The 72,089-nt window shown below is 46.4% G+C and overlaps 1 protein-coding gene across 1 annotated transcript; it reads right to left on the reverse strand.

Annotated features, from left to right (window-relative positions):
• Positions 1 to 729: 729 nt before the first annotated feature.
• LOC136595494 (peroxisomal acyl-coenzyme A oxidase 2-like) lies at positions 730 to 44,198 on the reverse strand. Its single transcript, XM_066588708.1, has 7 exons — positions 44,173 to 44,198; positions 30,854 to 30,934; positions 30,694 to 30,753; positions 5,028 to 5,189; positions 2,981 to 3,088; positions 2,760 to 2,879; positions 730 to 836 (listed from the first exon to the last, which is right to left on the reverse strand). The coding sequence occupies exons 3-5, from the start codon at positions 30,732 to 30,734 to the stop codon at positions 3,049 to 3,051; spliced, it is 243 nt and encodes an 80-aa protein (XP_066444805.1). The 5' UTR covers positions 30,735 to 30,753; positions 30,854 to 30,934; positions 44,173 to 44,198; the 3' UTR covers positions 730 to 836; positions 2,760 to 2,879; positions 2,981 to 3,048.
• Between the last annotated feature and the right edge of the window lie 27,891 nt (positions 44,199 to 72,089).

A 72,089-nucleotide genomic window follows, 5' to 3' on the forward strand; every position in this document is an offset into this window, starting at 1 on the left:
ATATAATGTTGTAACACTCAAAAAAGGCATCCAGGCCCCTCTTAAACTCCTTTATTGAATTTGCCATTGCCACGTCCTCAGGCAAAGAACCCCCTTCTATGTTGGTGCAGAAAACTTCTTTCCTCTAGACGTAGAGGGCGCCCCCTTGTTACAGTCACAGTCCTGGGTATAAGTAGATGATGAGAGAGATCTCTGTATTGTCCCCTGATACAGTTATACATAATTTTTAAGTCACCCCTCAGCCATCTTTTATCTAAAGTGAATACTTCAAATTTTGATGACCTTGCTGGGTATTGTAGTTTGCCCATTCTGTTTATTACTTTAGTTGCCCTTGTCCAGATCCATTTGCAACCACATTCTATCCTCTCTTGTGTTAATTCCTTTATATAGTTTTGTATCATCTGCAAATATTGCTATTTTACTGTGCAATCCTCTACTAGGTCATTAATACATTTATTGAAAAGAATAGGGTCCAATACTGCCCCCTGTGGTACCCGACTAGCAACAATGACCCAAATGTACCATCAATAACCAGCCTCTGCTCTCTATCACTGACCAGTTACCTACCCTTACTTACACACATTCTCGCCCAGACCAAACATTCTCACTTTATATACCAACCTTTTATGCGGCACAGTATCAAACTCTTTAGAGAAGTCCAGATACACAAGATCCAATGACTCCCGGGTCCAGTCTAGAACTTACCTCCTCATAGAAGCTCATCAGGTTGGTTGGACAGAAGCCGTCTCTCATAAAACTGTGCTGATATGGAGTTATACAGCTATACTTCTTGAGGTAGTCCACGACAGCATGTCTTTGTGACAATTACTATTTCCCTACACAAGAAAGTTACACTTTTAAAGGGAACCTGCCACCTTCAGCACTATAAACTAACTTATGGTGATGTTAGGGCGGTGCTGTATTTATTATACTCTACTGGTCTTGTTTCCTGGTTCCCGTGGTGCCCGCCGCTGAAGGCTACACTCCGGCTTTTTAGAGTTCTGTGCGCTTGCTCTGTTATAAAATCTATGGGCACCCACACGACTCTGAAAAGAGTCAAATTTTTAGCCGCCACTTAGACTTTAGTGACGGGAACCAGGAAATGGTTAAATATAAAAACCTTACAGGACCTGGCTTCCTGTCACCTCACCTAGCAGCACCATAAGTTACTTTATGGTGCTTTAGGAAGGTGACAGGTTCCCTTTAAGAGGACCTACCACCACTACTATTATTTTTGCTTCAGTAAATAATTACACTTTCCATGGAAAAACAATTCTGGAGCATATTTTCTTATAGCTCTACATTGTAGCGATTCTCTGCTAGGCCTCCTGGACATGTCTGAATAAATTGTCGACTGGTTGTTACTATTCCTTTTGTCAATGGGGTGTGTCCACATATACAACTTTCATCACTGATTGGACAAGTGTCACTTTGTAGGGATACGCCCCTTTGACAAAGTGAATGGTAACAGCCATTGTCTTCATTTCTTCTTACTTTTCCCACAGAATCAAAGGAACAGAACAAAGTTCTAGGAAGAAAAACTCCAGATTTGTTATTTTACAGGGAATGCAAGATATGGAGGAGGTCTGAAGATGTAGAACAGCAGATTTTTATCTGCATTACATGCTAATGGACAGCCTGTCCCCAAACATCAGCACTTCAGGTAATAAGGAATTGAGCTTGTTGGATTTCAATATGCCCGGCCGTTGGCTCCCAGGAGATAAGCCATTGCCAGGGATGTTGTTTAGGAATGGTTTTTCCCATTCTGCTTGCTGAAAAAAACCTTGTAAAATTGTCTGATTTTGGCATGCGTACGTATGTGGGAGCCACAAGAGACACCTGTAGGCCAAATGAGTATTCGGCCAACAGCTCTCTTATCTATGCTATTTTACCAAAAGTATTTGGATCGTGTCTTATGTCAGCCATAGTTTGTTTTGCTGAACATGCTTCAATCTAAGGAACTTACAGAGTTTACACGTGGTGTCATTCTTGATTGTCACATTAATGGACTATTGGTTTGTGACAATTCCACTACCACCCAGACACCAGCTCAAATGGGAATTACGTGGTCACAAGGTGGAGGAAAGAGGGATGTACCATGCCTAAACAAAGAACCCCAGACAACCCAAAATATTAACCAAAAAGGACAAACGACACCTGAGAGGGTCCGGTCACAGAAATCCCTTATCTACTGAGAATATGCAAGCAAGTAGAAACCAAGTTAGTGTCAGCATTGTCCGACAGGGACTGGCTGCTATTGGATACACCAGTGATGCAGCTGTACATAAGGCATCCATGAGAAAGCCATCACAGTTCTTGTCAGATGTCAAAATACCTTTGGTAGGATAGAATATACAGCCAGCTTTATTTTGGTTAGATTGATGGCCTTCCACCACATTTCCTGTATGATCATGAAAATACCCCCATTGTACAAGCCACGACTGTCCTGCACAGAGCACTGTGCCAAGTCCCACTGGAAACCTTTATTATGTATTACAATACCAACTCTGACCCAGGCCTTAGTGCCCCATATCAGTGCCCAATTTCACTTATGGTCTTATGTCTGAATGGACATGAACATCTGCAGCTATGTTCTAAAATTTAATGGAAATCATCCATAGAAAGGAAGATTATAGCAGCAAAAGGGAATCAAGTCCACATTAGTGCTCATGATTTCGGAATGAGATATTGAATAAGGATATCTATGAATCGGGTTTAGTTGTCCGTATACATAAGGTCTAGTGAACTGAGATTGTTACCTGGCAGTGGAGAGTGGTCCTTCAGACTTCGCATCTGGACTATAAATGGATGTATGTCGTACTTGTGTCCATTGTTGTATAGCTGGGCTAGGACCACAGCATGTGTGCTGGTTTTTCCTACTGTTCAGATCAAAAATGCAGAAATTACCATCTGGGCATGTGTGGAACATTTTATATTACAGACATCAAGAACTGGAGTGCAAAAAAAAGAAATGACTTACACCCTCCTGGCCACCACTTTGTTGCTGGTATCTGTGGAGTATCTATTATAAATTCCTGGATGATAGGATCAAAGGTGGCTGTGGTCCCTAAACCCCGCAGATATGTTCCTGCAGATACAGAGCATAACAAAAATGCATCTAATTTGCCCTAAGCAGCTTTGCGGTTTACAAAAACACTTCTATTACTATTGACAAATTGTTGGCTTTTCTCTATTTTTTTGGCATTACTTGGATTAATAAGATAAGGGTATAAAGTTCGGCCTTTCAAGAGCCTGATTATTAGGGAACCTACATCTGGGACTCAGTGACATGGCTGAGACTAGACCCCTCAGCCTATGGGGCGCACAAGCCTTCCTCACTACACTGACACTTCCTGACCTGCAACTTCTACACACCACTGTATATGGACAACGCAGTCTTAGGCTAACTTCATAATGGAGAGAATCCCGCTCCTATATCACGCTCGCCATCCATATGATTTTCCAGAGGATGTGAGGTGTTTGCATGTCAAAACAGCCTCGCATCACTATGGGGGTGAAGGGCACTCCCCCCCCCCCCCCCCCCGCCCCGCGGCTGTTTGCAGAGTTTCTCCAATTGTTTTCAATGGGAAACCTTGCATTGCAAATGGTGCGATGCTGCCGCTGGTCCCATTGAAAATAATGGGCGGTGCGATGCAAGAGCACGCACAAGATAGTACATGTCGCAATTTGTTTCCAGCATCACATAACAATGCAATGTGGGGGAAAAAAATCACTCATGGGTATGATGGCATTAAAAAAAAGCGGTTCACATTTGTGTGAGATTTAAGCGTCTATCAACGCACAAATCTTGCACAATTTTCTTGCCCGTGTGAAGCCAGCCTAAGTAGGGTTGGCACCCAGCTAGTACACGACTGGTCTAGCCACTAAATATATCTGAAGGTCGGTGCTGGTAATAATTTTTTTCCAGCAATGATAGTTGCCTTTAAATAATGATTAGGTTGCTATGGCCAAGTGTCCTCCACTGCCACGCCTGCAATATGGGAGATGTCTGTGGCTGGTGCCTCATTATGGGGCCATCATCAGTTTTCACACAATTCAAGAGGCTTTGGATTCTTAGAGCATAGTGCTATAATATAAGAATGGTAACAGCCAGCTGTGAGTTTATTCATTGGCTACTGTTGTTGGGTTAAAAAAACGTGGCAACCAGAGGCGTAACTTGAATCTTCTGGGCCCCAATGCAAAATCTGTAACAGGGCCCCCAACTATAATGCTTTATTCATAGTACTGGGCTCCCTATGTGGAGAAGAGAGGCCTTATGGGCCCCTTAAGGCTCCTGGGCCCGGGTGCAACCGCATCCCCTATAGTTACGCCCCTGGTGACAACCACAAGTCTAAGGGTACTTTTAGATGGGACAACTGCTGGGAGCTTAAGCGCCTGACAGTTGTCAGTATGACTATCGCTTTTGTGCATTCACACTGGAGTGATAGTCGTTCAATGAATGGAGGTTGAGCGCACCATAGATTTCTTACCTCCATTCACTGTGATCAGGCAGTCACTCAAAGATGAACGACTGCCTGTTTACAAGTGAGAACTTGCTCACTGTCTATATAAGAGGGATCTTCTGATCCACTGGGCATGAACCTTGTGTAAAAAAAAGTTCAAACAAATGTGTTGTGGAAAGGTTTGCAGTTTTTCAATGCAAAGTGTGAAAAATGCAGCAAGTTTGAACATAATCAAGGGGAAAATTCCCATGAAGAAGTTGCCAAAATTTTATACTAGAATCAGAAGGTCAGACATGGTAGATACTTTCTGTCTTCTGCATCTGATATGAAACTCAAAATCTTCACATCTCGCCTTGCTTGACCCAACAATCTGTAGACCCAGCAAGGTCACTTCATTGCTGGCAGTGGGCCAAACTCCACTGACTGTAGCCTACGAAGCTCGGTACTTGATTAGATTGGAGTACTCTCTGCTTAATAATTACAATGGAAATCTACATATTCCCTTTTAATTACTGCATCAGCCATCCCTTTAACATCATATATACATAGATATGGATAAATAACCTGGAAATATATTTAACCTCCCGTCCATTTTCATCCCATCCCATTTCCTCGATTTTCCTCCGCATGTGTAAAGTGTTCCTGACGGCTCCTTCATAACTCTCCAAGAGGGTCTTGAAGTACATGTATTCTGGGCGAAGACGGGGTCCTTGATAACGAGGCTCACTGAGGAAATTAGAGCAGGTAGGTACATCTGTTATCATTTATATAATGTGCAAACAGGGGAGAACAAATACAAGAAACAAACATACAAAAAACACTGTTACATGAAGTAAGCGATCGATGGAAACAGTTGGGGTAAGGGTCCCACTCCAACGAGCTTACATACTACAGATAATGGGGTGATACAGAAGGTGAAGGGCTCGGTATGGTGAGGTGGAGAGTGAGGGATGCTATACACATAGATGATGGTCAAACTTAAGCCGTGTGGTGGTTGAATCGGTATTACTGCAGGGATTGCAGTCAATAGGACACGAAGCATGTTATTAGGTGGAGTAAAGAAGGGTTTCATTTAGGGAATGTGGTATGCCTACCTGAAGAGGTGCGTTTTTAGAGCACGCCAGAAGTTTTATGTGTCAGGAATTCCCCGGATAGTTTGGGGCAGAGCGTTCCAGAGGACTGGTGCTGCTTTGAAGAAGTCCTGGAGGTGGGAATGAGAGGTTCGAATTAAAGGGGCACTTAATCTGATTTCATTAGTGGAGCAGAGGACGCAGGCTGGGTGGTGGATTGAGATGAGGGGAGCAATAAAGGGCGGCGCGGTGCTATGTAGAGTTTTCTGGATGAAGGTAGTGAGTTTGAATTGTATTCTGTATTTGATGGGTAGCCAGTGCAGTGACTGGCACAGGGCAGAGGCGTCCAAGAAGCGGCTGTAAAGGAAGATGAGCCTTGCTGCCACACTCAGGATGGATTGGAGTGGGGAGAGTCAGGTGCAGGGGAGGCCGATAAGCAACGAGTTGCAATAATGAAGCCAGGAATGGATGAGGGCAACAGTGAGCATTTTTAAAGTGTCCATGATGAGACAGGAGTGGATTCTTGTGATGTTCTTGAGGTGCAGGTGATACGTTCGGGTGGGAGATTAGATATACGGGGTAAAGGAGAGATCAGAGTCGAAAATGACCCAGAGACAGCAGGCGTGCTGGGAGTTGTGGTTGTGCCACACACTGACATGGAGATGCCAGCATGAGGTTGGTTAGCAGAGAGCAGAAACACCAGTAGGTTAGTTTTTTTTTTTTTTTTTAAACATTAGGTTTTTTTAAATTGAGGATATAATAGACATACATAACATTTCCGCATATGTAGTACAGATCATACACAACAAATTTTGTTTAACAATGTTCTAATGGGTACAGTTATCTTATTAATATATTCCCCCTTTTTTTTCCGGTATAGCATTTAACAAACAAATCGGTATATTTATCTTTGTCAAAATAGTAATGATAGAAAGAGGCAATCTCATTGACTTGTCAGCGGTTCAGACAGATTTCAAACAGTAACCAACTCAACCAGTAAAGAAAAAAAAAGAAAAAAAATACAAAAATACAAATTTGGCATCACATATTTTTCTCATGTCAAGACTTTAAGAATTTTCTCCAGACATCCCAAGACTCCCCATATTTTTTCAATGTATTATCTCTGAACGCTAGCCATTTTTCAAATACACACTGCTCTGCCATACGGTCCTTGAACTCTCCAAATGTTGGGACGATGGGCCCTCTCCAGTATTTAGCAATAATTGTCTTTGCTGTCATTAGAGCATGTCCTATCAGGTATCTGCAATTTGGTGGATAGCTATCTAATTCCACCAACAGCATAATTATTTTTGCTTCTCTCCTAATTCGGATCCGTAGCATGTCATCTAACAAATTTAGGATATTCATCCAATATTCTTTTAGTTTCGGACATGTCCAAAATATGTGTGAGAGAGAGCCCCTCTGACCACAATTTCTCCAAAACAAAGCATCTCCATTTTTAAATCTGCTAGCTAACAGTGTTGGGGTAAAGTACCATCTCATGTTTATTTTCATTTGCACTTCTAGAATACCCAAACCTTTAGTAGATCTTCCTGCTAACCTCCAAGACTTTTGCCATGCCTTGATAGGAAAGACAATCCCTAGTTCTTTTTCCCAACTTATCGTATGTTTTTTTTTTTGTCAGTTTGTTGTTTCCCGTCAAGGTATCATAGAAAAATCTAGTTTCTGACTTCCCTGAAATGGGTGCAGTAGGTTAGTTTTTGAGATGTTCAGTTTTAAAATAGAGAGGACATAGTGTTAGAGACAGTAGACAGACAGTGTTGGCATTTTGAAGGAATGTTGCTGTGATGTCACGGGAGGAGGTGTATAACTGAGCGCTGGGCGACCCCAACAGCAAGGGGAAGTGGAGGGGAGGTGGAGCCAGCAAAGCAGACACTGAAGGAGTGGTCAGAGAGGTGGGAGGAGAACCAAGAGAGAGCAGTGTCCTTTAGGCCGATGGAGCAAAGCATATTGAGGAGGAGTTTTTAATCAACAGTTTCAAATGCTGTGGAGAGATTGAGGAGGATCAGTAGGAAGTAGTCACTCCTCGTTTGGCCATCAGGAGGTTGTTTGACACTTTAGTCAGGACGGTTTCAGTCAAGCATCAAGGGCAGAAGCTGGACTGTAAGGGGTCAAGAAGAGTGTTCTGATAAAAAGCTTATAAGGTGAGAGTAAACCAGGCAGTCTAATACCGTGTTTCCCCAAAAATAAGACACTGTCTTATATTAATTTTTGCCCCAAAAGAGGCACAGTGTCTTATTTTCGTGGGTCCCGGTCCCTCCCGCTGGGCTGCGGTGTTTCGTTAGGCACGGGAGTTAAGATGCATATAGAGGCTTGATAAAAGCTCCTGATTGGGGCTGAAACGTTTTTTGTAATCCTAACACGCATATCCCCACACTAATGACAATTTCATTTTTTTTAAACTTAAGGACAATTTTTGATTTTAATCTCGATTTTCATTTTTTTGCAAAAACAAACTAAGGGAATGCCAAGACACATTTTTTACATAAAGGAATTGCATGATTATCAGAACTGTCCTTAGCTGTCACCCTCAATTATAAGCTTGAATTAACATGGCTGTTTGCGGTCCATGTGTAGAATCAGTTGTTTTAAGAGCCTCATTGCCTATTATGGGACTGTGTAGACGGACAGCATATGGCTTGCAAATGTCCGAATGGGTCCTACAGCTACACTGAAAGGTCTTGTAGCGCTACTGAGTGATTTGTAGGTATTGAATGACAGCTGCAGCCCACATGATTGCATACAACTCAGGCCAGCTTCACACAGGTGATAGGCTATTTTGCGTTGCGAGAGTGAGTGAAAACGCATGAAAATGAAACCAATGATTTCCAATGGTTTTACTCTCATTTGTGATGCTTTCACTGCACACTCACAGCGCTAAGAAAAAGCAGCATTATCGCCCGTTGTTTTTAGTGGGGCTGGCGGGGATGAAGGTATCCTCTGCCATAGCTGTGATAGAGGTCCGCGATGCTATCCATTGCTTTCAATGGGGCTAGCGCTGCTGCAGCCCCATTGAAAGCAATGGGTTGCAGCCAAGCACCGCAGCAATGATTTTCAGGGCAGGGCTTGAAATATAAGCCCTTTCCTGAAAATCCTCTCCAGGTGTAAAAAAAAAGTTTAAAAAAATTTAACTTGTCTAGAAGAGCCGTCCGTCTGTCTTCTGGAGGCCAGGGATTGAAAAATCCCCACCTCCAGAAAGCGCTGCCCCGATTGACTGAGCACCATAACCAATCAGGGGCAGCACCCAGCCATCATTGATTGACAGGTGAGCGCTGCCTGTGATTGGCTGAGCGCTGTGGGAATCCACAGAAAATGGAGCATGCTGCGATTTTTTTCGAGCTCATGCAATCCGCAAATCGGAAAAATGACATTTTCAGGTATTCAATTACCTGCGGATGCCTAATGATTGTCTATGGGCTGACTGAACTGTGGATCGTAAGGGAACTTAATAATCAGCATCTTTTATAAATTTTTCTAATAAGCTGCAATACATCAGTATAGTAGTGTATTAGAAAGCTACTGTGTTTTCCTGAAAAAAAAGACACCGTCTTATATTATTTTTGCCCCAAAAGAGGCACAGTGTCTTAATTTTGGGGGAAGGCTTATAATACTCACCTAGTAGACAGCATTTGGGTCCCTCGCGCTGAACTGTAGCAGGCCTCTGTGTACTCCTGAACGCCGACAGAACATTCTCTTCCTGGTGGCGGGGCATGAATACCCCGCCTCCAACAAACCATTGCTCTGATTGGTTCATCGAACGCCGCGTCAGCCAGTCAGAGCCAGCACTCGATTAACCATTCAATGACATAATTGAATGGCTGTGATTGGTTAATTGAGTGCTGCTTCTGATTGGCTGACATGGTGCTCGATCAACCAATCAGAGCAATCGTTTGCTGAAGGCGGGGTACTCAAGCACCGTTACCAGAAAGTGAATGCTCTGTCGGCGTTCAGGAGTACACAGAAGCCTGCAGCAGCACCACGGCCCAGTGCAAGGGACCAATACACAGTTTTTTTCATGTAGTTTAGCTACAGCTTATTTTGGGGGGGGGGTCTTATATTTTTTTATTATCGGAGAAACACAGTATAAAGCTCAGCCAAGAGACTGAACTTCATAGGCCACCTGGCAGCTGGCAGACCCAGAGGCTGTATTCACCAACCCATCAGGACCTCACGTTCACATCACAAGGGTCCGATAAGTGTCAGAGGGAGCCCCCTCCCTCTGTCAGACGTTTAGATGCCGCAATCACACTGACCATGACCCTGCAAAGGGGTTAAGCACTGGAAATCGGAGGTTTCTTCGGTACCTGGTGTTACAATAAGTACCAGGCTGTTATCCGAGCATACAATCCCCCTGGCACAAGAGCCCAGCACCAAGCTTCTGATACAGCTGCCGGTGAGTGGTAAGGACAGGGAGGCAAATTCAGGATGACACCGAGCCCACAGTCCAAGTTATCTGTGCAGCACCGCTCCTAGAAAAATACTCCTTAGAAAGGCACAAACTCTCTAACGGTCACTCACTCACTCCTGAAGACTTTAACTCTGCATGGCGGACTCCAACATTTCAGTCATTCAGTGGAACTCCTGGGGATATTGGTCCCAGGGAAAAGGCCAAATCTCAGCCTTTTCCATCTTCACCACATGCAGGTTGAAAGTATCTGCATGCAGCCAGTCTTCCCTCTCTTGCAGACCAGAACTCCAACAACCACCAAAGAACTCCACAAAACAACTCAGAACTCTCTCCAGACTCAGAACTTCATTCCTTCTCCCTCAATCATACACCTTGAAAACACATTTATGGGACAAGGTCATATAACAAACAAAAGATACATTTCCAGACATAGCCCAGACAGTAAGCCATTCAGTGCTGCAGCTATGCAATATACTCCGGTATTATTGTATCTTGTAACCACCAGGAAGTGGGGGTGGAGACAAGATTGTGGCTGCTTGACAGGCCAGTGACACCCCCTTGTAGTGATTGGCTGCACGGCATGCTCCCCTCCCTGAGCCTCACAGGTCCTGGCACTGAGGTCTCCTGCAGTAATTGCTCCTATGGGCGGCCAGCACTGCTGTCTGTGGCCGCCCATCTCCGCTTACCATGTTCCCTTTACGGCCCCACTGTGAGTGTTCCCAGGGCCTGTACAGTGCCACCTGCAGTCCCCTTTACCGGCCCTCGTGCCCCGTTGTTAGTCGATCGGCAGCTGATGCTGTTGGGGAGAAACTTGTGCCCCACTGTCTGCCGTTAGGCTCCTCATGCTGTGCGGGAGAAGGCAGCCGACAGACGCGTTGCTCTGCTGATGGGAGCGCTGCAGGGCCACCTGATGCAGTGGGGAAAGAAGGCAGCGGACAGACCAGCCGGTACATCTCAGCGCCACTGGGCCACCTGATGCAGTGGGGGGGAGGAGGTGGGGAAGGCTGCAGACAGAACCAACAGTCGATGTGAGGGCTGATGAGCGCCGGTGGGGCGGCTCATGCTGTGCTGCAGAAGAGACTGAAGCACCGCTGGGGCAAACCGCAGGACGCTCGGTGAGTCACCGGGGCTATTGCAGACGGGGACGCAGCTCACAGCCGCCATAGCGGGTACAAATCAATAGACGCACACTGCACTGACGGAGGCCAGGAACAGCTGCAGCCTCTTAAATGCTTTTTGCCTCCGTGGAGGGTTAGGGGTTAGTTTTCCTATTAGGCTTACATTTATAGCTGTAAAGGCTTTCCTCTCTCTTCCACCTCTCTACCCGTCAATACTCACTCTCAAAGGCAGCACTCAGCGCTGCATGGCGATCTCCTCTCATCCGCTCATTCTGTAGAACTTCTAGGGGTAGTAGTCCCAAGGTAACTTTTAGGCCATCGCTCAGCCTCCTCCATTATAACACACGCAGACCATTCAGTGTCTGTGGGGGTCCAAATAACTCTGGCTCCTGCCAACTTCTCTTGCAAACTCCAACACTGACTTTCCTAAACTCACTCTTTGCAGACTGACTTGCACGTAATCTTTGCAAACACCTATATGAAGCATGGTCACATGACTTTCAAACTCACATCATAAAATAATACATTTACAGCAGACAGAGACAGCTCATTTGCAGACATTAACCCTTTCATTCCTGCAAACTCTAATACAGATTCTGCTGATTTATTCCCCAATCCAAGACAATGTACAAGACAATACAGACAACATATAGCAGACATTTTGAAGGGGCCCTATTAGTTCTGGGCCACTACACAATCAGATCTCACAACTTATATCCCTAGCACTAGATACAAAATCAGAACTTTGGTCATCACAGCCTGCATCGGCACTTCTCTTTATTTAAGCCCTTTCGATACATGAAGTCTGTTATAGAATTCTATATCATTCCAAATACCTGTGACAGCTGTAAAATGTTTTTTGTCATTTTGCTCATATTAATAGCTTAGTTAATAATAGCTTAGTTAAGAGGGTTGTCCCGCGCCGAAACAGGTTTTTTTTTTTGTTTTTCAACCACCCCCCCCCCCGTTCGGCGCGAGACAACCCCGATGCAGGGGTTAAAAAAGAACACCGGAGAGCGCTTACCTGAATCCCCGCGCTCCGGTGACTTCTTACTTACCTGATGAAGATGGCCGCGGGGATCTTCTTCCTCGGTGGACCGCAGGGCTTCTGTGCGGTCCATTGCCGATTCCAGCCTCCTGATTGGCTGGAATCGGCACGTGATGGGGCGGAGCTACACGGAGCCGCATTGAGAAAAGCAGAAGACCCGGACTGCGCAAGCGCGTCTAATTTGACCATTAGACGGCGAAAATTAGACGGCAACCATGGAGACGAGGACGCTAGCAACGGAGCAGGTAAGTGAAAAACTTTTTATAACTTCTGTATGGCTCATAATTAATGCACAATGTACATTACAAAGTGCATTAATATGGCCATACAGAAGTGTATAGACCCACTTGCCGCCGCGGGACAACCCCTTTAAGCACAAATCATATACAACGGAGGAGCGGCAGAGTCATTGGTCACAGTTTGATGTCAGTAAATGGTATTTAGGGACCAGACCCCCTGAAGAAATGCAAACCCCAGAACAGACCCCTCTATGACTTCACAGCCCAGATTCTTTCGGTAATGGCGGCGTCACACGAAAGTTTGTGCTGTGTATTTGTGCATCAACGAGGTTTGAGGAGAATCATAATCGGCGTGTTGCTTGTGCTTCTGCACATATAACTGTAATTTTTACACACAAGGCCAATTCACACACGAGTGAATTTAATGGCTATTTAAGCCTAATAAGGTCCAGCTGTCTTTTTTCCTGTGTTTTGCTCAGTGTCACACCCTTCCCTTAGACCATAGACTGCCATAGACATCTGTAGCACTTTTGCTGAGCAAAATGCAGGAAAATAGAGGACCTATTTTCGTGCATGTGTGCTTAAGAGTCCAGGCCCCGAGGCAGTAAAGCAGCCCCAAACCATGATGCCCTCTGCACCATGTGTCCCAGCTGGGATGAGGTTTATTTTTCCTCCAGACATAGCATTGTGTATTTTTGCTACAAAGTTCCAGTTTTGTCTTCTCTTTTCATAGAACATTTTCCCAGACCCATTGTGGAGCATCCAGGTGTCTCGGGAAAACTAGATGGGTCACAATGTTTTTTTGGATAACAGCGGCTTCCCTCATGGTGTCCCTCCATGAATACAAATTGTGTTCACTTGGTTTTCTTTTAGTGGACACATGGACAGAGTTTATTTAGCATTTTCTAGAATCTTCTGTAGGCCTTTTGCTGTTCCTTTTGGCTTCGTTGTCACCACTTTTAGGATTACCCATTGTGCTTTTGGAGAGATCTTAACAGGACACCCACCCCTAACATGTTCACACCGCAGATTATAGTTATATCTACAACTCCTTCTACATAGGATGTTAGGCTGAATGAAGGCAATGTCCATCTAGTTCGGCCTGTTTCAACCCATAGTTGATCCAGACAAAGGCAAAAACCCCAAAAGGCAGAAGCCAATTAGCCCATTTGGGGGAAAATTCCTTCCCGACTCCGTAATGGCAGTCAGAATAATCCATGGATCAACCTTTAATAGTTCTCACCTAAATATAAGACCCGGAACTACAAACCCGCTGGTCATCTAATGTCTATATCCTGTAATATCCTTCCGCTCGAGAAAGACGTCTAGTCCCCTCTTAAACTCCTCAATGGATTTTGCCATCACAATGTCCTCAGGCAGAGAGTTCTACAGTCTCACTGCTCTTACAGTAAAGAGCCCCCTTCTGTGTTGTTGATGAAACCTGCTTTCCTCTAGACGTAGAGGATGCCTTCTTGTTACCGACGCAGTCCTTTGTATAAACAGCTCATGGGAGAGATCCTTGTATTGTCCCCTAATATATTTATACATAGTTATTTCATCGCCCCTTAGCCGTTTTTTTTCCAGGGTGAAAAGTCCTAATTTTGATTAGATTGAAAAGTCTCTCTGGGTATTCCGGTCCTCTAATTCCATTTATTATTTTTTGCCCTTTTTTGAAGCCCCTCAAGCACTGCAACATTTTTTCTGAGCAGCGGTGTACAGAACTGTACACAGTACTCCATGTGTGGCCTGACAAGTGCCTTATATAGTGGGAGAATAGTGTTCTCGTCCTTCACCCCTACACCTCTTTTAATGCACCCCAAGACTCTATTAGCTTTTGCAGCAGCTGACTGGCATTGGTTGCTCCAGTTATATCTACAATCCACTAGTACCCCCAGGCCTTTTTCCATATCACTTTTCCCTAGCAGTACCCTATTTAGTGTATATTGGTGACATCCGTGTCTCCTGCCCATGTGCATAACCTTACATTTATCCACATTGAACTTCATTTGCCATTTTTCTGCCCAAGCTCCCAGCTCATCTAGTTCCTTTTGTAGCCGCACATTGTCTTCCGTTATATTAATTGTCTTATATAATTTTGTATCATTTGCAAATATTGATATTTTACTGTGCAGTCCCTCTATCAGATCGTTGATAAATATATTGAACAGAATGGGGCCTAGTACTGAGCCCTGTGACACCCCACTAGTGATGGTGGCCCAATCAGAGTATTAACCATTTATTACCACCCTTTGCTTTCTATCTCTTGAACAGTTCCTTATCCAGATATACATGTTTTCGCCCAGTCCGAGCTGTCTCATTTTATATATCAGCCTAATATGCGGCACGGTGTCAAATGCTTTAGAGAAATCCAGATATACGAGATCAATAGAGTCTCCCAGGTCAAGCTTAGAACTTACTTCATTGTAGAAGCAGATCGGATTAGTCTGACATGATGGACCCCCTAATGAACCCATGCAGGTTAGAAGTTATTCCGTTGTTCTCCTTGAGGTATTCTAGGATGGAGTCTCTCAGAAACCCCTTAAATATTTTTCCAGTTATTGAAGTGAGACTTACCGGCCTGTAGTTACCAGGCTCTCTTTTGGACCCCTTTTTGTAAATTGGAACCACGGTCTTGATAGTGTCTATAAATATAAGAAATAGTGGTCTAGCTATCACATCACTTACTTCCCTTAGAACCCTTGGGTGTATTCCATCTGGACCCGGCGATTTATCGATTTTAATCCTCTGTAACCTGCTCTGCACTTCCTCCTGTGTTAGCTATGCAATATGTAGCGGTGGGTTCATTTTATTCCCCTGCATCTCATGTGACATTTCCTTTTCATTCGTGAATACACTTGAAAAGAAACCATTTAATAGGTTTGCCTTCCCCCCTTCATCTTCTATGATTTTTCCTGCATTATTTGTTAAAGGCCAGTGCTCTCAGTGCAAATCCCTTTGCTGTTAATATAGTTTAAGAACAGTTTAGGGTTTTGCTCTCTTTGGCGATCAATCTTTCTGCCTCCTCCTTAGCAATTTTAATCCTTTCTTTACATATTTGTTTTTTTCCCCTGTATGATTGCAGCGCTTCTTTGCTGCCTTCTTGGTTTATTAATTTAAACGTTTTATTTAGAGATGAGCGAGCACCAAAATGCTCGGGTGCTCGTTACTCGGGACAAAAAGTTTGCGATGCTCGAGGGTTCGCTTTGAGTAACGAACCCCAATGAAGTCAATGGGCGACCCGAGCATTTTTGTATTTCGCCGATGCTTGCTAAGGTTTCCATTTGTGAAAATCTGGGCAATTCACGAAAGTGATGGGAACGACACAGCAACGGATAGGGCAGGCGAGGGGCTATATGTTGGGCTGCATCTCAGGTTCCCAGGTCCCACTATTAAGCCACAATAGCGGCAAGAGTGGGCCCCCCCTCCCAACAATTTTTAATTCTGAAAAGCCCTCATTAGCAAGGCATACCTTAGCTAAGCACCACACTACCTCCAACAAAGCACAATCACTGCCTGCATGACACTCCGCTGCCACTTCTCCTGGGTCACATGCTGCCCACCCCCCCCCCCCCCTCGCACGACCCAGTGTCCACTGCGCACACCAAAGTGTCCCTGCGCAGCCTTCAGCTGCCCTCATGTCTATTTATAAGTGCGTCTGCCATGAGGAGGAACCGCAGGCACACACTGCAGAGGATTGGCACGGCTAGGCAGCAACCCTCTATAAAAGGGGCGGGGCGATAGCCCACAATGCTGTACAGAAGCAATGAGAAATATAATCCTGTGCCACCGCCATCAGGAGCTGCACACGTGGGCATAGCAATGGGGAACCTATGTGCCACACACTATTCATTCTGTCAAGGTGTCTGCATGCCCCAGTCAGACCGCGGTTTTTTATAAATAGTCACAGGCAGGTACAACTCCGCAATGGAAATTCCGTGTGCACCCACAGCTTGGGTGGCTCCCTGGAACCCACCGGCTGTACATAAATGTATCCCATTGCAGTGCCCTGGACAGCAGAGCTAACGTCAGATTAAATGCAGGTGGGCTTCGGCCCACACTGCATGCCCCAGTCAGACTGGGGTTCTTTAGAAGTAGACACATGTAGTTACAATTCCGTGTGGACCGACAGCATGGGTGGGTCCCAGGAAGCCACCGGCGGTACATAAATATATCCCATTGCAGTGCCCTGGACAGCAAAGCTAACGTCAGGTTTAATGCAGGTGGGCTTCGGCCCACACTGCATGCCCCAGTCAGACTGGGGTTCCTTAGAAGTGGACACATGCAGTTACAACTCCGTGTGGACCGACAGCATGGGTGGCTCCCTGGAACCCACCGGCTGTACATAAATGTATCCCATTGCAGTGCCCTGGACAGCAGAGCTAACGTCAGATTAAATGCAGGTGGGCTTCGGCCCACACTACATGCCCCAGTCAGACTGGGGTTCTTTAGAAGTGGACACATGCAGTTACAATTCCGTGTGGACCGACAGCATGGGTGGGTCCCAGGAAGCCACCGGCGGTACATAAATATATCCCATTGCAGTGCCCTGGACAGCAAAGCTAACGTCAGGTTTAATGCAGGTGGGCTTCGGCCCACACTGCATGCCCCAGTCAGACTGGGGTTTTTTAGAAGTGGACACATGCAGTTACAACTCCGTGTGGACTGACAGCATGGGTGGCTCCCTGGAACCCACCGGCTGTACATAAATATATCCCATTGCAGTGCCCAGCACAGCAAAGCTAACGTCAGGTTTAATGCAGGTGAGGTTTCAGGAGGAGGAGCAGGAGGAGGAGGATGAATATAATACACAGATTGATGAAGCTAAAAGGTCCCCGTTTTTGATGGTGATAGAGAACGATGCTTCCATCCGCGGGTGCAGCCTATGTATTGTTTAGGTATCGCTGCTGTCCGCTGGTGGAGAAGAGAAGTCTGGGAAAATCCAGGCTTTGTTCATCTTTATGAGTGTAAGCCTGTCGGCACTGTCGGTTGACAGGCGGGTACGCTTATCCGTGATGATTCCCCAGCCGCACTAAACACCCTCTCTGACAAGACGCTAGCCGCAGGACAAGCAAGCACCTCCAGGGCATACAGCGCGAGTTCAGGCCACGTGTCCAGCTTCGACACCCAGTAGTTGTAGGGGGCAGAGGCGTCACGGAGGACGGTCGTGCGATCGGCTACGTACTCCCTCACCATCCTTTTACAGTGCTCCCACCGACTCAGCCTTGACTGGGGAGCGGTGACACAGTCTTGCTGGGGAGCCAGAAAGCTGGCAAAGGCCTTGGAGAGTGTTCCCCTGCCTGTGCTGTACATGCTGCCTGATCTCTGCGCCTCCCCTGCTACCTGGCCCTCGAAACTGCGCCTTCTGCCTCTAGCGCTGTCGGATGGGAATGTTACCATCAGTTTGTCCGCCAGGGTCCTGTGGTATAGCATCACTCTCGAACCCCTTTCCTCTTCGGGTACGAGAGTGGAAAGGTTCTCCTTATACCGTGGGTCGAGCAGTGTGTACACCCAGTAATCTGTAGTGGCCAGAATGCGTGTAACGCGAGGGTCACGAGAAAGGCATCCTAACATGAAGTCAGCCATGTGTGCCAGGGTACCTGTATGCAACACATGGCTGTCCTCACTAGGAAGATCACTTTCAGGATCCTCCTCCTCCTCCTCCTCAGGCCATACACGCTGAAAGGATGACAGGAAAGCAGCATGGGTACCCTCAGCAGTGGGCCAAGCTGTCTCTTCCCCCTCCTCATGCTCCTCCCCTTCCTCCTCCTCAACGCGCTGAGATATAGACATGAGGGTGCTCTGACTATCCAGCGACATACTGTCTTCACCCGTCTCCATTTCCGAGCGCAAAGCATCTGCCTTTATGCTTTGCAGGGAACTTCTCAAGAGGCATAGCAGAGGAATGGTGAGGCTAATGATTGCAGCATCCCCGCTCACCATCTGGGTAGACTCCTCAAAGTTTCCAAGGACCTGGCAGATGTCTGCCAACCAGGCCCACTCTTCTGTAAAGAATAGAGGAGGCTGACTCCCACTACGCCGCCCATGTTGGAGTTGGTATTCCACTATAGCTGTACGCTGCTCATAGAGTCTGGCCAACATGTGGAGTGTAGAGTTCCACCGTGTGGGCACGTCGCACAGTAGTCGGTGCACTGGCAGATTAAACCGATGTTGCTGGGTCCGCAGGTTGGCAGCGTCCGTCTTGGACTTGCGGAAATGTGCGCTGACCCGGCGCAGCTTTCCGAGCAGGTCTGACAAGTGTGGGTAGCTTTTCAGAAAGCGCTGAACCACCAAATTAAAGACATGGGCCAGGCATGGCACGTGCGTGAGGTTGCCGAGCTGCAGAGCCGCCACCAGGTTACGGCCGTTGTGACACACGACCATGCCGGGTTGGAGGCTCAGCGGCAAAAGCCAGCGGTCCGTCTGCTCTGTCAGACCCTGCAGCAGTTCGTGGGCCATGTGCCTCTTATCTCCTAAGCTGAGTAGTTTCAGCACGGCCTGCTGACGCTTGCCCACCGCTGTGCTGCCACGCCGCTCGACACCTACTGCTGGCGACGTGTTGCTGCTGACACATCTTGATTGCGAGACAGAGGTTGCGTTGGAGGAGGAGGAGGGTGGTTTAGTGGAGGAAGCATACAACGCCGCAGATACCAGCACCGAGCTGGGGCCCGCAATTCTGGGGGTGGGTAGGACGTGAGCGGTCCCAGGCTCAGACTCGGTCCCAGCCTCCACTAAATTCACCCAATGTGCCGTCAGGGAGATATAGTAGCCCTGCCCGCCTGTGCTTGTCCACGTGTCCGTTGTTAAGTGGACCTTGGCAGTAACCGCGTTGGTGAGGGCGCGTACAATGTTGCGGGAGACGTGGTTGTGCAGGGCTGGTACGGCGACTGGGAACCGAGTAGCGCGAGGCCGCCGCCATCATGCTTTTGAAAGCCTCCGTTTCCACAAGCCTATACGGCAGCATCTCCAGGCTGATCAATTTGGCTATGTACACGTTTAACGCTTGAGCGTGCGGGTGCGCGGCGGCGTGCTTGCGCTCAAACAGTTGTTTGACCGCTAAGAGACATTGCTGGATGGGGCCGAGGACAGCGAAGGAGAGGGTGTGGGTGCAGGCCAGGAGACGGTAGTGCCTGTGTCCTGAGAGGGGGCTTGGATCTCAGTGGCAGGTTGGGGCACAGGGGGAGAGGCAGTGGTGCAAACTGGAGGTGGTGAACGGCCTTCGTCCCACCTTGTGGGGTGCTTGGCCATCATATGCCTGTGCATGCTGGTGGTGGTGAGGCTGGTGGGGCTGGCTCCCCGACTGATCTTGGCGAGACAAAGGTTGCACACCACTGTTCGTCGGTCGTCTGCACTCTCAGTGAAAAACTGCCAGACCTTTGAGCACCTCGGCCTCTGCAGGGTGGCATGGCGCGAGGGGGCGCTTTGGGAAACAGTTGGGGGATTATTCGGTCTGGCCCTGCCTCTACCCCTGGCCACCGCACTGCCTCTTCCAACCTGCCCTGCTGCTGCACTTGCCTCCCCCTCTGAAGACCTGTCCTCAGTAGGCTTAGCAAACCAGGTGGGGTCAGTCACCTCATCGTCCTGCTGCTCTTCCTCCGAATCCTCTGTGCGCTCCTCCCTCGGACTTACTCCAATTACTACTACCTGAGTGATAGACAACTGTGTCTCATCGCCATCATCCTCCTCACCCACTGAAAGCTCTTGAGACAGTTGCCGGAAGTCCCCAGCCTCATTCCCCGGACCCCGGGAACTTTCCAAAGGTTGGGCATCAGTCACGACAAACTCCTCCGGTGGGAGAGGAACCATTGCTGCCCATTCTGGGCAGGGGCCCCGAGAACAGTTCCTGAGAGTCTGCCTGCTCCTCAGAATGTGTCATTGTAATGGAGTGAGGAGGCTGGGAGGAAGGAGGAGCAGCAGCCAGAGAATTCAGAGTTGCAGCAGTGGAGGGCGTAGAACTCTGGGTGGTCGATAGATTGCTGGATGCACTTTCTGCCATCCATGACAGGACCTGCTCACACTGCTCATTTGCTAATAAAGGTCTACCGCGTGGACCCATTAATTGTGAGATTAATCGCCAGAAACGTGCCTCTCTCGTAATCCCGCAGCAGTCGGCTGCGAAACACCTGGATCAGGAGCTCGGCCTGTGCCCACACCCTGACTTGGGCCTCCGCGTCCTCGCCCGCATCCACATCCTCTAGGCCTACCCCTACCCCTCAGCATGGTGTATTACGAGTAGAGCAGAAACAGAACGCTGTAATAAAATGTGCCGCTTATTGGCCTGTGGTTGGAGGCTGACTTCACTTACGGAACGCACAACAGAGCCAGGAAAGAATTTTGCGCATGCCTGCAGTGAGACGTAGGTGCGTATGACTGAGATAGTGGAATTCACAGCGCAGAAGCAGTCAAGTGGCCAGACGCCACTAGTAGGCCTTAATTATTTTGCTTCTATTTTTTGAACGGCAGAGCTCAGACAGTAGACAGATACTGTAGGCAGCGTATATATGTATACTGTTTCAATGTGGACAGGATCACGGCGGTGATGTAACGGGCACCGCAGAGCCAGGAAACACTTCTGCGCACGCCTGCAGTGAGACGTAGGTGCGTAGGACTGAGATAGTGGAATTCACAGTGCAGAAGCAGTCAAGTGGCCAGACGCCACTAGTAGGCCTTAAGTATTTTGCTTCTATTTTTTGAACGGCAGAGCTGAGACAGTAGACAGATACTGTAGGCAGCGTATATATGTATACTGTTTCAATGTGGACAGGATAACGGCGGTGATGTAACGGGCACCGCAGAGCCAGGAAACACTTCTGCGCACGCCTGCAGTGAGACGTAGGTGCGTAGGACTGAGATAGTGGAATTCACAGCGCAGAAGCAGTCAAGTGGCCAGACGCCACTTGTAGGCCTTAATTATTTTGCTTCTATTTTTTGAACGGCAGAGCTGAGACAGTAGACAGATACTGTAGGCAGCTTATATATGTATACTGTTTCAATGTGGACAGGATAACGGCGGTGATGTAACGGGCACCGCAGAGCAAGGAAACACTTTTGCGCACACCTCCAGTGAGCCGTAGGTGCGTAGGACTGAGATAGTGGAATTCACAGCGCAGAAGCAGTCAAGTGGCTAGATGCCACTAGTAGGCCTTAGGTATTTTGCTTCTATTTTTTGAACGGCAGAGCTCAGACAGTAGACAGATACTGTAGGCAGCGTATATATGTATACTGTTTCAATGTGGACAGGATCACGGCGGTGATGTAACAGGCACCGCAGAGCCAGGAAAAACTTTTGCGCAAGCCTGCTGTAACGCTTAGCTGCGCATTAATTAGGACTACTAGCAGACACGCAGTACACTGAGGACGGTCACAGGCAGACCAAATATAATTTTTTTCCCAAAATTTGTTTGAAAAAGCCCACTGCCTATATAGCCTGTATATCTCTTTCACCTTTCCCACTGTGCCTGCCTCACCAGTACTGGCCCTATACTATGTACAATGAGTGGAGACTGAGGACGCAACGGTCTGCACGGCCGATATACAAAAAGAAAAAAAAATGTGCAACACTGCTAAAAGCAGCCTCAACAGTACTGCACACGGTCAGATGTTGCCCTAAGAAGGACCGTTGGGGTTCTTGAAGCCTAAAATAACTCCTAACACTCTCCCTATAGCAGCTCCAGCATCACCACCACTTTCCCTGAGCTATGTCAGAATGCATCTGTGGCGAGCCGCGGGAGGGGCCGATTTATATACTCGGGTGACACCTGATCTCGCCAGCCACTTACTGCAGAGGGGTGGTATAGGGCTTGAACGGCGCAGGGGGAAGTTGTAATGCCTTCCCTGTCTTTCTATTGGCCAGAAAAGCGCGCTAATGTCTCAGAGATGAAAGTGAAAGTAACTCGAACATCGCGTGGTGCTCGTTTCGAATAACGAGCATCTCGAACACACTAATACTTGAACGAGTATCAAGCTCGGACGAGTACGTTCGCTCATCTCTAGTTTTTTTATTTTCATTTATTGCCCCCCTTACAGTCTTGTCGAGCCACACTGGCTTCCTTGTACTTGTAGTTCTTTTGTTTTAAAGGGTATGAACTGCTCACATCAGGTGATTAGGATGTTTTTAAGCTTTTCCCATTTGTTGTCTGTACCGATATTTTTGCTGAATGACAGCTGAATGACAGCTGGAAATTAATTATATTGTAGTCACTATTTCCCAAGTGCCCCTCAACCTGCACCCCTATTATTCGGTCTGGTTTGTTAGTTAATACTAAGTCCAGAGTTGCCCTTCCTCTAGTTGGCTCCTGCACAAGTTGGGTAAGGTAGTTATCTTTAATTGTTTTCAAGAACTTATGGCCCTTGTGAGATTTGCAGTTTTCCCATATCATATCTGGATAATTAAAGTCCCCCATGATAATTACTTCATTGCGGTTTGACACCTCTTCTATCCACCTTAATAATAAGATTTAAAGGGGTTGTCCCGTGAAAGCAAGTGGGATTAAGCACTTCTGTATGGCCATATTAATGCACTTTGTAATATACATCGTGCATTAAATATGAGCCATACAGAAGTTATTCACTCACTTGTCTGCCGTCCTCGCGCTGTCTCTGCGTCCCCGTCGCCATGGAGCCGTCTAATTTCTTCTTCTTAGTCCTTTTTAGATGCGCTTGCGCAGTCAGTCTTTTCCCCACTGTGAACGATCCCCTCCAGCGTGCCCACGCGATACAGCTTGCCTGCGCATCCGCGAACCGGGACCAGCAGCCGCCAGAGAACAGGGACCAGCAGCCGCCAGCGATCCGGGACCAGCAGCCGCCAGGGATCCGGGATCAGCAGCCGCCAGCGATCCGGCACTAGCAGCCGCCAGCGATCCGGGACCAGCAGCCGCCAGCGATCCGGGACCAGCAGCCGCCAGCGATCCGGGACCGGCAGCCGCCAGCCACCCGGGACCAGCAGCCGCCAGCGATCTGGGACCAGCAGCCGCCAGCCACCCGGGACCAGCAGCCGCCAGCGATCTGGGACCAGCAGCCGCCAACGATCTGGGACCAGCAGCCGCTGGCCACCCGGGACCAGCAGCCGCCGGCCACCCGGGACCAGCAGCCGCCGGCCACCCGGGACCAGCAGCCGCCAGCCACCCGGGACCAGCAGCCGCCAGCCACCCAGGACCAGCAGCCGCCAGCCACCCGGGATGCATGGATGGATGTGTGTGCGTGTGTGCATAAGTGCGTGCGGATGCATGGATGGATAGATGGATGAGGCTGCATGGGCGGATGGATGAGGCCGAATGAGCGATTGTGTCACTATGTGACTATGCATGTATAAGTCTGTGTGGCTGCATGGATGGTTGGGACCGCATAGATGGTTGGGGCTGCATGGATGGTTCGGGCCGCATGGGCAGATGTGTGTCTCTGTGATGATGCATGTATTAGTCTGTGTGGATGCATGGATGGTTGAGGCTGCATGGGCGAATGTGTGTCTCTGTGATGATGCATGTATAAGTCTGCGTGGATGCATGGATAGATGTGTGTGCGTGTGTGCATAAGTGCGTGCGGATGCATGGATGGACGAATGGATGAGGCCACATGGGCGGATGGATGAGGCCACATGGGCAGATGGATGAGGCCGCATGGGCGATGTGTGTATATGTGATGATGCATGTATAAGTCTGTGTGGATGCATGGATGGTTGAGGCCGCATGGATGGTTGGGGCCGCATGGGCGGATGTGTGTCTCTGTGATGATGCATGTATAAGTCTGTGTGGATGCATGGATGGATGTGTGTGCATAAGTGCGTGCGGATGCATGGATGGACGGATGGATGAGGCCGCATGGGCGGATGGATGAGGCCGCATGGGCGGATGTGTGTCTATGTGATGATGCATGTATAAGTCTGTGTGGATGCATGGATGGTTGGGGTTGCATGGATGGTTGGGGCCGCATGGGCGGATGTGTGTCTCTGTGATGATGCATGTATAAGTCTGTGTGGATGCATGGATGGTTGGGGCCGCATGGGCGGATGGATGAGGCCGCATGGGCGGATGTGTGTCTATGTGATGATGCATGTATAAGTCTGTGTGGATGCATGGATGGATGAGGCCGCATGGATGGTTGGGGCCGCATGGGCGGATGTGTGTCTATGTGATGATGCATGTATAAGTCTGTGTGGATGCATGGATGGTTGGGGCCGCATGGGTGGATGTGTGTCTCTGTGATGATGCATGTATAAGTCTGTGCGGATGCATGGATGGTTGGGGCCGCATGGGCGGATGTGTGTCTATGTGATGATGCATGTATAAGTCTGTGTGGATGCATGGATGTATGAGGCCGCATGGATGGTTAGAGCCACATGGGCGGATGTGTGTCTATGTGATGATGCATGTATAAGTCTGTGTGGATGCATGGATGGATGAGGCCGCATGGATGGTTGGGGCCGCATGGGCGGATGTGTGTCTCTGTGATGATGCATGTATAAGTCTGTGTGGATGCATGGATGGTTGGGGCCGCATGGGCGGATGGATGAGGCCGCATGGGCGGATGTGTGTCTATGTGATGATGCATGTATAAGTCTGTGTGGATGCATGGATGGATGAGGCCGCATGGATGGTTGGGGCCGCATGGGCGGATGTGTGTCTATGTGATGATGCATGTATAAGTCTGTGTGGATGCATGGATGGTTGGGGCCGCATGGGTGGATGTGTGTCTCTGTGATGATGCATGTATAAGTCTGTGCGGACGCATGGATGGTTGGGGCCGCATGGGCGGATGTGTGTCTATGTGATGATGCATGTATAAGTCTGTGTGGATGCATGGATGTATGAGGCCGCATGGATGGTTAGAGCCACATGGGCGGATGTGTGTCTATGTGATGATGCATGTATAAGTCTGTGTGGATGCATGGATGGATGAGGCCGCATGGATGGTTGGGGCCGCATGGGCGGGTGTGTCTATGTGATGATGCATGTATAAGTCTGTGTGGATGCATGGATGGTTGGGGCCGCATGGGCGGATGTGTGTCTCTGTGATGATGCATGTATAAGTCTGTGTGGATGCATGGATGGATGGGGCCGCATGGGCGGATGGATGAGGCCATGTGGGTGTGTGTGTGTGTGTGTGTGTCTAGGGATGGATGCATGTATAGTGCTGATGGATGGATGTGTCTGTGTATATTTGTCTGTCTATCTGCGGGTGGGTGGGTTGGTTGTTGTAGCTTAGCATCTCGGTTGATCTATGCCGTCTTTAAAATGCAGAGTGTATATGTCGGAGCGCATCGGTGGCCAGTGGCGATTCCTGGGTTTGCACTCGTGATCTTCTTCCGAAGTCCCTGCAAGAGGGTGAGTATTTGCACCACATTTTCTTTCTTACTCACACACAGCAGATCACAGCCTCTTTAAAACACAAAATCACAATGCCTAGCTGTGTGGTTCCAACTTGCATAACATACTGGAAGAAGGGAGGTGAAAGTGCTTGTCTTCATGTGTTTCCAATGAATATGGCAAAAACAAGACTTTGGCTACAGCAGGCTCCTCACATCTTCGTGGACGTCGAAGAGTGGCTTAAAAAGATTTCCCAAAAAAAAGATTTTTATAGTTATCGGTTGTGCAGCAAACATTTCAAGGAGGATTGCTACATAATAGTCGGCGACCGTAAAAAATTGAAGCCCAATGCTGTGCCAAGTATATTCCCAACAGCGTTGGAAATTGAGACCCGAGCTAACCGGTTAGCGAAGAAAGGTGAACCTTCAAGAAAACCGAAAAATTGGGGAGACGCAACAGCCGGAAAGTTCAGCTGAAGAAACTTTGAGGGAAGAAACTTCAAGGGAAGAAACTTCGCGCGAAGAATCTACCCTGGATGCACCTAGCGCAGTTCAAGAAATTACCGCCGACGTGTATTTACAAGGTGATGAAACCCAGTTAGAAATTCCTTTGACAGTATTCAGTGAAGGTTGTGCAGTAGAAGCAAAGGTAATCGTCAATTTCAAAAGACAGTTTGAGGAAAGACGAACCGACACCGAAGCAAGCAATGCAGAAAGGGGTAAATGCAAGGCCTGCCAAGCAGCGGCAAATAAATCACAACAGAGGACACAACTCCAGTCAAGAAGCATTGGCATCCAATGCAAAGTAATAGAAGCCAGTCCACACCAGAATCCAAGTTTATTTAAAATCCCACAGGGGACTCCGTGCTCTGCAACACCAGTAAAATCCAATATGGGTAATATTGCCGTCCAAGAGAAACCAGAAGAGAGCCCAATTTCAAAAACAGCAAATGAGGCCGATAGAATCGATATGCAACCATCAAGTTGCAATATTGCTTCTACTTTGGAGGAAAGCTTTTCCACTGTTTTTTCGGATGATCCAAACGACTCGACCTTTAGACTCTCGCAAGCATCGGAGAGTTCTGGTAGTGAGGATGTTGCCATTCCTTCTGATTCCGATAACCCCTTGAGCTACCCCTTACCAGAATTTGAAAGCTTAGCTGCAACAGAGATGGACCCATCCGCTGAAGAAAAGTACATGGTTTTCAAAAGCTCCTTGATGGCTTTATTTTCCATGATCCCTTGCCCTTACAGAAAGCAATGCTTTCTGAAACTAATCCACGTCAGGATTTTCCCAAAGGGATCGATGGTAATTCTGAAATCTGTTTGCCAAAGAGGTCACACCTGCAACTTGTGGCGAAGCCAACCCCTCATCCACAATTGTCCGGCGGGGAACATTTTACTTGCTTCCAGTGTCCTTCTGAGCGGATCAAATTTCGCAAAAGTTAGTAATATGCTACAGATTCTGAAACTTTTAGGAATCTCAAAAACAACTTTCTACCACCAACATAACTTATTATTCCCAGTGATAGATAATCATTGGATGCAGCAGAGGGCAAATCTAATTGCACAAATGAAATCAACACCCGTGTGTTTAGCTGGCGATGGGCAATCCGATAGCCCTGGTTTTTCTGCAAAGTACACCGTGTACACTTTTTTTGAGTTGAAGAGCAAAAAAATTGTGGGCTTCACGGTGGAACAACTTGTTCCACCTGCTTCGTCTGTTTCGCTCGAAAGTACTGCATTCCGGAAAACACTACTTGAATTGATCCCCGGTGGATTAAACGTTCAAATTTTGGCAACCGATCGGCATGTCTCAATCCGTAAGGTAATTCACCAGGAATTCCCAGAAATAATGCACGAATTTGATGTCTGGCATGTGGCCAAAGCAGTTGGCAAGCAGTTGCTTGTGGCATCCAAAAGCACTCACTGCGCAACCATTGCCCCGTGGATATTGAGCCTCAAAAATCATCTGTGGTGGTGTTCGCATACCCGTAAAAGAAATCCCGATTTACTGGTAGAGAAATGGAAATCGGCAACAAATCACAGAATCGACGTTCACGAGTGGGAGAACAATGCCCAATATCACCGCTGCAGTCACGCACTTCTGGAACCAACCACCGCTTGGTTAGCCCCTGACAGTACAGCACACATCAAAGTCAAAACCGTGGTTCTGAAAACAAGCTTACTGAAAGACATCCGCCATCTTTCCAATTTTTGTCACACTGGCGATTTGGAGATTTATCACGCCAGTGTATTGAAATACAGGCCCAAACGAATTCATTTTTTTTATGACGGAATGGTGGCTAGAACTCAACTTGCTGTTCTAGACCACAATTACAACGTAGGTAGAATTCAAAAGCTCAGAAGATCGCGATCAGAAGACGGGAGCGAGGACCAGAAGTCTTACCGAGTGGAGTACTCAAAAGCACGAAAGGAGTGGATTTTGAAAGCTCTTTATGAGCCGAAGTCCATTGAATTTGTATTTGACATCATTCATGAGATTATGATGTTCGCTAAAGGTGAGATGTCCATCTCCTGGCATTCAAAATCCTCAGAATTCCCTCGAAATATTGCACCTGTTGTGAAACCCAGTGAAGAGGAATTGGTTCACAAATTTCAAAGTAGATTTCCAAGGTAGTAAAGAAAAAATTTGGGTGGGTATTAAAAAAAAAATCCCAACAAACTTTCACGAAAAATATAGTAAGTAATATTTTTCCATCATGCGCATCTGTCTATTTTTTCATGTGTCTGTCTTTTGTAAATAGGAGAACTCTGTAATTTTCAACGGTTCCTCTGTCTCTTTTATCTGTGTGTCTCTCTATTATTTACGTTGTATTTTGTATAGTTTACATGTGCGTTTCAGTCTTATTTCCATGTGTGTATAGTTTTATTTATTTAAAACTTGTGCTCGCTTATCCTTATTTTTTCCCTATGCGCTCTATGCCCTTTTGTAAATCGCATTTTCATCCCTTTTTTCTCTTTGCAATCATCTGCATAACATGCCTTTTTTGTATAGAACATATAACTGGTACAATGTGAAATGTTGCCAGTCTCATCCCATAAATCCTACGCATATTTTTGCGGGTGTTTTTAACAATTTTTACATTTTCACTACAACATTTTTGATAATTTTGTAAAAACCATTTTTTCGTCCATTACGGTAAAATTGTTTAGTTAGGGACTTTAGTTATTTTTTTAGATAGGTCTCGCAAGAGAATGAGGATCCTTGTCGTGGATTGCGGGCTTACGGTAAAATGACCAAATTAATGACACACATATTTAAATGTATAGCAATAATATTTATAAAATGTTTTAGCCAAAAAATTGTTATTTTGGTCATTTTATTAACCAATACCTCATTGCAATTTTTTTGGGGGGGATGTAAATTATAGTGCTAACACTACATATAAAGTAGGTGCATGTGTTTGTGAAAATATATGTGTGTGTGTGTATATATATATATATATATATATATATATATATATATATATATATTTATACACACACATATACACATACACATATATATATATATATATATACATATATACACACATATACACATACACACATATATATATATATATACACACATATATATATACACACATATATATATACATGAATACGTATACGCGTAAACACGCCCGCGCGCATACGCGTACACACGCACGCATGTACTCGTACGCGTATAATATATATATATATATAGGTGTGTACACGCATATATACACACATATATATATTTAGGTGAAAAACTTATTTCTTCTATCACAGCATCGCTGTGGACAGTGAATTGCAGGCAATACATTACGTTCTGCTGAGACAATTCAGCACTGGACAGCTCCCTCCTGCTGAGACAATTCAGCACTGGACAGCTCCCTGCTATAACGAAGCCTGGCTTCGGTGTGTCGGGGAAATGATCAGCACTGGACAGCTCCCTCCTCCCGAGTAGAGCCCTGCAAAGCAATCCACAGGCAGGCAGGCAGGCAGGCAGACAGACAGACAGACAGACAGACAGATAGATAGATAGATAGACAGACAAGCTTGACAAAAACCAACATGGCCGAAACGGAGCCTGTTTTTCTGTGATGGGGGAATAAAACTTTGGATATTAATTTGCACCCTGGATGCTGCTGAAGTCTTTTTTATTGCTGCATGTGATTTTGGTGATAAGGATCCATTCACCTGTCTCTTTGGCTACTGCATAATCTATGCCCAAACCCTGGAGGGATATACAATTTGTGCTGCTGGCGACCTGCTTTCTTTGTTTGTTGTGTCATAATGTCTCCTGGTGAACAGTGCAGATAGTCTGATCGCGTGTTCAAGGTTTTCGCACACAAGCGCATACTGTGCAAATAGTGGATGCTGTGTTACACATAGGCAGTCTTCTGGTAACATCTGGAGGACAACATTGTGTTCTCTGCAGCAGACACACTCTGACACTGTGGGCATCCTAATGCACTGCCCGCAGTGACACCACTCTGTATTGGCAAGCCTGCCATATGGATCTTGAGTGGATTCCGACGCACCCTCTTCTGGTGCTCCCTGCGGATCATTTTGAAAGCACTGGACACTGCTTATGTCCGCCTGAGCATATAGGGAGTCTGCCAGTTGTTGTTGAACCTAAGAAGGGATTACATATGAAGAATACTGTATAAACACATACACACGTGCGTACGTGTGTGTTTGCATAAACACATACACACGTGCGTACGTGTGTGTTTGCATAAACACATACACACGTGCGTACGTGTGTATGCATAAACACGTACACACGTGCGTGTGTATATATGCACACACACGTAAGTACGTGTGACTGTATATACACATACACACTCGGGCGCCCCCTGTTCCCCGCTGCTACACCCCGCTCCGTCAAACCACCCGGCACCCCCCGAATCTTTTCACCCGAGTACGGAAGTACTCGAAAATCGTGGTGCTCGATCGAGTAATTACTCAAAACGAGTAGGTTCACTCATCTCTATTACAAACCCATCAGAATTTTTAAAATTTTACCACCTACCTCAGTATACTGCCGCCTTTCTGGAGCATCCTCATTTTCATCGGAATCAGAAATGTATTCCTGCGGAAAAAAAGATCAACATTACTTTCATTATGTTTTTTGGCATGGTTTGCTGCGAAGCCTTATTACTAAACAAATTCTATTTGCAGCAAAGTCTTACCTCTCCAACAGAATCGGATGAAGATTCAATTTCAAATTCAAGGTCTTCCTCCAGGTGGGACATGATGGCGTGTGATTTTGACTAAATAAACAAAATCAAAGTACAAATAATTAATTGCAGTGCTATAACAGTTATGGAAAATGTAACTATTTCCCATTCCCATCTTACATATGTATATTTTGGAAAATTGCAGGCAGATTGTTGGATGTAAAACAGACAGATTACAAGCAGTAAGTAGGCAGATTGTAGGATGGATTACAGACAGATTCCAAGCAGTAAGTAGGCAGATTGCAGGCAGATTGTATGCAGATTGTAGGATGGATTACAGACAGATTGCAAGCAGTAAGTAGGCAGATTGTATGCAGATTCCAAGCAGTAAGTAGGCAGATTGTATGCAGATTGTATGCAGATTCCAAGCAGTAAGTAGGCAGATTGTAGGATGGATTACAGACAGATTCCAAGCAGTAAGTAGGCAGATTGCAGGCAGATTGTATGCAGATTACAAGCAGTAAGTAGGCAGATTGTAGGATGGATTACAGACAGATTACAAGCAGTAAGTAGGCAGATTGTATGCAGATTACAAGCAGTAAGTAGGCAGATTGTAGGATGAATTACAGACAGATTACAAGCAGTAAGTAGGGCAATTGTAGGCAGATTGTAGGATGGATTACAGACAGATTACAGCAGTAAGTATGCAGATTGTATGCAGATTGTAGGCAGATTGTAAAATGGATTACAGACAGATTACAAGCAGTAAGTAGGCAGATTGTAGGCAGATTGCAGGCAGATTGCAGGCAGATTGTAGGAAGATTGTAGGAAGATTGTAGGATGGATTACAGACAGATTACAAGCAGTAAGTAGGCAGATTGTATGCAGATTGTATGCAATTGTAGGATGGATTACAGACAGATTACAAGCAGTAAGTAGGCAGATTGTATGCAGATTGTAGGATGGATTACAGACAGATTACAAGCATTAAGTAGGCAGATTGTATGCAGATTGTAGACAGATTACAAGCAGTAAGTAGGCAGATTGCAGGCAGAGTGTATGCAGATTGTAGGCAGATTGTAGGATGGAGTAAAGACAGATTACAAGCAGCAAGTATGCCGATTGTATGCAAATTGTAGGCAGATTGTAGGATGGATTACAGACAGATTACAGGCAGTAAGTAGGCAGATTGTATGCAGATCGTTTGACAAATTACAGGCAGATTGCAGGCAGATTGCAGGCAGATTGTAGGCAGATTGTAGGATGGATTACAGACAGATTACAAGCAGTAAGTAGGCAGATTGTAGGCAGATTGCAGGCAGATTGTATGCAGATTGTAGGAAGATTGTAGTATGGATTACAGACAGATTACAAGCAGTAAGTAGGCAGATTGTATGGAGATTGTATGCAATTTTAGGATGGATTACAGACAGATTACAAGCAGTAAGTAGGCAGATTGTAGACAGATTACAAGCAGTAAGTAGGCAGATTGTATGCAGATTGTATGCAGATTGTAGGATGGATTACAGACAGATTACAAGCAGTAAGTAGGCAGATTGTATGCAGATCGTTTGACAGATTACAGGCACATTGCAGGCAAATTGTATGCAGATTGTATTCAGATTTTAGACAGATTACAAGCAGTAAGGAGGCAGATTGCAGGCAGATTGTATGCAGATTGTAGGCAGATTGTAGGATGGATTACAGACAGATTACAAGCAGTAAGTAGGCAGATTGCAGTCAGATTGTAGGCACATTGTAGGGTGGATTACAGACAGATTACAAGCAGTAAGTAGGCAGATTGTATGCAGATTGTAGGAAGGATTACAGACAGATTACAAGCAGTAAATAGGCAGATTGTATGCAGATTGTATGCAGATTGTAGACAGATTACAAGCAGTAAGTAGGCAGATTGCAGGCAGATAGCAGGCAGATTGTAGGCAGATTGTAGGATGGATTACAGACAGATTACACGCAGTAAATAGGCAGATTGTAGGCAGATTGTAGGATGGATTACAGACAGAATACAAGCAGTAAGTAGGCAGATTGTATGCAGATTGTATGCAGATTGTAGGATGGATTACAGACAGATTACAAGCAGTAAGTGGGCAGATTGTATGCAGATTGTAGACAGAGTGTAGGATGGATTACAGACAGATTACAAGCAGTAATGAGGCAGATTGTATCAAGATTGTATGCCGATCGTTTGAGGGATTAAAGGCGGATTGCAGGCAGATTATAGGCACATTGCAGACAGATTGCAGACAGATGACAGGCACATTGTAGGCAGATTGTATGCAGATTGTTGGATGGATTACAGACAGATTACAAGCAGTAAGTAGGCAGGTTGCAGGCAGATTATTTTCAGTATATAGGCAGTATATAGGAGGTGCTGAGACAGTGCATAAATGGGGACTACATAGAGGGCTCGATGGAGGGGTTTATTTGCTGCAGGGAGCGGGTCGGGTGCTCTTACCTAGGCTTCTTTATGGAAAATGTCAGTGAGAAACATGTGGTGGCTGAATCCTCCCTTGCACGGTCTCTCAAATCACTCCACCTCCCTACTGCTCGTCGTGCCGTCCAACCAATGGGGTGGCTGGAATAGGCATTACAAGCAGTAGAGTTCCCCGCCTCCCGCGATGACGTCATCGAGTGAATCACGTGACCGGCGTCTCGGGAGCGCGCACGTCGGGCTCCATCAAGCGCGGTGCACCATGGGAGAAAACCCCGGTGCACCTTGGAAGAAATTTTATAAGTTGCTGAAACGCTGGAACGGTGAGTAGAAACCATCATTAAAAGCCATTTAAACTTGTGCATAGTAATGTTTGCTTTAGAAGGGGGACTGGGCAAAAAAAAAAATTCACTTCTGCCTCCGGACAACCCCTTTAAGTTTCTTCTGTTGCTTTTGGTGGCCTATAGAAACCCCCTAACAGAATTTTGTTATTTTTTTCTCCCTGTATTTCTACCCACAGAGATTCCACCTGTTCATCTCCTTTAGCTATATCTTCTCGTAGCCTCAGCATTAGGAACAATTCTAGGCGCTTTTTTTTTTGACAATGAGTGTATATTATGCAGGCGAGGATCCGCTTTGCTAAAGACTCTGTATCACACAACTCCTCTAATACCAGACACAGCCATAGACAAGAGAAACGGTCCTTTCTCTAATCCTAAACAACCCCTTTAAAGTTTAGCATGGATTTGAAAGTGGCTTAATTCGGCTGGCAATTTACATCAAAATCCACATGTAGGCTTCTTTCACACGGGCGACGCATTTTCATGCAGGTCACATCGTGTAGTATCCTAGAGTTGGGGTCCCACAGCATTGTTAAAGCCACGTAATGTAAATTATATGTCTTTAAATATGTTAAATGTGTGTATACCACTTTAAGTGCTCAATAATGTGTTAAATTTGTGTGTTTTCATACAAGCAAATCCCGCATGACTTGGCAGAACTCACCCTTAACTACTCTCACCCCTGTCAATCACCCCTAGCTAGTGCAGGGATTGGATAGTTAGCTTTCCCCTGACTCAGGATTGGATGGGAGTTAAGGTATAAAAAGTAGGGAGTGGGGTTAGCCAGTCTAGTCCTGGGGTTAGCTGAGTGAAGGAAACATCAAGTGCTCCATTGCTGAAAAAGGTTTGGAACCACTGGTCTAGGCTTTATGTATTGTTGTTTGGTGATTGCTAATTCCTTAGCAACTATGATTGACCATTTGTGGATATATAGATACAGTCGACCGAAAATCGCTACATTTGTGTGCAAGAGCACTAAAGCTCAATCCTGAATGGAGACACTGACTAGAGAAAGCTCACTGTCACATCCATTCTTTCAATTATCAAAGGTACCAGGTCTCCGTGTGCCATACGGGTTTGCGCCAGAGCCTGTTGGGAAGGGTCACTATATATACCCACCCCCAAATAAGGTTACACTTGCAAAACCACATGCACTTGTATGAAGCTGCCCTTTAAGTGAATCTGGAAAAATTGGAAAACTGTTGTAGGTGTGTTCAAATTGGCAGCTGGTGGGGCTAATGCAAGCAGGTGGGATCGAATATTTCTGCTTCCTAAACATAAAAACACAATAAACTGCTTCTATGTGCAGCATGAAAATTTTTACACTTTGTGCAAGGGCTCGGCGATAGGTCAAAAATTGCAATTTCGTATTTTTTTCAAACTTAAGGACAATTTTTGATTTTAATCTTGATTTTCATTTTTTTGCAAAAACAAGCTAAGGGGATGCCAAGACACATTTTTTACATAAAGGAATTGCATGATTATCAGAACTGTCCTTAGCTGTCACCATCAATTAGAAGGTTGAATTAGCACGGCTGTGTGCAGTCCATGTGAAGAATCAGTTGTTTTAAGAGCCTCATAGCTTATTATGGGACTGTGTAGACAGACAGCATACGGCTTGCAAATGTCCGAATGGGTCCTACAGCTACACTGAAAGGTCTTGTAGCGCTACTGAGTGATTTGTAGGTATTGAATGACAGCTGCAGCCCACATGATTGCATACAACTCAGGCCAGCTTCACACAGGTGATAGGCTATTTTGCGTTGCGAGAGTGAGTGAAAACGCATGAAAATGAAACCAATGATCTTCAATGGTTTCATTGTCATTTGTGATGCCTTCACTGCATACTCACAGCGCTAAGAAAAAGCAGCATTATCGCCCGTTGTTTTTAGTGGGGCTGGCTGGGATGAAGGAATCCTCTGCCATAGCTGTCACAGCTGTGATAGAGGTCCGCGATGCCATCCATTGCTTTCAATGGGGCTAGCGCTGCTGCAGCCCCATTGAAAGCCATGGGTTGCAGCAAAGCACCGCAGCAATGATTTTCGGGGAAAGGCATGAAATATAAGCCCTTTCCTGAAAATCCTCTTTAGCTGTAAAGAAAAGTAAAAAAAATATTAACTCATCTAGAAGAGCCGTCCGGCTCTTTTCTCTGGCCCTGCAGATGTCTTCTGGAGGCCAGGGATTGAAAAATCCCCACCTCCAGAAAGCGCTGCCCCGATTAACTGAGCGCCATAACCAATCAGGGGCAACACCCAGCCATCATTGATTGACAGGTGAGCGCTGACTGTGATTGGCTGAGCGCTGTGGGAATCCGCAGAAAATGGAGCATGCTGTGATTTTTTTCAAGCTCATGCAATCCGCAAATCGGAAAAATGACATTTCCCCATGACATCATGACAGCATACGCTGGAGGTTGCTCACCTGCTGACCTGAAGGGACAGGAAGAGGCAGAGTATAAAAAGAACCTCCCCTCCACCAACACCAGTGTTTTTCCTGTCCCTTCAGGACAGCAACGGCAGAGCTCCAGCGACGCTGTCCCATGCCGGAGGAGGACTTACCGGCGAAGCGGCGGCGTTTTTCTTCTGGCAGCCCCGGCAACCCCAGTGGGAAGGACCCCATCTGGGCGCTTTCCGGGGACTGCGTGGGCCGGGGTCCAAGTACGGGCTGCCGGCACCACTGCGGCCGTCATTTCAGGCGGCGGCCGCCATCTCCGGGTCCAGGGCCGACAGGAGCACTCCAGGGGGCGTGGTCTCGGCGGAATACAGCACGATGACATCAGACGCTCCGCAAAGGGGGCGTGGCCTGCGAATGGGCGTGGCCTGGCGCGGCCGGTGCCGAATTTAAAAATCTGCTGCCCCTGCATCAGCTGGTGGTGTTTCTCCACGCTAAGGAACGATCCTAAGTACAGAAAGCGTTCCTGCAAGACGCAAGATGTCGGCCAGAGAGGACCCAGAGACCCTCCAAACTGTAAGTGGTCCGGTGGACCAACCTACACCTGCACTACATACACTTCCCGACTAACAGAGTTTCCCTTGTCTTACAGGACAGGGATACTCAAAAACCGAGGGAGGCTAGACGAAGGAGTAAAAAATGTCCAGTATGTCTAACCAAACTCGACGACTCCTGCACAAAAACGTTATGTGCTACCTGTTCCGCAAAAGTTATGCAGGAGGAAAAAACTTCCCTTATGGCCGAAATTCGGTCAGTCGTCCGGGAAGAAGTGCAGTCCTCCCTCTCGGACCTCCAACCTGGGCCTTCCGGGGTTACACGCAGGTCGGTTCCGGCGGTGTCTGAGTCCGACTCCGACATAGCGGAAAATATGGATTTTGACGGGGAAGTGACGCAGGAGGACAAAAAATATCTTTTTTCTACCTCAGACATGGATCAACTGCTAAAAGCTGTACGCAGAACCATGCAGGTGGAGGAAGACGTGCAGCAACCCCGCACAGTCCAGGAGGATATGTTCGCGGGGTTACTCCCGCAACGGAAATCTTCATTCCCCGTAAACGCCACGCTCAAGCAGCTGATTCTAAATGAGTGGGAGAGCGTGGATCAGGCTCCACTAATCCCTAGGGAATTCAAAGAATGCCTTTTATTTCCGGGAGATGAGGTGTCCTTTTTGGACGAGATACCAAAAGTCGATGCGGCAATTGCCATGGTATCCAGAAAGTCCGGATTACTCTTTGAGGATACGTCCCACTTAAAGGACCCGTTGGACCATAAGGTGGACACAACCATGCGTAAAGCCTGGTCTACCTCCGGTCTGATCATGAAATCCAACATCGCGGCCACTTCCGTGGCTCGTTGCATGGCAATCTGGTTGGACCAATTCGCAGCCCTAGTCGACCAAAAAGCCCCTAGGGAGGAGTTCGCAAGTGGCATCCCTCTGCTACGGATGGCAACAGGGTTTCTGGCGGATGCTTCAATGGAAACAGTCCGCTTCGGAGCCCGCATGGCAGCACTATCGAACACCGCCAGAAGGGCAGTGTGGGTAAAAGAGTGGTCGGGGGACTCAGCTTCCAAAAATAGGCTATGTACCCTACCGTTCCGGGGCGGGCGCATATTTGGACCAGACCTGGATCGTCTGCTGGAGAAAGCAGCTGACAAGAGTCACGGACTGCCTGCCACCAGACCACCCAAGAGACCCTTCACTCCTCATCCCTCGTCCACGTACGCCGGGAAGGGGAAGGCCGGAAGATGGTCTTATCCGAAGGGCGGAAGGGGTAAGACTTTAACTTTTGTCCCTCAGCCCATACTTTCGGGCCCGGTAGGGGGTATACTGGCTCGCTGTTCCAATAGCTGGTGTAGTATTACAACTAACGAGTGGGTACTGCACCTAGTGGCGGAGGGGTACAGGATCGAGCTACTATCCCGCCCCCTGGACAGATTTATGATAACCCCAACCCAGTCTCCAGGCCTAGAACAGGCTCTGTTGGAGGGCGTACGGAACCTGCAGGGTCTCGGCGCGGTTATCCTGGTCCCCAAGAAGGAACAGGGAAAAGGTTTCTATTCCCCCCTCTTTCTGGTTCCCAAACCAGATGGCTCCCACCGCACCATTATCAATCTCAAACAACTGAATAGATTCATTGAATATACGAAATTCAAAATGGAAACCATTAGAACTGCAACTCCTCTAATTGCCAGAGATAACGTAATGGCTACAATAGACCTTAAGGATGCCTATTTTCACATCCCTATTTACGCCAACTCACAAAAGTTCCTGAGGTTTGCGCTGAGGGTGGAGGGGGAAATCTGCCACTTTCAGTTCGTCTGCCTCCCATTTGGAATCTCCTCGGCTCCGCGAATTTTTTCCAAGGTCGTGATAGAAATGGTGGCCTTCTTACGAAATCAGGGTGTCATGATCATCCCCTACTTGGACGACTTCCTATTGATGGCAGATTCCCCGTCCACTCTGAGATCACACTTGGAGTCCACATTGCAATTATTTAAGGAGCTTGGCTGGATTATTAACGAGTCAAAATCCAACATGGAGCCAGAAACCAGGAAGAAATTCCTGGGTGTCATCCTGGATTCCAGTCTACAAAATTCGTCCCTTCCTCCCCTAAGAAAACATCTTATCATAGAGGAATGTTCCAACCTCTATAAAAAACATAGGGTAACGATAAGAGACGCAATGCGGATCCTGGGACTAATGACTTCGTGCATCGGCGTGGTCCCCTGGGCCCAGTTCCATAGTCGCGGACTCCAGTCACTAATTCTCCAGAATTGGGACAAGTTGCAGGCTTCGCTTGATCAGACAATCCCTATTTCTGCGGAAGCCAGAGCTTCACTCCGTTGGTGGGTGTCGTCGGACAACCTGTCTCAGGCATCCGATTGGAATTTGGACCCAGCAGTAATAATCACGACCGATGCCAGCGCCAAAGGGTGGGGGACCCACTTTGAAGGCGGTTATGTACAGGGGGCCTGGGACGTTCACGAGAAAGCTAGCTCATCGAACTTTAGGGAGCTTAAAGCGGTATGGAAATCCCTGCGTAGCCTGCAAACACGGTTAGTGGCGAAGCATGTGAGGATCTTCTCAGACAATATGACAACAGTATCACTCATTCGCCACCAGGGTACCACCAGGAATCCTCCACTACAACGACTGGCGGGGCGGATCCTTCAATGGGCGGAAGGCACAACAAAGTCCCTATCGGCCTTTCATATAAAAGGAGCCGAGAACTCAGCCGCGGACTTTTTAAGCAGAAGGAAAGTGGACCCAGGAGAGTGGGAACTCCATCCAGAGGTGTTCAGCCTTCTTGTGGAGAAGTGGGGGGTACCAGAAGTAGACCTCTTTGCGTCAAGCGCAAACACCAAATGCCGGCTTTTCTTTTCCAGAGGCGCAGAGAAACAGTCCTTGGGCACGGACGCTCTCTCTCACCCCTGGGATTGGGACCTAGCATATGCCTTTCCCCCTCTACCACTAATCCCGCTCCTGCTAAGGAAATTACTGCAGTCAACCCTAACAGTAATTTTTGTAGCACCATATTGGCCCAAAAGACCGTGGTTCCCCCTCCTGAGATCCCTGTCAGTGGGAGAGCCCTTCCACCTTCCAACAAGACCGGACCTACTGTCGCAGGGCCCTCTTCTTTACCCGGAAGTTCACAAGTTCAGGCTTACGGCCTGGAGCTTGAGCGGGTAAAGTTCCTAGGGAAGGGTCTTTCCCCTAATGTTATTTCCACCATTAGCGAGAGTCTTAAACCCTCGACACACAAAATCTACTCCAAAGTCTGGAAAAAATTTTCGGAGTGGTTAGGCCAGGACATCCAGCAGCTGGACCAGCCAGACGTTCGTAAAATCTTAGATTTTCTCCAGGTGGGCCTGGATAAAGGTTTGAGTCCGAATACCCGCAAAGTCCAAATTGCGGCCTTGGGGGCATTCTTCGATCTCGCGCTGGCGGAGCACGGGTGGATTAGGAGATTTCTTAGAGGGGCGAGCAGATTACATCCATTCACACGGCCCACGGCACCACCCTGGGATCTGACCATAGTCCTTCAGGCCTTCTGCGATTTCCCCCCCCCCCCATTCGAACCGATTACGGATCTATCCATCGCCTGGCTGACGTACAAGGTAGCCCTGCTTGTGGCAGTTACGTCGGCCAGACGCGTGGGGGAAATCCAGGCCCTCTCACGAAGGGCCCCATATATGACTATCCACCCAGACAAAATAGTTTTTTTTTTAGACCCGTCCTTCCAGCCTAAAGTATTGTCAGATTTCCACAAGGGCCAACCAATAGTTATTCCAGCCTTTTGCCAAAATTTCAAAAATGGAAAAGAACAAAAGCTCCATAATATAGACGTCAAAAGAGCGGTACTAGCGTACCTTGAGGCAGCGGAAAGTTTCAGGAAGTCTGACAAACTTTTCGTTCAATTTCAGGGGCAGGCCAAAGGAAAGGGCGCTTCTAAAGATGCGATCGCCAGGTGGCTCAGGAGAGCCATCCAGGAGGCTTACAAGACCAAGGGCATCCCCCCTCCAGAAGGATTGAAGGCCCACTCAACGAGAGCGGTGGCATCCTCTTGGGCAGAGAGAGCGCACGCGTCGATTGAGCAAATCTGTAACGCAGCCACATGGACTTCAGGCCATACTTTCATTAAACATTATAGGCTGGACTTTAAATATAGTCAGGACGCATCCTTCGGTAGGAAGGTGCTCCAAGCCGTAATCCCTCCCTAAAAAGCCCATGCCACTTATTTGGTATTCCTCCAGCGTATGCTGTCATGATGTCATGGGGAAAACGGGAATTTTTTCTAACCGATAATTCCCTTTCTGGAAGACATCATGACAGCATATGGGCTTTTTTCCCCCCCTTACCAACATGGTTACCCTAGTTTGTCCATCACATGAGGTAATGTGTATGCTTTGACTTTGTTTTCTGAGGTGTGTGATGTCAATAAAAACACACCTTCTGGTTAAATAGCTGGTCACTGTGGTCATTTGGAACGCACTGGTGTTGGTGGAGGGGAGGTTCTTTTTATACTCTGCCTCTTCCTGTCCCTTCAGGTCAGCAGGTGAGCAACCTCCAGCGTATGCTGTCATGATGTCTTCCAGAAAGGGAATTATCGGTAAGAAAAAATTCCCGTTTTTCAGGTATTCAATTAACTGCGGATGCCTAATGATTGTCTATGGGCTGACTGAATTGTGGATCGTAAGGGAACTTAATTATCAGCATCTTTTATAAGTTTTTCTAATAAGCTGTAATACATCAGTATAGTAGTGTATTAGAAAGCTACCGTGTTTTCCTGGAAAAAAGACACTGTCTTATATTATTTTTGCCCCAAAAGAGGCACAGTGTCTTAATTTTGAGGGAAGGCTTATAATACTCACCTAGTAGACAGCATTTGGGTCCCTCGCGCTGAACTGCAGTAGGCCTCTGTGTACTCCTGATCGCCGACAGAACATTCTCTTCCTGGTGGCGGGGCATGAATACCCCGCCTCCAGCAAACCATTGCTCTGATTGGATCATCGAATGCCGCGTCAGCCAGTCAGAGCCAGCACTCGATTAACCATTCAATCACATCATTGAATGGCTGTGATTGGTTAATTGAGTGCTGCTTCTCATTGGCTGACATGGTGCTCGATCAACCAATTAAAGCAATCGCTTGCTAAAGGCGGGGTACTCAAGCCCCGCTACCAGAAAGTGAATGCTCTGTCGGCGTTCAGGGGTACACAGAAGCCTGCAGCAGCACCACAGCCCAATGCAAGGGACCGATACACAGTTTTTTTTTCATGTAGTTTAGCTATGGCTTATTTTGGGGGGAGGTCTTATATTTTTTTATTATTGGAGAAACACAGTATAAAGCTCAGCCAAGAGACTGAACTTCGTAGGCCAGCTGGCAGACCCAGAGGCTATATTCACCAACCCATCAGAACCTCAGGTTCACATCACAGGGGTCCGATAAGTGACAGAGGGAGCCCCCTCCCTCTGTCAGCCATTTAGATGCCGCAATCACACTGACTGTGACTTGCAAAGGGGTTAAGCACCGGAAAGCTGAGGTTTCTTCGGTACTTGGTGTTACAACAAGTACCAGGTTGTTATCCGAGCAAACACCCCCCCTGGCACAAGAGCCCAGCACCAAGCTTCTGATACAGCTGCCGGTGAGTGGTAAGGACAGGGAGGCAAACTCAGGATGACACCGGGCCCACAGTCCATGTTATCTGTGTAGCACCGCTCCTAGAAAAATACTCCTTAGAAAGGCACAAACTCTCTAACGGTCACTCACTCACTCCTGAAGACTTTAGGTCTGCATGGCGGACTCCAACAATTCAGTCATTCAGTGGAACTCCTGGGGATATTGGTCCCAGGGAAAAGGCCAAATCTCAGCCTTTTCCATCTTCACCACATGCAGGTTGAAAGTATCTGCATGCAGCCAGACTTCCCTCTCCTGCAGACGAAAACTCCAACAACCACCACAGAACTCCACAAAACAACTCAGAGCGCTCTCCAGACTCAGAACTTCACTCCTTGTCCCTCAATCATACACCTTGAAAACACATTTATGGGACAAGGTCATATAACAAACAAAAGATACATTTCCAGACAGTAAGCCATTCAGTGCTGCAGCTATGCAATATACTCTGGTATTATTGTATCTTGTTACCACCAGGAAGTAGGGGTGGAGACAAGATTGTGGCTGCTTGACAGGTCGGTGATGCCCCCTCGTAGTGATTGGCTGCACGGCATGCTACCCTCCCTGAGCCTCACAGGTCCTGGCACTGAGGTCTCCTGCAGTAATTGCTCCTATGGGCGGCCAGCACTGCTGTCTGTGGCCGCCCATCTCCCCTTACCATGTCCCCTTTGCGGCCCCACTGTGAGTGTTCCCGAGGTCTGTACAGTGCCACCTTCAGTCCCCTTTACTGGCCCTCGTGCCCTGTTAGTCGATCGGCAGCTGATGCTGTTGGGGAGAAACTTGTGCCCCACTGCCTGCCGTTAGGCTCCTCATGCTGTGCGGGAGATGGCAGCCGACAGACGCATTCCCCTGCTGATCGGAGTGCTGCAGAGCGGCGCAGGGCCGCCTGATGCAGTGGGGGAAGAAGGCAGCGGACAGACCAGCCGATACATCTCAGCGCCGCTGGGCCACCTGATGCAGTGGGGGGGGGGAGGAGGTGGGGAAGGCTGCAGACAGAACCAGCGGTCGATGTGAGGGCTGATGAGCGTCGGTGGGGCAACTCATGCTGTGCTGCAGAAGAGACTGAAGCACCGGTTGGGCAAACCGTAAGTCGCTCGGTGAGTCACCGGGGCTACTGCAGACGGGGACGCAGCTCACAGCCGCCATAGCGGGTACAAATCAATAGACAGACGCTGCACTGACGGAGGCCAGGAACAGCTGCACCCTCTTAAATGCTTTTTGCCTGCCATGGAGGGGTAGGGGTTAGTTTTCCTATTAGGCTTACATTTATAGCTGTAAAGGCTTTTGCATTCACAGCTAATAATGTACACTTAACCGGATAACTAAGCCCAAACAATAAACTTCCAGGGCAGCCAAAATGTAGTTCAGAGGTTGCAGCTATATTACCTTCAAGGACCTTACAGAAGTCACAAATCACATTCTATTACACATAGAATGGGAAGCACTGAGCGAGGAGTTAATGACGAGAGAACGATTCTCAATGATGATCTACCTGTCTAAACGTTCTGCAGGAGCGCGAACAACTAGCGGTGATGTCAATCGCTCCTGCAGAACGTAGCCGACAGTTGCCCAGTATAAATGGGCCTTTAGAAACACGGATGTAGTTTGTGGGTAAGAGCATAAGTATTGTGCAGGAGCTATATGTTTCTATAGGGCGCTCTTGCACAAAGACAACTAAACTAATTGAGATACAAGAGGTCTTGTAAAAAACTGCTGGAGAGAAAGTGTTCAGGGCTCCCAGAGGAATTGCAGCATGCGAGGAGTGAGCCCACAGCCAAGGAGATGGCAGGGATAGAGTTGTCACTTGTCACGGTGGCCCTACCATCTCCTCCCCTGTAAGGCTAGCACAGGACCTGTCCAAGTTACTACAGGGAGGAAGTCACTGGAAACTGCGGTGCGGTTTTAACTTACAACTCGTTGTCATGGGCATACGCCAACATTCCTTCCTCTGCGGTGAATCCGGATGATGGAATAATAGTCCAAACGCACAGGGGGTAGTTTGAAACAAAGCCAAGAATGGATGGCAGTGTTACTTTACTTGTAAATCCGAACAGAACAGTTCAACAGGTACAGGAAATCACAGGATAAATATCCGGCCCACAGTCTGTTATTTCCGTGACTCCGCTCCTGGCCCAAACTCCTTTCCTCTCTCTTCCACCTCTCTACCAGTCAACACTCAGGGCTCCCACCCACTGGTGATATTTTCTCCACTGCGATGCAATTCTAAAGTTAAAGTCTCGCATCGCAGTGCGAGAAAAAAATCGGCATGACACCGGGATATCGGCATCAAGCCAACATATCGCCAGTCCTTTCAATGGGGCCAGCGGCAGCAGCGCTAGCCCCATTGAAAAGACATGGAGAATTCCAGGGACTTCTGCCACAGCTGTAACAGCTGTGGCAGAAGACCCCGGTATTCTATTCCATTGCTTTCAATGGGATTGGCACAGCTGCCAATCCCATTGAAAGCACTGCTTTGGCATGCCCCGTGGAATGATTATCGGGGAAGGGCTTGAAATATAAGCCCTTCCCTAATAATCATTAATAAGTGTGAACATTTTTTTTTTAAATTATACTCACCTCTCCTGCTCTCAGCCGCGTCCTCCTGCTGGCTCCCCGGCACTGCTACTTAGCTCTTTCAGCAGTCGGGGATTTAAAAATCCCCACCTCCTGAAAGGGCTGTACAGATTGGCTGAGGGCTCAGCCAATAGCAGCTACTGCTTAGCTATTGGCTGAGCGCTCAGCCAATCACACAGCCCTTGGCTATTCATTCATGAATAGCTATATCTTAGCGATGCGAGCTTGCGCTGCGATGGGACATTTTTCTTGTGCTCTCGCAGCGCAAGAAAGAAAATATCGCCAGTGGGTGGGAGCCCTCACTCTCAAAGCCAGCACTCAGCACTGAATAGTGATCTCCTCTCATCTGCTGCAATCCAAGCTTCCTAAAGTGAACTTCGAGCATCAGCATAGACCGATAGTGGCACATAACCACCCATACGTCCATAGCGTCACAATAGGTCTTGTCTCTGAATGTGCTATCACCTGTTATGACTGCTAGATGCTCATTATGCGATTCATGTTGTTCAGCTGTGCTGCATACCTCTGGCCCTATGACCACCCTGGAGGGGTGGGTATATACCAACTCCATGACTTGTGATTGGTTCTATGTTATACATGTTGAGATATTTAAGTATGGGGGGTGGTATGCTGCTTTATGCTTGACAAAGATCCAGGGTTTGCAAGGATCGAAACATTGCAGCTATGTTTTACCATTGAGGAATAAACCGTTTTTTACCTTCTAAAAAAACCTTGGAGTGCTGATTCAACATAACCCACACGGATGTCCTGCTATTTCTGGTCTTTGGGTCCGGACCATTGCTGTGGATCGTGCACCTCATAAGGCCTGCAAGTGCAATTTGGACTTGTATCGGAAGTGCTGTTCCCTATCTCAATTCTTTCTTAAGTCAATGTAACAGCACACCAACCATGTCTAGTCTATGTAACAGCACACCCCACCGCGACAAGTCTATGTGACAGCACATCCCACCGCGACAAGTCTATGTGACAGCACACTCAATTACGACAAGTCTATGTGACAGCACACCCCACCGTGACAAGTCTATGTAACAGGACACTCCACAGCGACAAGTCTATGTAACAGCACACCCCACCATATCAAGTCTATGTATCAGCACATCCCACCGCGACAAGTCTATGTGACAGCACATCCCACCACGACAAGTCTATCTAACGGCCCACCCCACCATGCCAAGTCTATGTGACAGCACCCCGACCCCGGCATGAAGTCTATGTGACAGCACACCCCAGCGCGACAAGTCTATATGACAGCACACTCCACAGCGACAAGTCTATGTGACAGCACCCGCCCCCGCCCCCGCCAACTAGTGACAGCTGGGTGCCCGCACCCCCCGACTAGTGACAGCTCGGCGCCCGCACCCCTCTACTACTGACAGTTCAGCACTCGCACCCACCCCCCCGACTACTGACAGTTCGCACCCCCCCAGCAACTACTTACAGCTTGCACCTGCAACCCCCCTGCAACTACTGACAACTCGCACCTCCCCCACGACTACTGACAGCTCGCACCCCCGCCCTGTTGCGACTACTGACTGCTCGCATCTTCACACCCCCACGCGACTACTGACAGCTTGCTCCTGCACTCCCCCCCCCCCCCCCCCCGCAGCGACTCCTGACAGCTCGCACTCGCACCACTCCCCCAGGCGACTACTGACAGCTCGCACCCGCACCCCCCCCCCGCGACTACTGACAGCTCGCACCCCCTTCCCCTTCGCGACTACTGACAGCTCGCACCCACACACACCCCCTGAGACCACTCCCCCTCCTCCCCTCAGATTCTTACCTCAGCTGATAATCTAGCGGCTGTGCATCCCAGAGCTTCCTGAAGCAGCGCACGATCCTGGCAGAAGAACTTCTACTGAGCATGTGTGGAGCAGAAGAAGCTCGTCCCAGTCCAGTCAAGACCTGGAGCCAGCCCGACAAGAAGAGGAGAAGACTTGTCGTATCCATGGACAACAGGAGAAGCAACACAGGGGGGGCACCCCTAAAGGTAAGTGAATAACTTCTGTTTTCCTAATTTACAGTGCGCAATGTATATTACAAAGTGCATTGCATTGGGCAAACAGAAGGGATGCCATGATTTCTTTATGGCCGGACAACCCCTTTAAGAGTCCAAGCCCCGAGGCAGCAAAGCAGCCCCAAACCATGATGCCCTCTCCACCATGTGTCGCAGCTGGGATGAGGTTCAGGTGTCGGGGTGCAGGGTTTTTTTCCTCCAGAAATAGCATTGGGTATTTGCTCTCTATTTGTCTAACCGATTCTTTGCTGTCTCGCCGCAGAGTTTATATACTATTGCAGAGAGACAGAGCACATGCGCAGTCTCTGCAATAGCTCGGCATTCCCTGCTAGGTAGTTAACGTTACGTTACTACTCATGTAGCGAACATTAGCCGGCAGGAAGAAGAATGCTGGCAATGGACACATCATAACAAGAAGAAAATCTGGACGGTTTGCGGTGGGGTGACCCGGGGACTGTAGAAGATGCTGTAAGAAGATGGTCTGGGGAGAAATAGGTAAGTATTGATGTTTTATTTTTATTTTTTTAAATACCAAAACCCATTTAATGTGCTTCAACCTGTGCCAGTCAATGTACTGATGCCTCCATCCTGTGCCAGTCACTGTAATGACACTTCAACCCTGTGCCACGCACTGTACTGATGTCTCCACTCTGTACCAATCACTGTACGGACTCCTCCACCCTGTGCCAGTCATTGTACTGGTTGCCGTCCACTGTAGATTACAATATAAACTCCTCATTCTCAACCATAATGCTCTCCACAGTGCTGCACTTCCCTATATCTTCTCCATATCTACCACCCTACCCTGCTCTGCAACCTGCTACTGATTGGGCTCCAAGGATGCCTTTACATGGGTCAACTGTCATTCTAATAGTCACTTGGAATAGTCGCTTGAGTGACTTGTTAGCATATGAATAAATATTGTTTTTGCATTTTACACAGAACCAATGTTCTTGATTTGTTCATTTTTGCGGGTGCTGAAGCGCTTCTCTGCAAAATTATTGGCTCGTTGTTCGAAGACAAATGATTACCTGTTTATACCAGATGATAATTAAAGGGGTTGTCCCGCGGCAGCAAGTGGGTCTATACACTTCTGTATGGCCATATTAATGCACTTTGTAATGTACATTGTGCATTAATTATGAGCCATACAGAAGTTATAAGAAGTTTTTCACTTACCTGCTCCGTTGCTAGCGTCCTTGTTCCCATGGAGCCGACTAATTTTCGCCGTCTAATGGCCAAATTAGCCGCGCTTGCGCAGTCCGGGTGCTCTGCTGTCTTCAATGGGGCCGCTCGTGCAGAATGTCGGCTCTGTGTAGCTCCGCCCCGTCACGTGCCGATTCCAGCCAATCAGGAGGCTGGAATCGGCAATGGACCGCACAGAAGCCCTGCGGTCCACAGAGAGAGAGGATCCCGGCGGCCATCTTCAGCAGGTGAGTATGAAGACGCCGGACCGCCGGGATTCGGGTAAGTACTACCCGGTTTGTTTTTTTAACCCCTGCATCGGGGTTGTCTCGCGCCGAACGGGGGGGGGTTACAAAAAAACAAAAAACGTTTCGGCGCGGGACAACCCTTTTAACCAATCAGGGACTACTTTTAGGTGAGCTTAAACCAAGTGACTAGTGAACCAATTCTCATCATCCTGCTGGTGGCCATGTTTACACGGAGCAATCATCGCTTACATTCGCTCTTTAGAGAAATTTTTTGAAAGAAAGTTGTCCTGTGTAAAGACACCCTAAACTCATCAGACGGAGAACAGAAAGATTGGAAGAAACACAAACTAAGGATTTGTTTTAAGTAGGAGAATTATTTTATTAGTTTTTAAATTTTTTTAATTAAATATAGGGAAGGAGGAGTACAATAGGACAAAGAAGGCTGGGGTAAAAAAGCAAAGAGAGGGAGGGATATCAATCAGTGGCGTAACCATAGAGGATGCAGGGGATGTGCTTGCTCCTGGGCCCAGGAGCCTTAGGGGTCCCATAAGGCCACTCTTTTCCATATGGGGAGCCCCGTACTATAAATAAAGCATTATATTTGGGGGCCCTGGTACAGATTTTGTATTGGGGCCCAGAAGCTTCAAAATATGCCTCTGATATCAATGGTAAAAGGGGGAAAGGGTAAGAAAAGGAAGAAGGGTAAAGGGAAGGTAGGAATTAGAATGAAATTTTAAGGTGTTTTCTTTTTCATGAAGACTCGGTTTTTCTCTCAGGGGCATCAGGCTGGTTTCAGGTGTAGACTGGGCCCTAGAAGAATAATGAAACATGAGAATACCTGAGTGGATGCGAGTAACAAAGCGATCTGTTATATCATCACAATAACATTATAATGAGCCACCCTTATAAACGACATACCCACGTGAAAGTACTCCCAGAGTGAGAAAATCGTGCGAGTTTTGTGCATTGTGATATGCACAAAACTTCCTTGAAAATACAACCCGTTATTCGTGAGCGGTGAATTTAGATGGGCGACTTTTCTCTCACAGCGATGGTGTAAGACGGAAAAATCACAGCATGTTCTACTCTCATGCAGATGTGCGTCTCCTGCTCGGCACACAGACAACGCGGGTGTCCGGGTGTTGTGCGATGCGACTCGTGTCCAAGAAGGTAGGGTGGAACACGCTCTCGCCTATGTGAATTCAGAGCTCTTCACAATTAATCATGTGGCACATGAGTAGATTTGCTTTTGCTAAAAGACTTTAAAAATTTTTATCAGTCGTTATCCAAATGAAAACAGCAAACCACAAGTTCAAGTTTGTACAAGTATGTTAAACTCCTGCCCCCTCTCCGCCCCTCGCCAGCTGTTGCAAAGGGAGGGGGTGTGCTAATCTCCTGTCCCCTCCCCTTGCTGGATGCCGCCATGGGACGGAGAGGGGGAGGGAAGGGGGAGGAAATTTAGCAGAGCCTCTGATAAAATCCCTCTCACCTCCCTTTTTTCGACAGCTCCCATAGGCTCCCATAGAAGTCTATGGGACTAGCTGCTTTATTCCGGCTGGAAGATAGTTCCAGAACCATCTTTTTTGCCTGGCATAAAAATGGCCGGCCGGAATGCGCACCATTTGCGCTATCTTTTTGGGACGGCCGTTTTATGCACTGGAAAATCGTCCATCTGAACTGATGCCTTGGAATTCAATGCATCAGATGGTCGCATGTATTGGCCAGTCAAGAAAACGCGTCCGATATACGTTTGCATGAGTAAGCGCTGAGATGGAGAAAAGAGAAAGGGAGAGATGGGAGCGATGACAATATCTGCATAGCTGCAAAATATGGTAAAGATATAAAAACAACAGAAACAAATGATTACCTTTAGCTAGATGGAGCTCTTATCATTTAACCACTTGTTTTTGAGGAGCGTCTTCAGAGATGGTCTTTTTCTGGGGTCCGGCTGCAGGAGTTTTTTCATGAAGTTTACGGCTCCTAATTTAAAATGACATTTACAAAATAAATCCGTGTATATATTCTTGTTCTAGACACTACAGAGACAAGTTCTGGAGGCAATGCTTTATGTCCCATGTGTGATGGTAACAGCCCCCCGTCATACACTGAGTGTTACCTTTAGAAAGGTCTGATGGAAATGCTATTGGTTTTTCTTTCAGTTGGTTCAGTATGTTGCTTCCGTTGTCCAGCTCTGATGTATATGGGAAGTTGCCGGTCAGCATGGCGTAGATGGTGACTCCACTGAAATAGAGAGTACAAATCAAAGCGGTAAGTTAGAAATTATCCATATTGTTGTATTTGTACAATTGTGCTAAATGGAAGCTTTTACTAGAATCCATCATCTGGTTTCTCCTGCCAGCGAACGGCACTGGCTTCTTCTTGCCCAGATTGTCTACTCTGACAGGTCTCTCCTTGTTTGTATATAGAAAGAGACATGTCCGTCTGGGTGATCTGGGCGGGGAGAAGCCAGCGGGGCCTGAGGACTCCTTATAAAACCAGCTAAGTCTACTTACATTGACCAGACGTCAACTTTTGAATCATACGGCTTGCCCGCAAGTAACTCAGGTGCCGCATAGGCTCTTGTGCCACACTGCGTTCTCAATGGCTGGGGGCATGATCCATAATAGCCGATGGTGTTGCTAAGGCCAAAATCTGTAAAATCATAAAAAATAGTCCTAAGAAGTGACTCATATTTCTATATGGATTCATATCCTACACAAGTCTAGTAGGAATTGTATCTCATTTATTTACACTTCTGCTCTTTCTATGCTGAGGAGTCATCACTGAAGCATTCATGGAAGGCGCTGTGCGGGGCATCAGCAGGAAAGTTACTTACCCACGAGTTTTATGTTGTTATCTTCATCCAGTAGGATGTTTTCTAATTTGATATCTCTATAAATAACAAAGGAAATGATCAATCAGTTCAGTAATAATAAATTACAAGCTAAGTAGAAGGTAATGGAAATCATGTTTAGGGTGGCTTCACATGAGTGTATGCAAAACCGCTCACTGCAGCACATGAACGAGGCAAGTGCTGAACTTTTTGGGCATGCAGAGCCATTTCACCCACGACACACCCTATCTGTGGATTAAATGGCTAATTAGCCTAATGAGCTTCAGATGTGTTTTTTCCCTTTTATGCAGTGTTTCGCCCTTCCCCTTGTGTATTTGCGCACCTCATGTAGACCTCTATAGGACCTTTGTTGTGCAAAACGCAGGAAAATAGAAATAGTAGCAGGTCCTACTTTTTAACAAGTGTGAAAAACGCACTCCTGAGAACATACCCAATAAAATCAATGGGTTCTATTCTCTGTTTTTGCGTGCACAAATATGGTCGTGTGGAGAAACCATTACTTTATTATATGTATGGCATTTCTGAGCCGCCATGAAGTAACTGCATTGCATTATGTATCCGGCCCCGGTCCTGAATGTTACAACCCAGAGCCGCAGTCACAATTCTGCTGGTTTTTGTTGGAAACCGTCAAGAAGCTTGGTGGCGGACTCCTCCATAACAGCTTAGCTGAGCCCCTGTATAATGCAGTGAGGCGGTTATGCCTCACACACCAGATTATTGCAGTAACGCCACTTTCCAAAATGTCAATCACTGGAGGAAGCTTTGTAAGAACATTGACTTAGTGAAAAATGACAGGAGGTTTCAGCTCTGAAGCCTCCAGAAATGTAATGCTAGAATCGTAGAATTCAGGATCGGAGCACAATAAGTAATGCAATGTATATAGAATGTGAATATATGGAATATACAGTGCATGAAGATTGTTTACCTGTGCACAATCCCCTTTTTATGTAGATGTTCTACTGCTGTTATAATTTGCCTGATGTACGGTTTGGCTTGATGTTCTTCGATCTTCTTTTTTGCAATAAGTTGGTCCAATAGGTCACCGCCCTCGCAGAGCTCCATCACTAGGTAGTATGAACTGCCGGTCTCATAGGCTTCATACAAGGGCACAATGTTTTGGTGCTTGATCATCTTTTGGAGTCTTATTTCCCTCTGCAGGTTCTTTATTGAGGTGGGAGTCTTTAGGGATTTGGCCTTGTTTATGATTTTTACGGCGACCTATATTACAGACAGGATACATGATGTGCAGTTAGCAAACGGAAATGACCCCAAACCTTGAATATTCACTATACTAAGATATAGCAGAGGGGAATTCATCATTATAGCAATTCTGTTCTTCACCTTGATCCCTCAGGTAACTGAGAGGGTTTACATGCCGTCCTATGAACCTCAGAGATACCATCTAGCAATATGATGGCACATGCTGGCACACTGGCGCATGATTAACAGCTCTTCTACATTAAAACAATTCAGCTCTGCTATACCGGTGTGGGTATTGGTCTGTGTCGTTGGTTGTAATGTAATGTAGCATCATTCATCACCTACAATATTCTTCTTATAATAAATGAAAACTCTACCTTGTGGCCGGTTGGAAAATGCAGGCCTTCAGCAACCTTTCCAAAAGAACCTTGGTTTATGGTTCTGCCAATATAGTACTCGCCCACACGCAGTTTATGGGGGTAGTATGGCAGACCGGGCTGCTCACTTCTTCTGCCGTCCTTGGCAGGCATGTTTCTGCTAAAGAAGAAAAGATTTCTTTCCATGTTAGTCCCAAAAAACATAGGGTTTTAATGAGGCAATAATCCCCGTCCTGGCTTATAGGGCATATAAATATGTCCATATAACCATATCATTCAGTGCCTAATTAACTATAGCATACGGGCTGGTGCACAAATAACAGCTATACGTTGACCACTTATTACATTACATCACTAAGGTTTGTCCAAAGAAAGGCAAAAAAATGAGATAAAAAACAATTTTCCCCATTCAAGTGGAAAAATTTCTTGCTGACTCTAGTCTGGCAATCGGAATAATCCCTGGATCACTGACCCTTCTGGAGTAATTAGTGGCTATAACATCTAATATTGTATTGCTTTAAAAAAGGCCCCCGGACCCTCTTGTACTCTTCAGTGATTTCATCATCACCCAGACAGCTGTTTCATAGTTTTTGCCCCTCATTAATGTGCAGCAGGTCAAAAACCCAGAAGCAGCTGTCTGTGTATGGTATTCTGGCTTAGTTTACAATTCCCAGTCATTATTATAAGGCTTGTCTAAAAAGTCTACATTGACTTGCAGGAATGCTGCCTTCCAATAGGGGGCGATGCAGAGGTATTGTTCCATCTTCCATATTTGCATATTTCCCAGAGGAGCATGCATGGCCTTATAAGTCTCTTCACTATATGATACCCTTCCTGACCCATGTATTATGGACAAAAACAGAGCTGAAATCTGGTCCCCGGCTAATGTTGATGTGGCAGCAAATGAAAATATTACTTGTCCACTCAGGAACTGGTATTAATTACAATATAGAAAAAATGGGAATTTTCCAAGCAAGCAGTGCAGATTGTATAGAAGATGATGGTGGTCTTACCTCAATATGCAGAACAGTTAGGTCTCTTCCAAACTGGAGGAGGACAATCCGTCCCCTCGCCCCCTAAGGGGGAGCGGAGGTAAAGAAAGCTCTGGAAAGAGAAGAGAGAAAGTGGATCACTTACTGAACACAGACCCCCGGACACATCCAGTAGCCCCCAGTATCATCCCCAGTAGCCCCAGTGCTCCTTATCCCCTTCGCGCCCCAGGAGGTACATTTATGTCCTACGTGTGTGTTGGGTCAATATGACGCATGATCGGAAGGCGAGGCTCCATAACATTGATGTGCGGATATGTGCCTCAAACTTGCAGGTTACCTGAGTGTGTTTGGCGCATTTATGCAAGCCCATTGATTTCAGTGCGCTCTTGCACTGCGCAGAAAATAGGACATGTCAGATATTTGTTTGTGCGACCAACATGTGTGTGCAAAATACACACATGTGAACAAACCCATTGAAATCAACGCATTCTATTCACTGCTTGTCATGTGTGCTGGTTTTCACGCATTATACATAATGCAAATATGACCGTGTAAACCCGGCCTAAGCGTCAAGTTGAACTTTGCGCCCCATATTTGGACTATGATACAAATGACCTGATAGCTTGGTATCAGCAATTACACCACCTTTTGCTTGAGGTCCTTAAAAATAAAACTTCTTACCTGATGAGCTTTCAGAAAGTTTTCAACAGATGAGCTTTTATCACAATAAAAGTTTTCAATCCTATAGAGAAACTCTGAAAAGTACGAGCACAGTGTCACCAGGATGCGACTGCGTCCCACCAACAACACTGTGTGGCCAGCCAAGCAGCTGCTAGAATGTTAACCGCTGTCTGGATTGTGACATCATCATGGTAGGGATGTCATGCAGATCGGGGCATACTGCGTATACAGCACTGATACATGTACTGCTTAGGCTGCCTTTACCATCATGGCATTCATTTATAGTCACCCAAAGACACCATTGTTTTATAATGGCGGCCCTTCAGGTTTCTGCAATGTTTCCATTGTTTGGTGACATAATATACCTGTGTGCAGCACCTTCATTGCAGGCAAATATTAAAACCTGCTGACAGAACCCCCAATACCCGGAAATTTGTGTTGTTTTATTTTTGTACAATATCTAAGTGCGGCTCTAAAACCCCATTCACATGTATTATACTGGAGTCTGTTCCAGTGTATTGGTGCAGAAGCCATGAGACGTCCACCATGGCTGTCATGTAACTTAACCCCTTACGCACGGACCCATTTTATGTCCCAAGGACGAACCAATTTATCAGTTTTTTCATTGAGACATTCCTAGAGCCATTACTTTAAAATTTTTCAAAGGGCTTGTTTTTTTGCGGGACAAGTTGTATGTTTTATTACATCATTTTGGAGTAGATATAATATGTTGGGGGGGTTGAGAAAAAAAAATCACTATTGTTTCTTTAATTTCATTTTCACGGCATTCAGCGTGCAGAATAAATGATGTGATGACATTATTCTTTGGGTCAACACGATTCTGGTGATACAAAGTTTATACAGTTTTTTTATAATTTGCTACTTTTGTAAACTGAAAACACTTTTTTTTTTTTGTTTTACGGTGTTCACCATGCAGTATAAACAATATGTAAATTAATTCTGCGGGTCGGTACGATTCCAGCAATACCAAACTTATAAAGTTTAAAAAAATATTTTGATTTTTTTCTCACGTTTTTTTTTTTTTTTAAAGAATGTTTTTTTTTTTTTATCATCGCATTCATAGACCCCCAACATTTATTTTTCTTGGTCAACTGTGTAGTTTGAGGTTTCTTATTTTTTCGAGACAAATTCAAATTTTCATCCGTACCATTAGGTGACCCATATGACTTTTTGATCGCTTTCTATTTAATTTATTGTGAGGTGAGATTTACAAAATTAGCTATTTTTTGCCATGTTTTTTGTGTGGGTAAAATAATTTACCAACTAATTACAAACGCGGTAACAAAATATTCGTAATGATATAGATATATATTTTTTGTACATAATGAAGGGGGAAAGGTGAAGTTTTAACACTTTTATTTTCATTCTTTCTTTAATATTTTTTTACATTTTTTTTTACTTTTTAATCTTTGTTCCACCATCAGACATCAATATCTCTACCTTTTATGTTGCTTATAATACACCGCTATACTTTTAGTATAGCCGTATATTAAATTAAATTGTCTATGAAGCTCAGCCACAGGCTGAACCTCATAGGTCACCGTACATGGCAGACCTGGAGGCCATCTTCAAGCAGTTGGATGGTATGACAACCAAATGCAACCAATTGATGGCATCTTGGGGGTCCAGTGGGTAATAGAGGGAACCCCCTCCCTCTCTCAGCCTTTAACATGCTGCAGTCATATTGACCGCCGCTTGTAAAGGATTAGTCAGTGACGATCGGAGGTTTCTCTGGTTCCTGCTGTTTGAGCAAGTGCCAGACTGTCAAGTGACAATTGAACATCTGCTCTCCCTGGCATGGGATACTCGCTGTAAAATGCACATGGATGGTCATTAAGAGTTCAAATGGGTTTTCTATGGCCTCATCATTGTTTAACAGGCAGAGCTCTGTAGATCTGGTACTGGCTGTGCCAGGTACTGCAGCTCTCTGCGGCCTTCTGCCATTCAAGTGAATAGGACTAAGATGTGTTACAATGCACCAGGCACTCTGCCTGGTAAACAATGAAGGGGACACGTGCCATGGCCCCTTGAGTCAGCTGATCGATGCCAGGAGTCGGACCTCCACCAATCTGATATTGTTAGCTAATTTTAAGTAAAAGGCACAAATAACAAAGTCCCTGAAAACCCCTTTAATCTTTAGTGCAAAACATAAAAGATAAGTGTTAAAACACATTAAAAAGGTTTTCTGAGCAGAGCCGGCGCATCACCAGCGACATTTCTGTGCGGGCCTCTGTGAGGCTCGCACAGAAATAGGAAATGCTGCGATTTGTTTACTGTGTGAGATTTTTAACGCAGTCAAATCACAGCTGTCTGCATAGGATTGTGCGCATGCATGCAGTACTATGATAGCGAGTAGTGGCCGAAATTCTGCGGGAAATCTCACCGCGGAATTTCCGCCCGTCTGCATTTACCCTTAGGGCTCAGTCACATGGGTGCCGATGCGCCAGTGTTACTGCATGAAGAAGACAGCCACACTGCAAGTGCGGACGACTCTCTGCACCGCCGGAAGAAAGAACATATGACCGGCAATGGAGCCAGTCATGTGTTCTTTCTTCCGGTGGTGTGGAGAGTCGTCCGCACTTTCAGTGTAGCCGTCTTATCGTAGAGGAACACGGGCACATTGGTGCCCGTGTGACTGAGCCCTTAGTGAGAATATGTGGTTACATGTAAAGAATATTTCCAAGGTCCAGTAGCTTGTGCCATGTCCTGAGGTACCTACTTTGTAAAGGTGCATTTAGACATGAAGACAACCGCTCAAAAAATGGCTTTTCAGAAATCATTTTGCATAATCTACTAATTGGTACTAATGCCTATTAGTATCAATTAGTAACATGTGAACCTCTGGGAAATGAATTTATTCTCTGAATTAATTCTCTTTGTTCTGCCAGTGGGGCTAATGGCTGAGAACAGCTGAGACAATGTAATCAGCTGTTATCAGCACTCACCTGCAGAACACAGCGTGCGGTCTGTCTTATCAGCTGTTCTGCTGAACCACGGATTTTAAGCCGAACTAAAATCCATTGTTCGGCAGAAAACTGAAAGATGGGCACATTTACATGCAATGATTATCGCTCAAAAGATGTGTTTTGAGCGTATTTTGAGAGATAATCATGTCTAAATGGCCTTAAAACCCTGGACTACGCAACCACTTAAAAAAAAAGGTGGGCACTGCATAGAAAAACACTCAACTGCAATTAATACCATAACCTTTATTAGTAGCAAAGACACAAAGATTTTAGGAAAAATAAAATCAAGATGAAAAAAATCTTTTTTATCAAGTTGTTTATTAGTGGAAACAATTAAAACATACACTAAAAAAAAGTACAGAATTGGACTCTGCATCTATAATGACCTAAACATTAAAGGAGTTGTCCCGCACCGAAACGAGTTTTTTTTTTTTTCAATAGCCCCCCCGTTCGGCGCGAGAGACAAACCCGATGCAGGGGTTAAAAAAGAAAACCGGAGAGTGTTTACCTGAATCCCCGCGCTCCGGTGACTTCTTACTTACCTGGTGAAGATGGCCGCCGGGATCTTCACCCTCGGTGGACCGCAGGGCTTCTGTGCGGTCCATTGCCGATTCCAGCCTCCTGATTGGCTGGAATCGGCACGTGACGGGGCCGAGCTACAAGGAGCCGCTCTCCGGCACGAGCGGCTGCATTCAGAAAAGAGGAAGACCAGACTGCGCAAGCGCGTCTAATCCGGCGATTAGACGCTGAAAATTAGACGGCACCATGGAGACGAGGACGCTAGCAACGGAACAGGTAAGTGAATAACTTCTGATAACTTCTGTATGGCTCATAATTAATGCACAATGTACATTACAAAGTGCGTTAATATGGCCATACAGAAGTGTATACCCCCACTTTGTTTCGCGGGACAACCCCTTTAACATTTTCAGGCTATTTGTTCCACATAGTGAATACCATAGAAGCGGGGGAAAAAAAAAAAAACAATACCAGAATTGATGTTTTTTAGACACTTTGTTTCCTGAATATGAAAAAATGTGTGACCAAAAAAGTTGTATGTACCCCAAAATGGTATCAATGGAAACAGCAACTCATCCGCCCTTAAACAAAATCTCTCACTCAGCTCCATTGATAACAGAATAATGAGTCTTCAGAATATGTTGACAAATTAGGCCTAATTCCCACTGGTGGATTTCCGCCCCGAATCACGTGGTGGAAATCCGCGACGTTGCCCTGCAGCTATTAGGTTCTATTGACCCTAATAGTACAATGCTCACGGTGCGGAATTTCATTGTCGAATTTTGCCCCGTGAAATCACCCGTAATCACCCGCGGCATGTTCTATTTGCCACAGGTGTACATGCGGACTGCTTCCATTGCAGTCAATGGAATCTGTCCGTCACGCTATCTTCCTCTGTAGCGCCTGAAAATGCTTCCCCGCCCACTGACGCCTGCGTCATATGACACGGCCAGCGCGTCATGTGACGCTGCGGGCGCATCATGTGACACTGCGGGCGTGTCATATGACAATGCCGGCGCGTCATGTTCTGCACTGCGCATGCGTGCCGGCAAGGGATGCGGGACATCGGGCAGGGGATCCGGAGGTGAGCATGGGGTCTCTGGGGGGCGCCATGACAGACTCCGCTGCGGATTTCCTTTTGCGGAGCCTGTCACGACCTTGGGCACTAGGCCTTAGTTTCTTTTTGTTAAATTTCACCCACTGACTGGGTGGCGGGGGGTTACTGCTGTGTTCTTTGGCTTCCAAGAAATACTAGAGTAGAAAACCCATCAGAGTGCCTGTTTTAACAAAGCACTGGACACAGCACCTCACCTGGGCTTGTGAGTTTGCTAACTGAACCTTAGAAGACTGGCAACGTGTCATGGCCCGATGAGTCATAGAATTATGGAATGGTAGAGTTGGAAAGGACCTCCAGGGTCATTGGATCCAACCCCCTGCTCAATGCAGGATCACTAAATCATCCCAGACAGATATTTGTCCAGCCTCTGTTTGAAGATTTCCATTGAAGGAGAACTCACCACCTCCCGTGGTAACCTGTTTCACTTATTGATCACCCTCACTGTTAGAAAGCTTTTACTAATATCTAATCTGTGTCTCCTCCCTTTCGGTTTCATCCCATTGCTTCTAGTCTTTCCTTGTGCAAATGAGAATAGGGCTGATCCCTCTGCACTGTGACAGCCCTTCAGATATTTGTAGACAGCTATTACGTCTCCTCTTAGCTTTTTGTTTTGCAAGCTAAACATTCCCAGATCCTTTAACTGTTCCTCATAGGACATGATTTTCAGACCACTCACCATTTTGGTTACTCTTCTCTGAACTTGCTCCTGTTTTTCTTTTTTTTTAAATTCTGGGTGCCCACAATGGGCACAGTATTCCAGATGAGGTCTGACTAAGGAAGAGTAGAGGGGGATAATTAGCTCACGTGATCTAGACTCTATGCTTCTCTTAATACATGCCAGAATTGTATTTGGCTTTTTTTTGCTGCTGCATTATGCTATTGACTCATGTTCAGACTATGGTCTATTAGTATACCCAAGTCTTTTTCACATGTGCTGCTTAGTCCAATTCCTCCTGCAGCGTTCAAGGAGCCGGTCCACAGGCGAGGAGATGAGGGGGTAGAGTTAGGCCGTGTCAAGGAGCTCTACCATCTCCTCCCTTGGGGGTTGCATGAGACCCGTTCAAGTTACCGCTGGGGAAAGTTTCATGGGGGTAACCCAAAATGTAGATTATTTTAAGAGTCCTGTCATTTGTGACGCCACCGTTCCTTCCTCCGCGGTGATATCAGATGATGAAATAAGTGATCTACATACAGGGAAACGTTTAAGGAGCAAATTCGGGAATGGTCGGCAGTGCTCATTTACTTGAGACATTATTCACTGTCCAAAAACAGTAGATACACACGCCCGCAGAGAATGGTGTATAACACAAGAGAGGAAATCACAGGATCACAGAAAAATCCACAGTCCAAAGTTATCTGTGGGATTCTGTTCCTAGTGACTCTTCTTCACTCTCTAGCTCTCTACCTGTCAGCACTCACAAGTGGACACAAAATTCACTCAGTGCTGCTTGGTGGTTCCACTGTCTCTCTTCACTCATAGTGTATTAGGGGTAACACTGGCATCTCCCGGGTAAAGTAGGCCCAGGGAAGGCTGGTGGATATCTTCCATTCCGGCCCACACAGAACAGATGGTGTCTGTGTGGCTCACTTGCAGAACTCCATACGCTCCTCTCTCTTGCAAGACTAGAAGAGACTCCTTGCAAAACACCTTGCAAACATATATACATAGCACAATCACATGCCAAACAATGAGATACATTTTCCAGGCATCTCACATACCAGATAGTCAACCCACTCAGTGCTGCAGCTATGCAATACACATCATATTTATGCAACATATAAGACACTTACAACACATAGGCACAAGACAAATGCATGCATGCATCATGGAGGGGCCCTCTTAACTCCCATACTGTAGGTGCTTTTATTCATTTTTTGCCCAGATGTAGGACCTTGCATTCCTACTCATTAAATACCATTCTGTTAGTAGTTTCCCACTGTTCAAGCTTTTCTAGATCTTTTCGAATCCTTACTCTTTTCTATCCCTCCTAGCTTTGCGTCTGTTTGCGTTTGTACTCTTCCTCATTTCTTTTCCTTTCCTTTTTAGATTGTGTTTTTTTTAATTTTTTTATTGCTTGTTTTTTCCATCTTATGATGTTCTAATGTTACGCCACAGTCAGGGCTGCAATATTAGGGGGTTACCATTCACTATCAAGAGATTAGAGAAATAGAGAGGGTACATGGAGGGTGGGATGGGTCGGAGATTGACCTTTAGTGAGGGTCTTCTTCCCTCTTTATGGGGGTTGCCAAATTCGGGACCGAGCATAATTGCAGTTCCCACTTGCAATACCATAGGTAGTACCTGAATGGGCCCACCTCCAGGGGTTTATTGTATGTGCTTCAAGGTTTAGCACTTTGTCTGAATTTATTTGGGGAATTTTGTAGCACTTCCTGGGTTGCAGGTTGTCAATTTCTTTGTATTACTTAACAGTGATTTGACTTTGTTTTTGAAAAATAGAAAACTTAAAAATAAAAGAATTTATAAAAAAAGAAGTGGTTGCATACTGGTGTGGGGTGTAGTCTCATGGCATGGGTTGGGTCCACTGATCCATTGAACAGTGCCCGCTACGTTTCACTGCTTGGTGACTATTTGCAGGTCTTTATGGATCTCATGAAGCCCCGCGATGATAGGATATTTCAGCAGGATAATGCATCATGCCATGAGGCTTAAGTTGTCCAGAATTAGTTTGAGGAGCACTCGTGAGAGTTCCTATGAATGGAAAGGCCTGCATGTTTACCCATCATGAGCCCAATGGAGCATGTATGTGAAGTATAAATCCATTCACACCTGAGATCATGCACATACAAATATCGTGGAGCTGTAGGTGGCTATCCAGATGGCATTGCTCAAGATCCTTTTAGACATCGGCTGTCCACTTGTGGAATCAATGCCACGTTAAGTCGCTGCACTTTGTCGGGACAGAGGGTGTCCTATTTAATAATAGTTCCTATCCTATGACTTTTGGCATATCAGTAAGACTCCAAAAGTATACCTTTAACACAAGTGAGTAACTGGATACTCCAGGATAAAGTTCAAGATATTTGTTCAAGTTGGGTTAAAAACAATGAAAATGGCTAGTAGACCCCAGGTTCGTGAGTGCACATGCATGGACCTGGGTTTGCTAGCCATTTGCATTGTTTATAATCCTTCTTTAATAAAATTCTTGGATATTCCAGATGCAGAATAAAAGCCAGTTTCAGAGTTGCTACTTCCGCTCGCTTCAGCAAGAAGTGTATGAACAAGGGCTGATGGTGTAATGAGGTGATCACAGGTGAGAGGGACACTTATTCGCATCCACAACAGTTATGACTAACACCAACCAGTATGGACGACAGTCATGAATAATATACTGTCAGGGTAATTTCTGCGTACATCACCAATCAGGCCCACCCCACTTGCCCCGCTGCCGGCGGTAAAGAAGAAAACACCACACAGAGGTCTGGTATAGTTCCTCACACGGGGACATGACTGCGCTGCGCCTCTTTAGTACAGATTACATAAGATCTTATACCCTTTGGTCTCATCACCAGGAATGGGTGATGGGCTCATTGGCTAAAATTCACAGCATAACCATATATGGGAAGTCCGGATTTCCAGCCTGAGACAGTGAAAGTTATGTACGTAGTTGAACAGTCGTTATCTTGCTACGGCGCCTCTGGAAAAACAGCCAAGTACACGCGGCCTTCGTGTCTGGTTATTCCTTGTGTTCAAGATACATTTTGTCTTCGCCTTGCAAGGCCTCTTGGCATATCTGATATAAGGCGAAGTATTAAGTTTTTCATAGAGTTAGTACATATAAGAATAAAGTTAGTATATATATAAAAAGAAAGGCACATAACTATATCTATATAAATGTATATATTCCAGTGTTTTCTACCTACAGGGATATATATGTATCCTTCTCAATACCAGAGCGTATTAGTTTATTCATTATTTTACTTCTTGAATAGACGCGCTCAGATATATAAATACGTAAATGGGAATTTATACCATTATGTTATGCAGCAGAAAACAAGTGCTTTTGTAACATTACAGGAGCAGTCCCATGAAAATAATGTATCACCGGTCCACAGGACTGAAGGTAAGTATCTAATTTGTGGAGTACTACTAACACCCACAATGTTCACGAGCATGGAAAAGCGCAGTGCAAATGGCTCCTTTTAAATAGGAAGTCATTCCTGCTACCACAGTACTGCTCTGTGGGTTTTTCCATTGGATGGTTGGTCAGACTTTAACCCCTTCCTGCTACATGACATACCGGTACGTCATGGAGCGGCGGGATATGTATGAAGAGAGGTTGCGTGGCAACCTCTCTTCATACAGTGCGGGTGTCAGCTGTTTATAACAGCTGACATCAGCGGGCAATAGCTGCGATCGGCCGCGCGGCCGAATCGGCGCTATTAACCATTTAAATGCCGCTGTCAATTCTGACAGCGGCATTTAAATTCCCCGAAGCGGTGAGATCGGGGGAGCCGTGCAGGTGTAATGGCAGCCAAGGCCTAATGAAAGGCCCCAGGGCTGCCTTACCAGACTGCCTATCAAGCCATCCCCATGGGGTGGCTTGATAGACTGCCTGTCAAAAAGAAGTATGACGTAATGCTATAACATTACGTCATACTGCAGGAGCGATAAAAGCATTGCATGTTAAAGCTTCCCAGGGGGACTTTAAAGTAATGTAAAAAAAAATCAATAAGGTTTTTTTTAATTAAAAAAAAAAAAAAAGTTGTAAAAATTTAAATCACCCCCCTTTTGCCATATATATTATTAAAAAATCTAAATCATACAATAAAAATATGTATTTGGTATCGACGCGTCCGTAAAAGTCCAAACTATCAAAGTAGCACATTATTTTTCCGGCACGGTGAACATCGTCCAAAAAAATAAAATTAAAAAATGTCAGAAATGCACTTTTTTCGTTACTCTATCTCCCAGAATAAACGCAATAAAAAGTGATCAAAAAGTCAGATGTATTCCAAATTGGTACTCTCAGAAACTACAGAACATCCCGCCAAAAAATGAGTCCTTGCTCAACTACGTCGACGGAAAAATAAAAAAGTTATTGCGCGCACAAAATGACCGCAGAAAATAATTGAAAAAAATTAAATGTCTTTGAAAAAAAAAAAAGAGTATAGTAAAAAAAAAAACTATACAAGTTTGATATCGTAGTAATCGTACTGACCCATAGAATAAAGTTATCATGTCACTTTCATTGCTGTTTGTGCACCAAAGAAACAAAACACACTTAAAAAAGCGAAATGTCGTTTTTTTCATTTTACTCCACTTAGAATTTTTTAAATGTTTTCCAGTACATTATATGGTACTTTAAATATCACCATTGAAAAATACAACTTGTCCCGCAAAAAACAAGCGATGTCGATGGATAAATAAAAGGAGTTACGATTTTTTTGAAGGGGGGGGGGGGGAACGAAAATGGAAAAAGGAAAAGGGGCTCCGTCATTAAGGGGTTAATTAGCCAGATATAATATGGAAAGACAAAACCTGCGAATCTCACAAGGGTGATATAAGTTCTTGAGAACAATTAAACCTAACTACCTTACCCAACTTGTATGGGAGCCTGCTAGATGGAGGGACACTCTGGATTTATTATTAACTAACAAACCGGACAGAATCACGGCGGTGCAAGTTAAAGGACCCCTTGGAAATAGTGACCATAATATAGTTAATTTCCAGTTTTCATTCAATAGGAAGCCTTATTATGGAGCGACAAAAAACCTAAACTTTAGTAAAGCAAAATTTGATCAGCTCAGAACTACTATCGGTAACATTAATTCGGACTTTGTCCTTAAAAATAATAGTACGGATAACAAATGGGAGAAGTTTAAAAACATCCTAAATACCTCATGTGAGCAGTTCATCCCCTTTAAAAATAAAAGAAATACAAATAAAAGGAAACCAATGTGGTGCGACAAGACTGTAAGAGAGGAAATAAGCAGAAAAAAGAAAGCATTTAAATTATTAAAACAAGAAGGCAGTGAGAAAACATACAGGAAGAAAACAAATTGTGTAAGGAAAAGATGAAAACTGCAATGAAGGAGGCAGAAAGACTGATTGCCAAAGAGAGCAAAAATAACTCCAAACTATTTTTCAATTATATGAATGGGAAAAGGATTTGCACTGAAAGTAGTGGCCCTTTAACAAATAATGCAGGAGAAATCATAGAAGATGAAGGGAAAGGCAAAGCTAATAAATAGTTTTTCTCAAGTGTATTCACGAAGGAAAAAGAAATGTCACATGAGATGCAGGGGCATAAAATGAACCTCCCACAAAATAGAGATGGTTAAAAAAGATTAAAATCGACAAATCGGCAGGCCCAGATGGAATACACCTAAAGGTTCTAAGGGTACTAAGTAACATGATAGACCGCTATTTCTTATATTTGGGGACACTATTGAAACCATGGTTGTACCACTGGATTGGCGTATTGCCAATGTGGTTCCAATATACAAAAAGGGGTCAAGAAGGTAGCCTGGTAACTACAGACCAGTAAGTCTCACTTCAATAATTGGAAAAATATTCAAGGGATTTCTGAGAGATGTCATCCTGGAACACCTCAAGGAAAACAACAGAATAACTCCTCATCATCATGGGTTCATGAGGAGTTGATCATGTCAGACCAATTTGATTAGCTTCTACAATGAAGTAAGTTCTAGGCTGGACCTGGGAGACTCTATTGATCTTGTACATATATCTGCATCTTTCTAAAGCATTTGACACCTTGCTGAATAAAAGACTGATATATAAAATGAAGCAGCTCACACTGGGCAAAAATGTGTGTAGTTGGGTAAAGAACTGGTTCTGAGATAGAAAGCAGAGGGTGATAATAAACGGATCATACTCTAATTGGGCCACCATTGCTAGTGGGGTGCCACAGGATTCAGTATTAGGACCCATTCTGTTCAATATATTTATCAACGACCTGATAGAGGGGCTGCACAGTAAAATATCCATATTTGCATACTATACAACATTATACAAAGTGATTAATACAAAGAAGGACATGTACAGCTGCAAATGGACACAGATAGGAATATACTGCATATATAATAGTCTGGGGGAACAGAATTTATCTTGTCATAATTTGCCAAGTTCCAGTCTATTTAGTGCAAGCTAATTCCTCCATAGATCCATCTCAGGTTACTTAATGGAGAGTACTGATGCAATGTGCGAGGAGAGAGCCCAAAGCCAAGGAAATGGTGGGGATAGAGTTGTCACTTGTCAAAGTGGTTCTACCATCTCCTCCCCTGTAAGGGTAGCACAGGACCCGTCCACGTTACTACTATGGGGAGGTAACAGAAAACCGCAGTGTGGTTTTAACTTATAGATAATTGTCACGGGTGACGCCACCATTCCTTTCTATTTGGTGAATCCAGATGATGGAATAACAGTCCAAACACACAGACAGTAGCTTAAAACAAAGTCGGGAATGGACAGCAGTGTTACTTTACTTATAAATCCAAACAGAGCAGTTCAACAGGTACATAGGCCAAAACAAGTCACTGGTGCAGACACAGTTGATGGTGCGACAGGGAGGAAATCACAGAATGAATATCGGGCCCAAAGTCTCAGTTATCTGTGTGACTCCGCTCCTGGCCCAAACTCCTTTTCTCTCTCTTCCAACTCTCTATCCAGCACTCACTCTCAAAGGCAGCACTCAGCGCTGCATGGCGATCTCCTCTCATCCACTCATTCTGTAGAGCTCCTGACAGTAGGAGTCCCAGGGTAACGTCAAGGCCATGGTTCAGCCTTCTCCACTAGACGCAATGGGATGAAACTGAAAGGGAGGAGACACAAATTAGATATTAGAAAAAACTTTCTGACAGTGAGGGTGATCAATGAGTGGAACAGGTTACCACGGGAGGTGGTGAAATATTCTTCAATGGAAGTGTTCAAACAAAGGCTGGACAAATATCTGTCTAGGATGATTCAGTAAATCCTGCACTGAGCATGGGGTTGGACTTGATGACCCTGGAGGTCCCTTCCAACTCTACCATTCTTTGATTCTATGATTGTTCCATTCACAGACCATGGGGGTTCAAATAACACTAGGTCCTGCCAGCTCCTCATATGACGCGGCGGTAGGTGGGGAAGCATTTTTGCACGCTATCTCCCGCTGGTTACAGCGGGAGATAGCGTGAACGGACGGCTTCCATTGACTGCAATGGAAGCCGTCAGCGCGTACACCCGCGGCAAATAGAGCATGCTGCAGGTGAGGACGGGAGATTTCACGGTGCATAATTCCGCGGTGGAATTACGCATCGTGAGCATTGTGCTATTAGGTTTAATAGAACCTAATAGCAGGGGGCAACGCAGCGGATTTTTGCCGCGAATTTACGCGGCGTAAATCCGTTCGTGGGAAGGAGGCCTAACCCTTTCAATCATGCAGAGATGCAATTCTTAGTTTTGCAGACGCACTCCTCATTCAAAGACTGTATACAGGGCAAAGTGCAAAACAGTACTTTGGCAGAAAAAAATCAGAGATGGGGACGCAGCACTAAACCAGCACTGCATTCTCTTTATTCTCAAGAACGGTATGTAAAAAGAACTCATCGCCCACGTTAACCTAAACAGTCGCCGTATCCGAAAACAGCCTAGTCATTAAAAGGTTAAAAATGTAATTTAACATGGAAAAGAAATTCAAATTTCTTAAAGTAGAAGTACTCCATCCTCACCTCTTGGGCGGGGTCTCTGATAAACTAACATGATAGGGTCAGAGTCCAGTAAAATTTGACACCATCTTCATCTTCCATTTTAGTCTGAGGTTTGCGCTCTATCTCTATAGAGGAGTCTGAGGAGATCAACATCTTCTTTCACTTCTTCCTCCTTTTTCAGAATCTTCTCTAGTTCCTTCATTTTCTACAGAGAGCGTCAGGTAAGGAATAGGAGGAGGGCAAAGCTGAAAAATAAAGACAGTACATAAATACCTGGAATTACAAAGACACCAATTTAAAAACAAAGCAGTTTTAGGATTATTCGGCAGCGCCCCGTCACCGAGATCACAGCAACTGTTCCAGATTAATAACTGTGTGGTATGTCGGAAAACAGGGGTAATTATAGAGGCCTAGTTGGGATGGGCACATGGGGTAATAAAACCAGGTATGCCTCCTCCCATGCCTGCTGCAACCCCGACACTTTTGGGGGTGTATCTCTAGACCTCAGTGGCATGGACAGAATGTAAAAAGTAGCGCTATGTGAGGCTTGCTGAGGAGCAGCGGTCTCACAGAGAAGGCGCACAACAAGCTGCTCCTGGAACTGCAGGAAGGCGAGCGTTCTTGGGGCTTTTTGTAGATTACTAGAGATGAGCGAACATACTCGTCCGAGCTTGATACTTGTTCAAGTATTAGCGTGTTCGAGATGCTCGTTACTCGTGACGAGTACCACGCGATGTTCGAGTTACTTTCACTTTCATCTCTGAGACGTTAGCGCGCTTTTCTGGCCAATAGAAAGACAGGGATGGCATTACAACTTCCCCCTGCCACGTTCAAGCCCTATACCACCCCCCTGCAGTGAGTGGCTGGCGAGATCAGGTGTCACCCGAGTATAAAACTCGGCCCCTCCCGCGGCTCGGCACAGATTTATTCTGACATAGAGGAGGGAAAGTGCTGTTGGTGCCGGAGCTGCTATAGGGAGAGTGTTAGGAGTATTTTAGGCTTCAAGAACCCCAACGGTCCTTCTTAGGGCCACATCTAACAGTGTGCAGTAGTGTGGAGGCTGCTTTTTGCAGTGTTGCACTTTTTTTTTTTTTTTTTGTATATCGGCCGTGCAGAGCATTGCGCCCTGCAGTAATTATACATACTCCAGGGCCAGTAGTGGTGGTGAGGCAGGGACAGAAGACATATATTTATTGAATATAGGCAGTGGGCCTTTCCAAAAACATTTGGGGAAAAAAATCTATTTGGGCTGCCTGTGACTGTCCTTAGTGTACTGGGTCTGTGCTGGGTGTAGTTGTCCTCCTAGTTCATACGCAGCCAGCTAAGTGTTACAGCAGACTTGCGCAAAATTATTTCCTGGCTCTGCTGTGCGTTCGGTAAGCAAAGTCAGCCTCCAACCACAGGCCAATAAGCGGCACATTTAATTACAGCGTTCTGTTTCTGCACTACTGGTAATACACCATGTTGAGGGATAGGGGTAGGCCTAGAGGACGTGGACGCGGGCGAGGACGCAGAGGCCCAAGTCAGGGTGTGGGCACAGGCCGAGCCAGTGCGGTGGCCAGGGGTAGAGGCAGGGCCAGACCGAATAATCCACCAACTGTTTCCCAAATGCCCCCTCTCGCCATGCCACCCTGCAGAGGTCAAGTTGCTCTACGGTGTGGCAGTACACACGACCGACGAACAGTGGTGTGCAACCTTTGTAGCGCCAAGATCAGCTGGGGAGCCACCACCACCAGCATGCACAGGCATATGATGGCCAAGCACCCCACAAGGTGGGACAAAGGCCGTTCACCGCCTCCGGTTTGCACCACTGCCTCTCCCCCTGTGCCCCAACCTGCCACTGAGATCCAACCCCCCTCTGAGGACACAGGCACTACCGTCTCCTGGCCAGCACCCACACCCTCACCTCTGCTGTCCTCGGCCCCATCTAGCAATGTCTCTCAGCGCAGCGTCCAGACGTCACTAGCGCCACTGTTTGAGTGCAAGCGCAAGTACGCCGCCACGCACCCGCACGCTCTAGCGTTAAACGTGCACATTGCCAAAGTGATCAGCCTGGAGATGCTGCCGTATAGGCTTGTGGAAACGGAGGCTTTCAAAAGCATGATGGCGGCGGCGGCCCTGCGCTACTCGGTTCCCAGTTGCCACTACTTTTCCCGATGTGCCGTCCCAGCCCTGCACGACCACGTCTCCCGCAACATTGTACGCGCCCTCACCAACGCGGTTACTGCCAAGGTCCACTTAACAACGGACACGTGGACAAGCACAGGCGGGCAGGGCCACTATATCTCCCTGACGGCACATTGGGTGAATTTAGTGGAGGCTGGGACAGAGTCAGAGCCTGGGACGGCTCACGTCCTACCCACCCCCAGAATTGCGGGCCCCAGCTCCATGCTGGTATCTGCGGCGGTGTATGCTTCCTCCACTAAACCAGCCTCCTCCTCCAACGCAACCTCTGTCTCGCAATCAAGATGTGTCAGCAGCAGCAGGAGGTCGCCAGTAGTCGGTGTCACGCGGCGTGGCAGCACAGCGGTGGGCAAGCGTCAGCAGGCCGTGCTGAAACTACTCAGCTTAGGAGAGAAGAGGCACATGGCCCACGAACTGGTGCAGGGTCTGACAGAGCAGACCGACCGCTGGCTTGCGCCGCTGAGCCTCCAACCGGGCATGGTCGTGTGTGACAACGGCCGTAACCTGGTGGAGGCTCTGCAGCTCGGCAGCCTCACGCACGTGCCATGCCTGGCCCATGTCTTTAATTTGGTGGTTCAGCGCTTTCTGAAAAGCTACCCACACTTCTCATACCTGCTCGGAAAGGTGCGCCGGGTCAGCGCATATTTCCGCAACTCCAAGACGGACGCTGCCACCCTGCGGACCCTGCAACATCGGTTTAATCTGCCAGTGCACTGACTGCTGTGCAACGTGCCCACATGGTGGAACTCTACGCTCCACATGTTGGCCAGGCTCTATGAGCAGCGTAGAGCTATAGTGAAATACCAACTCCAACATGGGCGGCGTAGTGGGAGTCAGCCTCCTCAATTCTTTACAGAAGAGTGGGCCTGGTTGGCAGACATCTGCCAGGTCCTTGGAAACTTTGAGGAGTCTACCCAGATGGTGAGCGGGGATGCTGCAATCATTAGCGTCACCATTCCTCTGCTATGCCTCTTGAGAAGTTCCTTGCAAAGCATAAAGGCAGATGCTTTGCACTCGGAAACTGAGGCGTGGGAAGACAGTATGTCGCTGGATAGTCAGAGCACCCTCATGTCTATATCTCAGCGTGTTGAGGAGGAGGAGGAGGGGGAGGAGCATGAGAAGGAGGGGGAAGAGACAGCTTGGGCCACTGCTGAGGGTACACATGCTGCTTGTCTGTCATCCTTTCAGCGTGTATGGCCGGAGGAGGAGGATCCAGAAAGTGATCTTCCTAGTGAGGACAGCCATGTGTTGCGTACAGGTACCCTGGCACACATGGCTGACTTCATGTTAGGATGCCTTTCTCGTGACCCTCGCGTTACACGCATTCTGGCCACTACGGATTACTGGGTGTACACACTGCTCGACCCACGGTATAAGGAGAACCTTTCCACTCTCGTACCGAAGAGGAAAGGGGTTCGAGAGTGTTGCTATACCACAGGACCCTGGCGGACAAGCTGATGGCAGGCACATTGCACATTGCAGGCAGATTGTAGGCAGATTGTAGACAGATTACAAGCAGTAAGTAGGCAGATTGCAGGCAGATTATATGCAGATTGTAGCATGGATTACAGACAGATTACAAGCAGTAAGTAGGCAGATTGTATGCAGATTACAAGCAGTAAGTAGGCAGATTGTATGCAGATTGTAGGATGGATTACAGACAGATTCCAAGCAGTAAGAAGGCAGATTGCAGGCAGATTGTAGGCAGATTACAAGCAGTAAGTAGGCAGATTGCAGGCAGATTGTAGGATGGATTACAGACAGATTACAAGCAGTAAATTGGCAGATTGTATGCAGATTGTATGCAGATTATAAGCAGTAAGTAGGCAGATTGTATGCAGATTGTAGGCAGATTGTAGGACGGATTACAGACAGATTACAAGCAGTAAGTAGGCAGATTGTATGCAGATTGTATGTAGATTGTAGGCAGTTTGTAGGATGGATTACAGACAGATTACAAGCAGTAAGTATGCAGATTGTAGGATGGATTACAGACAGATTACAAGCAGTAAGTAGGCAGATTGTATGCAGATTGTAGGATGGATTACAGACAAATTACAAGCAGTAAGTAGGCAGATTGCATGCAGATTGTAGAAAGATTACAAGCAGTAAGTAGGCAGATTGTATGCAGATTGTATGCAGATTGTAGGATGGATTACAGACAGATTACAAGCAGTAAGTAGGCAGATTGTAGGCAGATCA

This window comes from Eleutherodactylus coqui, unplaced genomic scaffold, assembly GCF_035609145.1.
Source record: "Eleutherodactylus coqui strain aEleCoq1 unplaced genomic scaffold, aEleCoq1.hap1 HAP1_SCAFFOLD_311, whole genome shotgun sequence".
Classification (NCBI taxonomy): domain Eukaryota; kingdom Metazoa; phylum Chordata; class Amphibia; order Anura; family Eleutherodactylidae; genus Eleutherodactylus; species Eleutherodactylus coqui.

Excerpts from the sequence above, each read along its gene's own strand:
- LOC136595494 (XM_066588708.1), bottom strand. The coding sequence starts at position 30,734 with ATGAAAATGAGGATGCTCCAGAAAGGCGGCAGTATACTGAG. Across the intron at positions 5,190-30,693 it reads AAAGGCGGCAGTATACTGAG|TGAGCCTCGTTATCAAGGAC; the intron begins GTAGGTGGTAAA and ends TAATTTCCTCAG. Across the intron at positions 3,089-5,027 it reads GAGGTTAAATATATTTCCAG|GAACATATCTGCGGGGTTTA; the intron begins GTTATTTATCCA and ends CTGTATCTGCAG.